The following is a 72,089-nucleotide window of genomic DNA, read 5'->3' as shown; positions in this document are numbered from 1 at the left end:
TATATTGTTGCTGCTATGTGCAGATGTCGAACAACACCATGAATAACCGTCACCCTTCTTTCTCTCCTTCTTCATCTCTCTCTCTCTTATTCCCTCTCCCTCTTCAAATCACGATCATGAATCCACCATTAAAACCACAAACACCGAACACCCTCACAACCATAAACCGTAACACCACCTGCAACACTCTTCCATATCAGCTGTACAAAAATTGATAACTACTGTTAATGTTTCCTGTTTGAAGCCACACAACCAATTCATTCACCATCGTAGAATCTGCAACATCTTATTGATTGGTTGCTGTATAGTCGACACCTCACCACACCCGTCACCAAAACCGCCTGCAATACCTTTGATCATAACAAGCTGCAGCTGCGTTTCTCTTTTCTTACTTTCTGTACCTTTATCAAACTCATTAAATTTATGATGTAATTCGATCCTCTCTTGCTACTGTATATAATTTGTTTCTGTTTCCGCCACGAACAACCGACAATCACAGCAACCATCAAATCACCACCATCATTAAAACCGTTACCTTCACCACAATCACAACTTAACTGATATCGAATTACATGTGAATTGAGTTATGATGTGAAGAAGATATAAGAAAGAGGATAAAGTTAACAGTGTATTTTATTTTTTATTTTTTTCTTTTTTTTTCTTTCTTCTGCATTTCGTTCATTTATCTATCCTTTTCTCACCGACAAAAAATTTCAGCAAATTAAATCAGATAAGAATCGGATTATTCGTGGACTCTTGATGCGTCCTGGGCCACGAATTAGTGGACTGCCTTGTTGGGCCAGATTCTTGCTTCATATCTTTTTTCTATTTGGGCCGAAGTTGGGCTTCATGATCTTGCAATTAATTTTCGATGGAGTATTTTGGTGGAAGGAAAGGAAAACTAAAAATACGTATTTATTATATATAAAATACGAATAGTAATAGAAAAACACAGGCAGATGGATGGTTAAGGGTGTAGTCTAGTTAGCGGGAGGTCGCGAGTTCGAGCTCTGTTGTGGACAATTCTTTTTAGAAAAACTTTCAAAAGGGTATACATTTTTATACTTTCATTTTAATTATTATTATTATTATTAGTATTATTATTATTATTATTATTATTATTATTATTATTATTATTATTATTTTTATTATTATTATTATCATTAATATTATTATTAACAGTAATATTATTATTATTATTATTATTATTATTATTATCATTATTAGAAAAATTAGTATATTTTTTACATTTTTATTAAAATTATCATTGCTATTAAAATTGACATTTTTATTAAAACTATCATTATTATAAAAAAATTTATTTTTATTATTATCTTTAATATGATGTCATATATTTTCACTATCATAAAATCTGTTAACATTATTAATATTACTATTATTATTATTATTATTATTATTATTATTATTATTATTATTATTATTATAAATATTATTACTATTATTTTCAACATTAATATTATCATTATCATTATTGATTATTACTAAAGTAACTAATAGTATTATTATTTTCATTACAATAAGTATTATTTATAATTATTACATATATCATAAAACTAATCAAATTTACTATTTTAACATAAAAATAACATATTTAGATATATATAACATTTGGAACTAACAACTACATTATAATAAATAATATATTATATATTATATAATTAATATATATAAAACGGTACGATTATTATTACATGTAACTATACGTGTTAATATATATACTTGATATAGGTTTGTGAATCCAAGGTCAACCCTACACTTGTTAAATGACGTCATATGTATTTTTAATACAAAATACAGTATGGTAAGTTTCATTTGCTCCCTTTTTAATTGCTTTTGCAATATATCTTTTTAGGCTGAGAATACATGCGCTGCTTTTATAAATATTTACGAAATAGACACAAGTACTTAAAAATATATTCTACGTTGAGTTGTACCACTGGCATACTTCCCTGTAGCTTGGTAACTACTATTTACATGGGTATTGTAAACGCGAATCCTGTTGATAGATCTATCGGGCCTGACAACCCCAACCGGACTGGACGACCAGTATTCTACGGTTGCACAGTACTTCGTTTCGTGACTACACTTGGTACGGTGTAGTGAGATTTCATAATAAAGGGAATATGCGACGTTGATTAAATGTTAAGTATGGTTACCAAGTGCTCAACCACTTAGAATATTTTTATTAAATCGTTTGTGTATATGAAATCTTGTGGTCTATTAAGGTATAGAAATGATTGTTATGATAAACCTATGAACTCACCAACCTTTTGGTTGACACTTTTAAGCATGTTTATTCTCAGGTATGAAAGAAAACTTCCGCTGTGCATTTGCTCATTTTTAAAGATATTACTTGGAGTCATTCATGGTATATTTAGGTCAGTACCTCGCAATGGGACCAGATGTTAATGACTGCGTTCAGGTGGATTAGGACAGGTCGTTTCAGTGGTGATGGGTTTGGTGAGGGTGGCGAATGATGGTTAGCCGTAGGCGTTAGGGTTTGGTGAAGTATAGACAGGAGGCAACAACATAAATTTTTAAGGGTTTGTGGTGGTTCTCAAAACAAATAAGAAAATAAGCGTGTAGCAGGAAAAATGAGTAACAAGTTAAAGTGGGTTTCGGTTTGGGTTGTAGAAGATGATGGAGACTTGAGGTGGTGGTTGGTGGTGATATGGTTCGATGAAATGTAACCAGAAAACATGAACAAGTTGATAATCGATGATGGGTTGTGGATGTTGGATAGTGGTTCTTGGGGTGATTTTTAATGGTCAAACAAAACAGTAGCAACTAGTACCAAAAGTGATTTGGTTTGTATGTTGATCGAACAAGTAGTAGGTTAGTTGATAATTGATGGTTGTTAACATGAGAAATTTAGTAACAGTTTGTTCATAATGGTGGTTCTCATAAAAGTGTTGAGAAATAAGGAAAAAAAAGAAAAGTATATGTTGGTGTTCGTTGTTAAGAAAACAGAAACAATATATAAAGCATGTAGTAAAGTTAATAATAATACTATAATATAATAATAATCATATTATTTAGAAGTTAATTAAAAAAACGTGTGGAGAAATAGGAATGCAGCCACCTTTTTTGGATACTTATGCCGACAGTTTATCCCGAATGATTATATGGTGTTCATTGCTGAACAGCTAACGTATAAAAGTATTCCTAAAAATCCCAAATTTTTAGATTAACTATATTTAATTATTTCACTCATTAGCTGTATGAAACCTGATCAAAAAGGTTCTATAATTATTTATTTTCTGTCCCAATTATTATGTACGGAGTACAAAAACTTAGCTTGAAAAGGTAAAAAAATATTTACCAAAATTATTATCTTTTTAATCAAATTATGTACCAATTTTTATTTTAAAACTTCATATATATATTAGACCTATTTTAAAAATAAATTAACGTCAACCGAAAGTTACAGACATATACAAGTTAAGTTCAAAATTAATTATATATAATATACACTATGTATATATATAAACAGTTTTAAATAACAAAATTTACTACGCAAATAAATATATATTAAATAATTAGATTAAATATAACAATATATATATACAAGTAATATACATATATTATATATAAAATAACAGTTTTTATTACAACATATTTTATTTTACATATTTATTTATAATAATAAATATATTTAATAGTTTATTAATGTTCATGTTATTATATATATATATACATATATTTATATATACACATATTTACATATATCCATATATTTACAAGCAATGGTTCGTGAATCATCGGGAACAGTCAAAAGGTAATTGATTATATAAACACAACATTACAGACTTTGCTTATCGTGTCGAAATCAATAAAGATTAAGTTTAAAATTTGGTCGGAAATTCCCGGGTCATCACAGTACCTACCCGTTAAAGAAATTTCGTCCCGAAATTTGAGTGAGGTGGTCATGGCTAACAATAAAAATGTTTTCATGACGAATATGAGTTGATAAATAGAGTTTTATCATCATTGAGTAATGTGGATAAAACAATTCGATTATTCGAAGAGTACGAGTGAAGCTATCACAAAACAGTGAAATGAAAGGATAAAGATTTGTCTTAGCTTTTGACAGAGTCGGGGTTGAATTTAGAAAATAAGGTGTGTCTTAACTTCTGACATTGTCTTGATTGAATTCCGGAATTCAAGGGATTTAAAAGAAAATCTTGAAAATCTATAAGATCTGATTCTTCGGCGAGTAAGGAAATTAAGATCTCTATAATTGAATGCGATGATCTGTATCGATTGCTTTGTCTGGTATCTTCACTATAAATGAACTTCTTCCGTTCCCTTATTTTCATCATTCTTATACTTTCATTCTTAATTCTTACTTTTAAAAGGTTGGGAAAATGCTTCATCCAGTTCTACTCCTTGATATTTTCTTAATTATCATTTCTATCATCCTTCTTTTTAATCTTCCACCAGAAGAATCTGGTTACTTCTACTATTACCTTGGGGTGATACTATTCTTAATTCTACCGTGTCTTTATATTGCTATTCGTATTAATATCCATGGTTTGTGACCTCCATGTTGTTATTGGGCTTTATATTTTCTCTTATATTTTGGAGCTTTGTCCCTTCGTTTCTTCTTCTTACGATTAAACACCGCTTGTAATGGTTCAGAATTCGCAGATATAAACTTCAGAATGAACATTGTTAATGTTCTAAGAAGGGAATCGTAATGGCACGATTTGATTTGTCAAATTACCAGAATCACTGAGAATAGAACTATCAAGAATATATTTTCTTGATATGTTCGGAGGTGAAGTAGAATGAACGAGTCGTGTAACATGGCACATGATAACGTTATGATCTGTGAATCATCACGTTCCATTAGAAACTCGTCATGACTTACTGTAATATAATCACGTTGATCAAGTGTTATTATATTATACTAACTCATGCATCAATTCCCAACACTACTTCAAAAACATTCATAATTTAAACTCGAAAGTTTACAGAATATAGAAACTAACAGTTTCTATATGATGTAACACTGATAGCACTAAGAGATAAATGATTTTAGATAAGATTAGTTATGAAAATATATTCAGAAATATCGAGGATATTAATAATGAAAGATACGATAATATCTTTGAATACCTAAGATCAGAGGATGATGGAGACTATTGTCCGCAAGGGTTTAGAGTAAGGGGCAAGACATTCGCTAAAGACTTCAGCAGGCATTGAATCATTCGGATTCTTTGAAGTCAAACTTAGTCTTTGTGATTTGTTCACAGTCTCCTTCATGGTTTGCTTAATTCGTTTTCCAGTTCTAATTTTTCTGAGCTTTTCCAACATACTATTCTTTATCATCAAACTTCCGATGATTTAAGGTCGTTGACGGCTATCTACGGTTTTTGCTGCTTCACTCAGCTTTTTCAACATTCAGAGTATTGATTTGTAGACTGAGTGCTTTTCAGAATGAAAGATCATAATTCTAGGAGATAAATGTTATACATATAACTGTTGATGTAGATATGCTGTGAGTTTTCAAAGTACTGATCGCTGATTCCTGGTAATTGGTATGACAGTTGTCGTTACTAGATGCGGATGAGTATATGATAGGGTTTCAATGAATAAATATAATGATTTATCAGAGAGATTTAAGCCAAGAAGCAACGAGGTTGCTGGTACGTCTGCTGGTAATATGGTGGAATATAAAAGGTTCCCCGGTAACAATAAAAGAGCACTCATATATATCAAGGTTATAATAAGGTTGTTTCTAACGAAAAGTCGAAGTTGACTTGCTGGAGCTGTGACAAAATTTGCTACTTGGAAAGGGATTAACAAGTTATTTTCGGTAATAACAACGCCAAAGGAGTTAGCACAGATAAGTGTTAGACGTTTACTCAGGTTCCGTGTGTTTTCAGGTGCATTACTATATGCATAAATCTTTTCTTCTGTAGATGAAGTGCGGTTGGTTCATCCTCTCGATTGAGGTGTTTTCAAGAATCATGAAAGGTTTGAACACATATTGTAATCGTCAAGATACAAATGAGGTTTAAGATGAAATCAAGTGGAAAACTTGAAGAATTGTTTAGTTTCATATGTTATAATCAATATTTTAATTCATTTTAATTGTCCAATGTTATCAGTCCACAGTCGATAGTCCACAGTTGACAGTCCAATAATTCATATATAATTTAATATATAATATTCGAATTAATTAAAACGTATCGTGACCCGTGTATATGTCTCAGACTCGATCACAACTCAAACTATATATATTATTGTAGAATCAACTTCAACCCTGTATAGCTAACTCCTACATTACTGCATATAGAGTGTCTATGGTTATTCCAAATAATATATATAGATGCGTCAATATGATATGTCAAAACCTTGTATACGTGTCCCGATATTTAAAGTGCATAATATAAATAACAGAAATTAAATGACGATAAATAAAGTGTGTAAAGTAAATAACAGAAATTAAATGACGATAAATAAAGTTGCGAGAATTAAAATTGCGATAATTAAATTGCGATAAATAAATTGCGATAAATAAAATGTAATACGGAATTAACAGTTAGCTAGGATTTCGTTAGCGTGGATTCTTAACAAAATTTCTCATAGTTAATTTGTTTGTTTCTAACAAATTTTATTTTGTCCAATGTTTTCTTCATTATGCCACTTGTTGGATTCTGATAAGTCAAAATCCAATATGAAATTGAGTGAAAATGGTTATTCTGCGGTGAACGGATACATGCATCGGTGGATGTAAATAGGATAGTAAATGACTGTTGAATCATATTCGAAGAATGTACAGTGTAACTTATTAATGTGAAATCTAATTATTCCTCGGGTATTACCTACCCGTTCAAATATTTTCACCATTAACAGTTTGTACGAAAGAATTTTTAATTACAATCTTTATGAAAATATACTTACATATATATTTTCTTCAGATGTAATCATAGATTTAATGAGTTAATATAATATTAATCTCATTTTCTTTACGATTAGAACTAGAGTACATAATCTCAAAAATATTAGAGGTTACATAACCATCATGTCGAACGAAAATAAATGATGTAGAACGATACGTAGAACGATACGTAGAACGATGATTATACTCGAGGTACATAATGAGATGTTTAGGCATGGATTGTTGATGGTACTGGTGCTGTTACTGATGGTACTGTTGATGCCGGTGATGTTGCTGAAGCTGGTAATTTTTGCACCATATTCTCCAAATTGATTACTCGAGCGCGAAGTTCGTTGACTTCTTCTATTACACCGGGGTGATTGTCGATCGGAACGAGTGGATGAATGAGGTTTAGAATTCTGAGATAGTATATGATCGTGACGAGATACTCTGGAAGTGAGAGAAAAAATGGTGTCTCGAACAGGTTCGCCGGTAAGCGCCTCAGGTTCATTGTCAAGAGGTGAATTCGGTTGGTGGAAAGGATCGCCTTCTTCGCAACTCCATTGGTTAAGTAGACTACAAACCCATCTGATGAATTGGGGATGGCTGATTGATTGAGTCATTCTGGTGACACCGCTTTCGGAGCTTAGGTGAATATCCATGTCGGAATAGCGGTCGGGATAACTATCGGAATAGCTATCGAAATCTGAGGGAATCGAACTGGTTGAGGGATTCATCCCGTACGATCAGATGAAGGATTTTCGATAAGAAATAGATTATAGGATATAGATTAGTACCCTGCAATACATAATTTACATATGCATATATAATACTCAAATCCCATAAATTACGGAGGAATCTACGGAAGCTGTCAGGCATCGGTAACAATAACAGGTACGCTAAGATATGAATTAGCAGATATGCTAAGATATAAATTTTGTCTATACACTAATCATGCAATTCATGCAATGAGATGTGTCTAGACTAAGGATGATAAGCAAGTGTTTCTCTAAAGATGATAAGCAGGTAATTTTCGACACGAAATGATAAGCAAAACTTTTGACATGCAGACACGGTCGAAGTCCAGACTCACTAATGCATCTAAACAACTATCAGTTAGACACACTAATGCAAGATCTGGTTCGCTAAGACCACCACTCTGATACCACCTGTAGTGACCCGTCCTAATCCATCCGGACGAAGTCCATATCGATTATAAACGATTCGCAACAGTTGATTACATCGTGAGGTACTTGACCTCTATATGATACATTTTATAAACATTGCATTCGTTTTCGAAAAGACAATCTTTTCATTACATCGAAGGTTGACAGCATGCATGCCATTTTATAATATATCCACTATAATTGACTTAATAATAATCTTGATGAACTCAATGACTCGAATGCAACGTCTTTTGAAAGATGCCATAAATGACTCCAAGTAATATTTCTAGAATGAGCAAATGCACAGCGGAAGACTTCTTTCATACCTGAGAATAAACATGCTTTAAAGTGTCAACCAAAAAGGTTGGTGAGTTCATTAGTTTATCATAAAGAATCATTTCATAATTTTAATAGACCACGAGATTTCATATTTCCAATTCTCATAAACATACGTCCCATGCAAAGAGACAAGAATCATTCGTATGGATTGAACACCTGGTAACCGACATTCACAATATGCATATAAGAATATCCCCATCATTCCGGGATCCTCCTTCGGACATGATATAAATTTCGAAGAACTAAAGCATCCGGTACTTTGGATGGGGCTTGTTGGGCCCGATAGATCTATCTTTAGGATTCGCGTCAATTAGGGTGTCTGTTCCCTAATTCTTAGATTACCAGACTAAAAGGGGCATATTCAGTTTCGATCATTCAACCATAGAACGTAATTTCGATTACTTATGTCTATTTCGTAAAACAGTTATAAAAGCTGCGCATGTATTCTCAGCCCAAAAATATAAAGGGTAAAAAGGCAAATGAAACTCACCATACAATATTTTGTAGTAAAAATATTCATACGACGATACTTAACAATGCAGGGTTGGCATCAGATTCACGAACCTATATGAGGTATATATATTAATTCATATAATTGTAATCGAACAAGTTACATATTAAGTTTAGTAACATATATCATTTCCATTGTTATATTTATGTATATGGATAATCTTATATAGATATTTTTATATATGTTTTATATAATTATTTATTTGATAAGATAATACGAATAATGAATAACGAGTTGTATTATTTTGTAAAAATCATATTTTTAATAATAATAAAAATAATGCTAATAATAATTATTATTTTTACTAATGAAAATAATAGTTTTGATAGTAATAAAAATAATAATTTTAATGTTAAAAATAATAATGATAATAATAATAATTATAATATTCATAAAAATGATAATAGTGATAATATAATAATAATAATAATCATAATAATAATAATAATAATAATAATGTTAATACTAATAATAATAATGATAATAATAATAGAAATATTAGAAAACTACCTTAATGTGATAAGTCTTAAAAAAAAAACGTCCACGCCCGGGCTCGAACCCGCGATCTTCCGCTCACACGCAAACACCCTTAACCATTGCGCTACCCATTCATTTATGATATTCTTCGTATTTTAATTATAATTAACCCAAATTGTCTGAATCCTTTTCTTCTTCTAATTAACTCTTCTTCTAATGAATTATCAATATCATTACGTCCTCATCATTAATTATCATCATCATTTTTTTTTAAACCGTAAAACACTGAATCATTTAATCTTGATAGTGCGTTAGAATCAAAGCCAAATCTCAATTGAAATGTAAAAGCTTTTGATCACATGGGCCACACAAAAAAGACATTATCTGCCACAATTGTTTGCTACATAATTCTTTAATACAAAATGTTTCACTTTTTTTTATATTTATGTACCATCTTTCAAAAAAAAATGGTGTCCATGCAAACACCACAATCGAGTTACATATCGTGCAGTTTGTGAGCGTGTAGTAGTAGCATTCAATCAATGTCGTGCAGGTTGCAAGCGTGTAATAGTAGCGAGAAACAGTAAAACAGTTGCAGGCTTGGAGCTTGATAAAAAAAAATTAACACAGCTAATGTGATGGTGGTCGTGGTGTTCGATGGGTTGAAGTGGGTGGGTGTCGATAGAACAATGGAGAGGGTGGTGATAGGGTTTATATTTAGACCGAACCAGGAGAGCGACAGTTAGCCACAAGTGATGGTGTTTTGATTGAATGGGTTTTACAAACAGAAAGGTAAAAGTGGTGGTTTGGTTTAAGGAAGTGGTAGTGAGGATGCCGGTGGGGATTGTTGACGTGTTGTTGATGGTGGCCGAAGGTGGTGATGGGTTTGGTGATGGTGGCGAATGATGGTTAGCCGTAGGCGTTAGGGTTTGGTGAAGTATAGACAGGAGGCAACAACATAAATTTTTAAGGGTTTGTAGTGGTTCTCAAAACAAATAAGAAAATAAGCGTGTAGTAGGAAAAACGAGTAACAAGTTAAAGTGGGTTTCGGTTTGGGTTGTAGAAGATGATGGAGACTTGAGGTGGTGGTTGGTGGTGATATGGTTCGATGAAATGTAACCAGAAAACATGAACAAGTTGATGATCGATGATGGGTTGTGGATGTTGGATAGTGGTTCTTGGGGTGATTTTTAATGGTCGAACAAAACAGTAGCAACTAGTACCAAAAGTGATTTGGTTTGTATGTTGATCGAACAAGTAGTAGGTTAGTTGATAATTGATGGTTGTTAACATGATAAATTTAGTAACAGTTTGTTCATAATGGTGGTTCTCATAAAAGTTTTGAGAAATAAGGAAAGAAAAGAAAAGTATATGTTGGTGTTCGTTGTTAAGAAAACAGAAACAATATATAAAGCATGTAGTAAAGTTAATAATAATACTATAATATAATAATAATCATATTATTTAGAAGTTAATTAAAAAAACGTGTGGAGAAATAGGAATGCAGCCACCTTTTTTGGATACTTATGCCGACAGTTTATCCCGAATGATTATATCGTGTTCATTGCTAAACAGCTAACGTATAAAAGTGTTCCTAAAAATTTCAAATTTTTAGATTAACTATATTTAATTATTTCACTCATTAGCTGTATGAAACCTGATCAAAAAAGTTCTATAATTATTTATTTTCTGTTCCAATTATTATGTACGGAGTACAAAAACTTAGCTTGAAAAGGTAAAAAAATATTTACCAAAATTATTATCTTTTTAATCAAATTATGTACCAATTTTTATTTTAATACTTCATATATGTATATTAGACCTATTTTAAAAATAAATTAACGTCAACCGAAAGTTACAGACATATACAATTTAAGTTCAAAATTAATTATATATAATATACACTATGTATATATATAAACAGTTTTAAATAACAAAATTTACTACGTAAATAAATATATATTAAATAATTAGATTAAATATAACAATATATATATATATATATATATATATACAAGTAATATACATATATTATATATAAAATAACAGTTTTTATTACAACATATTTTATTTTACATATTTATTTATAATAATAAATATATTTAATAGTTTATTAATGTTCATGTTATTATATATATATACATATATTTATATATACACATATTTACATATATCCATATATTTACAAGCAATGGTTCGTGAATCATCGGGAACAGTCAAAAGGTAATTGATTATATAAACACAACATTACAGACTTTGCTTATCGTGTCGAAATCAATAAAGATTAAGTTTAAAATTTGGTCGGAAATTCCTGGGTCATCACAGCCCGATCTCCATATAGACTTGCACCTTCAGAAATGCAAGAATTACAAGACCAGTTGCAAGAATTATCAGACCGTGGATTTATTCGTCCTAGTTTTTCACCTTGGGGTGCTCCTATTCTATTCGTCAAGAAGAAGGATGGATCTATGAGAATGTGCATAGATTACCGAGAATTAAATAAATTAACGATCAAGAATCGGTACCCATTACCGAGGATTGGTGATTTGTTTGATCAATTTCAAGGATTAAGTGTTTATTCTAAGATTGATCTACGCTCCGGATATCATCAGCTGAGAGTGAAGGAAGAAGATGTTCCTAAAACCGCGTTCAGAACCCGTTACGGTCACTATGAATTTTTAGTCATGCCTTTTCGATTGACTAATGCTCCAGTAGTATTCATGGATCTAATAAATCGCATCTGTAGACCGTATTTAGATAAATTTGTCATTATTTTTATCGATGACATATTGATTTACTCGAAGAACAAGGAAGAACATGAGCAACACTTAAGACTGGTACTAGAGATAATCAAGAAAGAAGAATTGTACGCAAAATTTTCGAAGTGTGATTTCTGGTTACAAGAAGTACAATTTTTGGGCCATGTTGTCAGTAAACATGGAATTAAAGTTGACCCTGCCAAGATCGAAGCCATTAGTAAATGGGAAACACCGAAGACTCCAACACAAATTCGCCAATTCTTAGGTCTTGCTGGTTACTACCGAAGATTCATTCAAGATTTTTCTAGAATCGCCAAACCCTTAACTGCATTGACTCAAAAGGGAAAGAAGTATGATTGGTCCACGGAACAGGAATCCTCATTCCAGTTATTAAAGAAGAAGTTAACGTCTGCACCCATTTTGTCATTACCGGAAGGAAATAATGATTTCGTGATCTATTGTGACACTTCGCGCCAAGGTTTAGGATGTGTATTAATGCAACACACAAAAGTTATCGCATATGCCTCACAACAACTAAAAATTCATGAAAAGAACTATACGACGCACGATTTGGAACTTGGAGCAGTAGTTTTTTGCACTCAAAATATGGAGACACTATCTATATGGCACCAAGTGTACAGTGTACACTGACCATAAGAGTCTTCAGCATATTTTTGATCAAAAGCAACTCAATATGAGGCAACGTCGCTGGGTAGAGTTGTTAAACGATTACGATTGTGAAATCCGTTACCACCCCGGAAAGGCTAATGTTGTAGCTGATGCCCTAAGTCGAAAAGAAAGAGTAAAACCTCTTAGGGTCCGAGCTTTGAATATTACAATTCGTACTGATCTCACAAAGCAAATTCAAGCAGCACAGTTAGAAGCTTTAAAAGAAGAAAACGAAAAAGGTGAAATGAGCAAAGGGTTAGAAAAACAACTTGAAGTAAAAGCCGATGGAACCCTGTATTTTGCTGGTAGGATATAGGTACCAAGACATGGTAACCTAAGGTAACTAGTACTAGATGAAGCACACAAAACAAGGTACTCAATTCACCCAGGAAATGGGAAAATGTACCACGATCTCAAGAAGTTCTATTGGTGGCCTAATATGAAGACAGAAATTGCTACTTATGTAAGCAATTGTTTGACGTGTGCAAAGGTTAAAGCTGAGCACCAAAATCCGTCAGGATTACTGCAACAACTAGAAATTCCGCAGTGGAAATGGGAAAGAATAACCATGGATTTCATTACGAAATTGCCAAGGACTGCAAGTAGTCATGATACTATTTGGGTGATAGTTGATCGTCTAACTAAATCAGCTCACTTCCTACCAATAAAGGAGACAGACAGTATGGAGAAATTAGCACGCCTATATTTGAAGGAAGTAGTTTCCAGGCATGGTGTACCCATCTCCATCATATCTAATCGCGACACCCGATTCACATCATGTTTTTGGCAATCATTACAAAAACCATTGGGAACTCGATTAGATATGAGCACCGCTTATCACCCACAGACAGATGGTCAAAGTGAAAGAACAATACAAACATTGGAAGACATGTTACGGGCATGCGTGATTGACTTTGGAACCAGTTGGGATCGACACTTACCGTTGGCAGAATTTACATACAATAACAGCTATCATACGAGCATCAACGCAACGCCATTTGAAGCACTTTACGGTAGAAAGTGCAGATCTCCTATATGTTGGAGTGAAGTAGGAGAAAGACAACTTACTGGACCAGAAATTATTCACGAAACCACTGAAAAGATCATTCAAATACAACAGCGATTGAAAACGGCCATGAGTCGCCAAAAGAGTTATGCTGATGTAAGAAGAAAACCACTAGAATTTCAAGTGGGCGACAAAGTCATGTTGAAAGTGTCACCCTGGAAAGGCGTTGTACGATTTGGTAAACGAGGAAAGCTAAGTCCTAGGTACGTAGGACCCTTTGAAATCACCGAAATAATTGGAGCAGTTGCTTATCGATTAAAGCTACCGCAAGAACTTAGTAGTGTTCACGACACATTTCACGTGTCAAATTTGAAGAAATGTTTAGCTGAAGAGGATGTCGTAATTCCTCTTGACGAAATACGAATTAATGATAAACTCCATTTTGTCGAAGAACCTGTTGAAATCATGGACCATGAGGTCAAACAATTAAAACAAAGCAAAATACCGATAGTTAGGGTTCGTTGGAATGCAAGACGAGGACCTGAGTTTACTTGGGAACGTGAAGATCAAATGAAGCAAAAGTATCTACATTTGTTCACTGATATCGCTCATGAAGTAGGTACTACTCAAAATTTCGGGACGAAATTTTCTTTAACGGGGAGGTACTGTGATGACCCGAAAATTTTTGACTTATTTAAACCAATTCTCTATACGATTTATTATTTTAACACGTTAAACAAAGTCTGTTAGATTGAGTCTCAAAATTTTAGAACTGTTTCATATATACAATTACCTTTGACTACCCTCGACGATTCATGAACAATTATATGTATGTATATATATATATACGTACAAGTAAAAACGACTTTCCTACAGTAAAACCCTATTTGCTACAGTAAAAATTACTTTGCTACAGTAAAACACTATTTGCTACAGTAAAGCACTATTTGCTACAGTAAAGCACTATTTGCTACAGTGAAACCGTATTTGCTACATTAAAACACTATTTGCTACAGTACGCGCTATTTGCTACATTAAAACACTATTTTCTACAGTAACACTATTTGCTACAGTAAACACTATTTGATGTCGGCGAACTAGCAAACAAAAACGAAAAAGGCGGTCATGCGATCGCATGGCAAAAACACTGAAAACTCATGCGATCGCATGAGCTACAGTAAATCGAAAAGTACTATAAAAGGTCAGTTTGTTCGACGATATATTCACATTTTATTTTTCATCTGTAATTTAAATTTAAATTTATAATTATAATTATAATTTTAATTTAAGTTTAATAATAATAAGGTATATTTGAGGGTGTTTTAATTCGGGTTTTAAACCGCTTTAAGCTAAGGAAATATTGGGTATTGTTCGGGGTATTGTTCTTGAATCCAAGGCCAACCATACAGTCGTCTACCATCATTACGTCTACGCAATTTGCCTACAATATTGAGTCTCAATATTGAACTGTGAGTTTATTGTCACCCTTTTTAAATACTTTAAATATTTTTGGGCTGAGAATACATGCAATTTATTTTAAACGTGATAAGACACAAGTACATACTAAATTCTACACTGAGTTAAACCGAAAATCCCTTAGCTTTGGTAACTAGTAGCTGCCAGTACATAAGATATGGACTGGTGGGCGCGAATAATTGTATATGGATCCATTGGGCTTGACATCCCCGTCTGAGCTAGAGCGCTAGCCTTTTAACGGACGTATGTTATTTGAGTTTAAGACACGTTGGTTTGCGTGTATTAAAACGAATGGGGTAATTATCACTATAGCGTTAAGTTTAGTTACTAGGGTGCTCTGTTACGTAGAATCTATTGATAAACTTTTGATGAAATCTTGTGGTCTATCTTTATATATGTTTATGACTCGAGCAAATAAACCTATAACTCACCAACATTCGTGTTGACTTTTTAGCATGTTTTATTCTCAGGTCCTTAGAATGCTTCCGCTGTGATGTGCTTGTTGCCTGCATGGAGTCTCTCATGCTTTGTACAAAGTTTATTGCATTCAAAATAAAACTGCGTTGTGTAATAAATAATTGGACTGTGATGTCAACCTGTAATTTAAAGACTTATGTATTTTGGGGTTTTGCTTATACCTAAGCACTCACCCACATGTTTATAACTTTCTATGTTTAGAAAGTCACTTATTTTAATGAATGCAATATTTTATCAAAACGTATCATATAGAGGTCAAAACCTCACTGTGGAATCAATGATTAACGTGCCGTGTCAATAGCGATTTTGACGGGTCGTTACACGGAAAAATACGATTTTAAATAACGAAAGGTATTATTTAAAAAAAAGACGGTGTTAAAATAAATTTAACGGAAAAACGCGGGATGTTACATTACCTACACCTTAAAAGAAATTTTGTCCCGAAATTTAGTTGGAAGTAGTAGTTGTTGTTTCTTCTTCGAAACCTCGTGTTGCATTGTAAATTCTATGAATAAGTGAAAGTACTTCCTTGGGCATTCCAACGAACCTTGACCGTCGGGATTTCACGTCGTTTTAAAGTTTGGTTTTCACGATTCACAATTTCAACTGGTTCTCCTAGGAAGTGAAGTTTGTCATCGATAGTAAGTTCATCAAAAGAAATAACAAGTTCTTTTTCGGTAAGATACTTCTTTAAGTTTGATACGTAGAATGTAGGATGAACGGAGACTCGAATGAGTTAGAAAATCTAAACGGCTAGTAACGGGTCCAAAATGCCCCAGGATTTTAAAAGGTTTTGTGTATCGCGGATTTAGCTTCCTACATTTCCCGAAACGGATTGCACCTTCCCAAGGTGCGACTTTTAAAGTTACGCGATTACCCACTTGGAATTCGAGAGGTTTACGTCTAACATTTGCATGGCTCTTTTGGCGACTACGGGTCGTCTTGGACCTCTCTTGGAATTGAACGATCTTAACGGTTATTTCATGAATGAGTACGGGTCCGATGATTTGCTTGTCGCCTACTTCGGCCCAACAATTTAAAAAAACGACAATTGTGGCCATATAAAGTTTCGACAAGGTGCGGCGTTAATACACTAATGAAAATTTTGTAGTAGGAGAATTTTGACTAAAGGCAAGTACTTTTCCTCAAGTAAATTTGAAGTCGATAACACGAACTTTTATTATGGTTTCCAAGGTTTGAATCGTATGTTTGTTTGGTCCTTCAGGATGTGGTTGATGTGTTGTACTCATGTTTAAACGTGGTCCCGAGGCTTTTTGTAAAGCACCCCGAAACTTAGAAGTGAACGAGGATCTCGATCCGTAACAAGGTACAGTTCTTTTAAGATACATTTGAACAAGCTTGTTAGGACCTGAAAAAGTTTATTGGAACAAGTTTCTGTTTCTCAAGAATGTTGCGCCGCGGAAGATTTATCGGTTTCCGAAAACGTTCATTAGGACTATTCTCCCTCGTAGTGAATACTAGTATAATGTGAAGAGTCTCTCTCTCCATTGAGAATTTAGATAAAAGATTTCCTTATACGGAAGTACGAGTTTAATTCGAGAGAAATTTCCGCCTCGATGTGAGCATAACAAGCATATCGTAGTTCGTCGATAAAACTGCGCGAAAACGAGTTAGTATACACGTGCAACATATGTTTGAATTTGAAAGAATTTGTCATTCATTTGGAAGCATAGATATGGTTCGACAATAATCAAAGATGTGTCCCTGGTATGGTTGTTATCAACATTCTCGGAGTTTTCGGATATTCAAACAAGAAAAATGAAGTCATGTACATGGCACATGGTGGTGATTAGGTTGATCGAGTCCAATCACTATCACGAGTCATTAGAACTTTGGTATGACTTACTATAATATAACCACGTTGATCGAGTATCGTTATATTATACTAACTCATACCTCCATTCCCACATCACCCCATAGATTCAAGTTTGTGTAATCGTGAAGATTTAAAATGAACAAAGTGTAACGACGTGTCTAACGTGACTCGTATTGAATAGAAAGAATTAGTGCAACTCTAAAGAAGCATTCCCCGAGGGAAGTGTATAAATGATTGTTCACGTCAAAGCTGTTCAAGTCAAATAATAATGTATTCTGGTACGAGAAGTGTAAAGAATCATGATAACGAATAGTACTTAACCGTAGTGATAAATAGTGATGACGATACTCACCTAGTGTAGTGATGGTAGTAACAAGAAGTGGTAGATAGTAAGAAACACAAGTGTGACACCAATAGCAAGTTGAGACGGTTGGCGAATAACAACGTGGGAGACAGAGTTCCCGAACCAGTATGACTAATGAAGTCGTCGTCATCCTTACGCGTATGAATCTTAAGTTTACGTGTGTTACCCGAAAGTGGTAGATTACAGATTCGTATGATGAAAACTTGGTACCATTAAGAAGTTGCCTAAGAATGATTCAAGTATAATGCACAAGTAGTCAGGTAAGTGCTATCTATAGCAAATGTATGTCAGATTGCAATGGCTAACTATCCGGTTGTAGTCTAGATTCACTAATGCGTCCTAACGACTCTGTCAGACACACTAATGCATATCCTAGTTCCCTACAACCAACGCTCTGATACCATCTGTAGCAACCCGACAAAATCGTCATTGACGGTGCCGCTACTTAGGTCCCGTTGTGTGGTCATAGTCTCGATATGAGACTCGTTTGACCAAAATTATGTCGCATTCATTTGAAAAGTACAAGACTTGTAAAGTTAGTTTACCAAATGGATCGACAACAAGTTTAAGTTTACAAAAGTTATAAAGTGTAAATGAAATAACTTGCGACATAATTAGTTTAAAATCACAGTTTGCTATAAATAGAGAAAGTATGTATGCTTAAAGTTTGAATCCAAAAGCGCTATCCCTAGCGTATGCATGTATGCTTGACTCCAAGCAAGTAATCAAAGTGTGCGGAAGCATGTATCAAGTAGCCAAGTATGAACCTGAGAAACATATAGAAAACTGTCAACAAAAAACGTTGTTGAAATCATAGATGTAGTAATTAATGTTATTTTTGAACCACAAGATTTAGTATTCCAGAAAATTGATCATCCAAATAGTTTGCATTCCAAAATAGGTTCGCGAGCACCCAATTATCAAGGCTTAACTTTCCAACCATAGAACCCCATCACAATAGTGTTAGAACATACACTGTTTTTCGAAAATATATTTCATTCGTAGACGATAGCGAACCGTCTGAATGAGGGTTTGTCAAACCCATAAGGATCCATACAACATAAGTTCTCGCTTACACCCGGCAAGTGTAACTAATGATAATCGAATTGAGGATTTTGTTCTAAACTCGTTGTGGAATGTTTGTTTCATCGAACTTGTGTTCAAAACATAAAATTAAGTAGTACAAGATGTAACAAAGTATATGTTTCTCAGCCCACGATTTAAAAGAATAAAAGTTGTTGAAAAGGTGGGACTATGATCTCACCTCGAGTGCACGAGTATAAAAGTACTTCACATAGTAAACGTATGCATGAAAGTTGCTTAGACTTGACCTAAACAAGTAAGTTGTATCAATTAACTTGTTACGACACTAGGTCGGGTGAAATGTGTTCAATTAGTCCTATGGCTCGTTACGACTCGAATAGTATAGCATGTGAATCACGTTGTCAAGTTTCATGCAAGAATCAAGTATAAAAGAAGATTAGAATGATTGCATAAACGTTTGGTTAAGTTTAACTAAAAGTCAAACTCGGTCAAGTCAAAGTCAACAAAAAAGTCAACACGTTCGGGTAGGGTCCCGAACTATTTTTCTGAGGTTATTATTCATATATAAGCATGTTAGAACAAGTTACATGTGAATCGGAGGTGCGTAGCATAGCAAACATTTTTTGAAATTTGACAAAGTAGGTTAGAAGCCAAACACGACAAATTCCGCGCCGAGGCCCCTGGTGTCGTGCCGCGCCAATAGGCGTGGCCTGGTGCCTGGTCTGTTTCAAAAGTTCAAGTCTCAACCAAACTTCAATTTAGCACAAATCACAAATCGTAAACACTTAGAAAATGTATCTTATATCGTTGGAAAGGTATTTTGACGAGGAACACAACTAACCACTTTTCATCAAGCAAAAACATCAATTGCAATAACCGAAATCTCGTCAAATGATCATTAAAGGTTTATTTTCAAAGTTTCAAGTTCACAAAATGCATTTTAAGATTCAAGAATCCAATTCACACATATGATATGCCGTTTTGAAGGTAATGAAACATACATTACAACTAAACACTTACTAATAACAATTCATGGCATTCAAAACATCGAAAGTTCATTTTAAGTCTACCAAACCCTAACCAAAATTCACAAAAATCAATAATCATGTGTTTGAAGTTTTCTTAATCAACCTACACATCAAAATGAAGCTAGTGATACTAGTAACACAATTAAAACATGAACTTTAACAATTTAACAACATTAACTTATCCAAAATCAAAGATTAAGCACACCCATTTTCAAGTTCATGCTAGTTACTCCAAAACAACAAATCGAGCAAACAAAATATATATTCATGTTATACTGTAACGACCCGTCAAAATCGCTATTGACGCGGCACGTTAATCATTGATTCCACAGTGAGGTTTTGACCTCTATATGATACGTTTTGATAAAATATTGCATTCATTAAAATAAGTGACTTTCTAAACATAGAAAGTTATAAACATGTGGGCGAGTGCTTAGGTATAAGCAAAACCCCGAAATACATAAGTCTTTAATTTACAGGTTGACATCACAGTCCAGTTATTTATTACACAACGCAGTTTTATTTTGAATGCAATAAACTTTGTACAAAGCATGAGAGACTCCATGCAGGCAACAAGCACATCACAGCGGAAGCATTCTAAGGACCTGAGAATAAAACATGCTAAAAAGTCAACACGAATGTTGGTGAGTTATAGGTTTAATTGCTCGAGTCATAAACATATATAACGATAGACCACAAGATTTCATCAAAAGTTTATCAATAGATTCTACGTAACAGAGCACCCTGGTAACTAAACTTAACGCTATAGTGATAATTACCCCATTCGTTTTAATACACGCAAACCAACGTGTCTTAAACTCAAATAACATACGTCCGTTAAAAGGCTAGCGCTCTAGCTCGGACGGGGATGTCAAGCCCTATGGATCCATATACAATTATTCGCGCCCACCAGTCCATATCCTATGTACTGGCAGCTACTAGTTACCAAAGCTAAGGGATTTTCGGTTTAACTCAGTGTAGAATTTTGTATGTACTTGTGTCTTATTGCGTTTAAAATAAATTGCATGTATTCTCAGCCCAAAAATATTTAAAGTATTTAAAAAGGGAGACTATAACTCACAGTTCAATATTGCGATTCAATATTGTAGGCAAATTGCGTAGACGTAATGATGGTAGACGACTGTATGGTTGGTCTTGGATTCAAGAACAATACCCCGAACAATACCCAATATTTCCTTATTTTAAAACGGTTTGAAACCCGAATTAAAAATACCCTCGAATATACTTTATTATTATTAAACTTAAAATTAAAATTATAATTATAAATATAAAATTTACGTACTTAAATTATTATGAAAATTCGTCGAGCAAAACTGACCTTTTATAGTACTTTTCGATTTACTGTAGCTCATGCGATCGCATGAGTTTTTAGTGTTTTTGCCATGCGATCGCATGGCCGCCTTTTCTGTTTGTTTGCTAGTTCGTCGACATCAAATAGTATTTTACTGTAGCAAATAGTGTTTTACTGTAGCAAATAGTGTTTACTGTAGCAAATAGTGTTACTGTAGCAAATAGTGTTTTACTGTAGCAAAATACGGTTTCACTGTAGCAAATAGTGTTTTACTGTAGCAAAGTCATTTTTACTGTAGCAATTAATTTTTACTGTAGGAAAGTCGTTTTTACTTGTACATCTTATAATATATATATATATATACATACATATATGTATATTTACATAATATTAAATCATAAAGAGAATTGGTTTAAATTAGTCGAAATTTTTCGGTTCATCACATATACTTGAGCCATAAACACTAACTAACACCATTTCAAGTATATGAAACGAATTTAGAGAAATCTAGTGTTTTAGAAATGTTATCCAAATGTGATGAAATTGGTACCAAAATTTAAAGGATGAAGAGAGGATCACGAATATGTAATTTATTTTGATGTTGGATTCCTTGAATTGAAATAGATGATGAATTAGTGGATTGGGTGTTTGAGTTCCAAAAATGAAAGTAGAGAGAAAAGAGAGAAAGAGATATGGGATTGAATGAGTGGTGGTAGTGGTGGGTTGACTAGTTGACCTAGTTAACTAGTTTGCCCACTTGATGCCAATAGTCCCTCGAGTTTAAAATCGGGTGCGGGAATTAACCAAACGAGTATTATAAAAATGCTCGAGTAAACTAGTGATGTTATGATTAAATAACAGGAATATTAAGAACGTTAATCAACGGAAAAATACGATTTTAAATAACGAAAGGTATTATTTAAAAAAAAATACGGTGTTAAAATAAATTTAACGGAAAAACGCGGGATGTTACAGAAACAACCACCATTAAACAAGGTAAAATATTAACCACCATCACTCTTTACTATCTGGCAATCCAAACCCATATACCTTGAGCTGTTTTGTAATTACTACAAGTGTATGATATGTGTTCTCGTTTCCTGTCATAAACGACCAAACACCATCTTGCTACTACAGCCTACTGCTATCCTGTTTTAATCGAACACCATTGTCATCTAAGTATTCATCACCACCATTCATTTACTATGCTACCTCCAAGAACAACCATCATCTCCACCTTCAAACTATTTTCTATTTCTATTTCTATTCGACGAATAAAGACACCAATTAATCACCTTCCAACACTTACTATTCGATCACGGTTACAACTGTTTCTATGACTTAACGAACTGAACCACAACTTACAGTCACTTCTGTCTTTCTGCTTGTTGTTTCTATATTAAACCGTCACCTTCATTGATACTGCTGCGGCACTAGTTCCTATTTTCTTCTTCGCTCGACCAACAACCCAACCACAATCATCATTGAACTCTACTACTATTGGTTCTTTGTCAAACACCACGCGAGCCATCGAGCAGGCTGCTGCTACGATATTATTGTAGCTGCTATCCGCTACTGATTGAACGGCCAGGAACCACCACCATCGTTTGTTTCTATTTATTTTCCCTAACCGTCACCTACTGCACTTACTTGTTTACTGCTGCGTTTAATCGTTTCTATTTATAAACGATAACAAAGATAAAATATGGACTGTTAAAGTTGATGACATGATGCGAAAATGATGATCAAATTTTATGTTTTTCCTATTCTCTATTTTAATACCCACTTGATCGATTAAGGGTGTCACTTTTTCCTGTTGTGGGCCGAAGATAGCACTTGTGGTTATAAAGATAGTAATATTATTAAGGTGTCGGTAATGTCTTGATTGGGATAATGGAAGATGACATGGAGATGATATTAGTGAAACTGCTAGTTTTTAATTACATGACTAAAGTTGATAGATGATTAAGTTAATGATGAAGATGTACGATGATACATGATGATGATATTATTATTATTATTACGGTTGCTGTATTTTTTTTCTCTCAATTATAAACCGAAATCCACCACACAAATCCTATTTTTTCTGCTTTGTTTCTATTCCCTCGCAATATAGAAACAAACCAAACATAGCCCTGTAAATCTAATTGGACTTATGAAAACTTGGGCTTATGAGATTATTATTGGGTCGAAAGGAAATTGGGCCAAATTATAAGAGGAAACGGGCTATATATCATTTAATTCGGGTTTACAACAGAAAAGCATGATAGTTCAGTGGTTTGGTGGTGTGTTTGTTAAGCGAGAGGTCACGTGTTCGAATCTGGGCAATGACACATTTTTTTTTATTTAACCATGGAAGCTACAACAAAATTTGAGGTAGTTTTATTATCATTATATTCATTATTATTATTATTATTATTATTATTATTATTATATTATTATTATTATTATTATTATTATTATTATTATTATTATTATTATTATTATTATTATTATTATTATAATTATTATTATCTAATATTGTTTATGATAAAGAATATAATTATATGAACATGAAGATGATTATAATTAGGTAAGTATGATTTAAGTATGTAAAATGGTTATAGTTTTAAAAATGGTAAGTATATTATTTTGAATGAAATTCTTAAGTATAAGATAGTATAAAGATTATAATTAAAAACTTAGCTACAATAATAATATGATATAAAAGATCATGATTTAAGTATAATATTATATATATATATATATATATATATATATATATATGTAAATTTGATATGAATGAATATTATTATCATTATTAAAACTATTATAATTAGTATTATTATCATTATTATTATTTTACCAAATAAAAAAATTAGTTATTATTATATTAAATAATATGTATCATATTTATTACATATATACATATCAATTACCAGTAAATTAGTTAATTAAAATAGTTTAATAAGTATTTGATATAGTAATACTAATAACTTACTTTTAAAAGTTAAAATAAATATTAATTAACAAGATAGAGAAATGAAAATATAAAGTATATTATTAATATTAATGTGTAAAATTGTTTGATTATTATTATACATTTTATATATATATATATATATATATATATATATATATATATATATATATATATATATATATATATATATATATATATATATATATATATATATATATATATATATATATATATATAATTGATGTAGGTTCGTGAATCCGAGGCCAACCCTGCATTGTTCAGTATCGTCATATGTATTTTTACTACAAAAGACAGTATTGTGAGTTTCATTTACCTTTTTACCCTTTATATTTTTGGGCTGAGAATACATGCACAATTTTTATAAATGTTTTACGAAATAGACACAAGTAATTGAAACTACATTATATGGGTGAATGATAGAAGCCGAACATGCCCTTTTTGCTTGGTAACCTAAGAATTAGTAAATCGATCTACTAATTGATGCGAATCCTAAAGATAGATCTATTGGGCCTAACGAACCCCATCCAAAGTACTGGATGCTTTAGTACTTCGATGTTGTTTTATCATGTCTGAAGGATTTCCCGGAATTATAGTGGATATTCTTATATGCATCTTGTTAATGTCGGTTACTAGGTGTTCACCATATGAATGATTTTTGTCTCTATGCATGGGACGTATATTTATGAGAACTGGAAATGAAATTCTTGTGGTCTATTAAAATGATGAAAATGAATGATTATGATAAACTAATGAACTCACCAACCTTTTGGTTGACACTTTAAAGCATGTTTATTCTCAGGTACGAAAGAAATCTTCCGCTGTGCATTTGCTCATCTTAGAAATATTACTTGGAGTCATTCATGACATATTTCAAAAGACGTTGCATTCGAGTCATTGAGTTCATCAAGAATATTATCAAGTCATTTATAGTTTAGATATATTATGAAATGGTATGCATGCCTGTCAACTTTCGATGAAATGAAAGTTTGTCTTTTAAAAACGAATGCAATGTTTGTAAAATGTTTCATATAGAGGTCAAGTACCTCGCGATGTAACCAAATGTAATGTATTCGTCCAGATGGATTAGGATGGGTCCTTTCACAAACCTCAACACCGGAACAAAATCAGAACAAAAACCAAAACACAAACACACTACTTTTATTCGCGGACTTTGGCCACATTTATCTAAATCTCATGACGAAAACAAACCAACTACAACTACAACTACTCTTGATGATCACCTAGGTCACAAAAAACAAAAAGACCCATTTAACCGTTCAGGCTCTACTTAAAAAATGAATAACAACAACATTTTGAAAGAGTATCATACCCCGGTTTACAGTAAAAGTGGGTCCATCAGATACAATGGAAGATCATCCATTTCATCTTCTACGTCATCATCTTCTGATGTTTATGAGTCAAACCATGTCATACTTCCTGGAAGACTATCAGTAGATGAAAATGTTCTTCGCAGAACATCCTATAATTCAGAAAGTAGTGATCTTGGTTCACCTTTTATGACTGGTATAAACTCATATATGCATGTTGCTATCAAGAAATTTATGTCTATGAAAAGGGAAAATTCGTCTTTAGATTGTGATTCGTCTCCGTCAAGATTTGGATCACCGTTGTTTTCAATTTTAAAGCCTCCTAGTGTTAAGAAGAATCTTTTGCATATTGGTTTGGATTTGATTAAGGGGAAAAAAGGAGGGTCGAAGTTGTGTTCTTTTAATTCAGATATGATTACAAATATGGAGAATGTTCATCAACTGAAATTGCTTCAGAATAGTTTGTTGAAGTGGAGGTATGCTAATGCTAGAGCACAAGTTTCTCATGACAACCTAGCTACTCAATGTGTGGTATGTGTTCTAGCATTTTTCATTTGACTATTTGTGTCAAAGTTAAAAAGTTTCAAATTTAATTTAGTAAGGTATTCTTACTTTATTCCACAGATATTTTCTAACGATAGCTCTTAAAACTTATTGTTGAGGAGCATTAATGTGTTGTACAAAGCTATTAACATTGACAATTATAGGGTGGTTATTAAAAAATACAAGTGTTTTTCACCTTAGTGATCGAATTATAAATAGAATATAATTGATAAAATTATTGAAAATAAAGTGAATACAAGATGCCTTATGTATTTAATACTTAAATAAATAGGAAAATAGATAACTACAAACTATAATTAATCTCTAACACTAATTCCAAAGATAATATAATTACTAGAATATTTTTTTTATGCCTTCTCCAAATCAAAGGAGCCTCTTCATCCACTGGCGGGTGGATCACCACTGTTTGTTTTTCACAAGTTGTCATTATTCTGTCAAAGATTGAGTCGTATTAGCATTTTGGGGGATTTTTATTGCTTGCTGCAAAATTACTTATGCGGACAAATCCTTACGATTTCAAACTCGCATTGTATTTTTCGCCGCCTTTAATTTCAAAGCCTCAATTTCTCTTCTTGTTAGTTATGCATGCCTTGAAAAACTTCATACTTCGGCGTATATGTCATTTGGTTATTACCTTCTAACTTCTTTTTCCACTATTAGTCGCTTTTTTTTATTTTGGAGTGATAGATATTTGTACTTCAATATTTGTCCCTGTTTTTCGTGTTACTCAACGCGCTTGACCTCCTGCTTATGTGCTTTCCGTGATTAACTTTTATGGTCGAGTTTATGATCTTTGCATCCGTTCATGAGCAATGGAGGAGCTTCTTAAATATCCCGCGATTGAAGTTATTTACTTCTTTTATATGAAATGGAACTATGACTTATATGTACTTGACTTTTGCTTGGCTTGCTCAGCTCTATTGCCTTTTAACATCGTTATGGAACAAACACAAAAGATTAGTCCATAGCGTAGATGAGTTACTTGTTTCACTTTTCTGAGCCGTATCACCAGTTGTTTCACTAGTCGCTTCGGCCATAATCGTAATGTTACAAGTGATACTTGAAAACATGATTTTGTTACTCATGCCATCTGTAATGACCCGGAATTTTTCTGACCAAATTATACTTATGAGATTAATATTTACATAAATTAAACCATACCAACATGATAAGCAATCCAAATTGTTGAGACTTGTGTTTTTGAAAAGAGTTTTACACAACGTTTGACCGTCCAATATGACCGATGATATCACGAACTATATAACATACGATAATTATACGTTTGTGTATATATATGTATTTATATATATTTAACATGATCTAAGGATGGTTTAACATCTCATTGTGTACTAATGACAATGAGTTATAAGTATATTTTGAAACTACTAACTTAAGTTTTCAAAACGATAACTATACGTAACATTCTTTGATATATATACTTATAATCTATAATGCTTATACATGTATCGTATATATAATGTATTTAATCACTTTTAAGGACTTAAATACATAAAACAATATAAGTATATTCACAAAAGATAGCTATATTTGAATTCTCGTTCCGTTTCCTCAAGATTTCTATACGTATATCTAGGCTATATGTACCCGTATCATACCCAGCTTCTATACATATTTACTATTGGTATATACACATCAAATCAACATCCTAATCAACATTATTACTGCCCTAGATATGAGGTAACTATAATTTGTCAAGTAGTATGAATTATTAGTAAGAAAACAAAATTAGGAATCCTTTTCTTTCTTTATAAACTAAAAACGTTTTTATAAATGAACACCATTTCTTCACTCCATTTTCTCATAACTACACCCTCATTTCTCTCTCAAAATACTCCTAACTTCATACTTGATCATCTCCAAACATTTTCCCCATCATTTAGCTTCAATTACAAGCCTTAAACACCATAAGAAAACTCTTTCAAGAACATATCAAAATAACCACCCATTTGAAGAAGTTTACTTCCAACCTTTTGATCTAACTCCACCACTCTTTGATTCCAAGATTATTTTTTATATTTTGCAGTAACTTTGTCCAAGTAACTTGAGGTAGTAACCTTGTTCATAATCTTATTCAATTCATATTCATATAGCTATCTTATTTTGTGGTATAAAATTTTAACAACAAGAACATAGTTTGAATGATTTCAAACTTGTTCGCAAACTAAATAGATCCTTCTAACTTGACTTTTAAAACACTTCAAGACCTATAATATATCATAATGATATGCTAACCTAACAAGATATAACTTGGTTTTACAAAGAACATCTTAAAAACTGAATCTACGTCGTCGGAGTGCAACCGGGGGCTGTTTTGGGTTGGATAATTAAAAACCATCTTGAACTTTGAATTGGAAGTCCATGTTCTGGAAAAATGATATTTCTTATGAATATGTTAACACATAAAAATTTCATGGTTTAACTCAAAGTGTAAGTATTTTTAGAAAAATGATCATTAAATGTTGTTTTTATGATGGAAAATGATCACTTTCATAAGTTTCACCAAAGATTGACCTATAACCTATGATTTCGAATACAAATTAAGGTATTTTCAGTTCATATTCTTAAAATTTGACTCGATCCAAGGAAGTGGCAAGTTGAACCAACAAAACGGAGTTTTAATGAAGAAACTACGACTAAAACAAGATTGGGTATCCGAAGCTAGTTTAGCTACGAAAATATTTGGAGAAAAAGTAAATTAATCATATCTTTTCTAATTAATATGATATTTTATATATAATTACTTATGATTTGATTTTATATATTTTAGGACTACCCGTAAACAACACGAGAAGATTAATCATAAGACCTCATGATTGTACGCAACACGTCATTTGACAACACGGTACTTTATGTACGCAACACGTCATTTGACAATATGGTACCATGGGTCGAGATTAATTCTGATCAATACGAATACGATGGGGTCTTTATTTATTTTAATTAAGCAACTAATTGTGGACCACTAACATCGGACTGCTAACTACGAACTAAGAAAATATTAAAAGTATATATATATGTAACGATTACTTAAAAAGAAAATATGTTGATATATTATATATATGGTTAGGTTTGTGATATCTATCGGAGACCAAGTCGAATTAAATACCTTCAAGGCAAAAGTGAGTTTCATTTGCTCCCTTTTTAATTGCTTTTGCAGTATATATTTTTGGGCTGAGAATACATGCGCTGCTTTTATAAATGTTTACAAAATAGACACAAGTACTTAAAAATATATTCTACGTTAAGTTGTACCACTGGCATATTTCCCTGTAGCTTGGTAACTACCATTTACATGGGTATTGTAAACGCGAATCCTGTTGATAGATCTATCGGGCCTGACAACCCCAACCGGACTGGACGACCAGTATTCAACGGTTGCACAGTACTTCGTTTTGGTGACTACACTTGGTACGGTGTAGTGAGATTTCATAATAAAGGGAATATGCGACGTTGATTAAATGTTAAGTATGGTTACCAAGTGCTCAACCACTTAGAATGCTTTACATACACTTGTGAGTGTATTATGTTTATGATTATGAAATCTTGTGGTCTATTAACATATTGAAATGATTGTTATGATAAACCTATGAACTCACCAACCTTTTGGTTGACACTTTAAAGCATGTTTATTCTCAGGTACGAATTAAGTCTTCCGCTGTGCATTTTCTCAATATAAGGACATTACTTGGAGCCGATCATCGCAATGGGACCAAATGTTGATGACTTCGTCCAGGTGGATTAGGACGGGTCCTTTCAGTTGGTATCAGAGCGGTGGTCATAGCGAACCAGGTCTTGCATTAGTGTGTCTAACTAGTAGTTGTTAGGATGCATTAATGAGTCTGGACTTCGATCGTGTCTACATGTCAAAAGTTTTGCTTATCATTTCTAGTCGGAAATCATCTGCTTATTATCCTTAGGAAATTACCTGCTTATCATTCATAAGTCTAGACACGTTTTACTGCATTTACTGCATTGATAGTGTATAGACGAATTCTTATCTTAGCATATCTGTTATTGCGAACTTTGACTGATATCTTTTCAAAGATTCTCCGTAATTTACGGGATTTCGGTATTATATATACATATGTAAATTATGTATTGAAGAGTACCAAATCTAACTCCTATAATCTATTCCATACCAAAAATTCATTTTTCCCATTATACAAGATGGATTCCGCATCTAGTTCGAATTCTTCAGATTCCGACAGTTATACCGATATGGATTTCCATTCGGGCTCCAAAAGCAGCGTCACCGGAATGGATCAACCAATTTCCCATCATCTATTCTGGATGAATTGGGGATGGGTTCGTAATATACTAAATCACTGGAGACAAGAAGAAGGTGATCCATTCCATCCACCAAATTGCCCTCTTGGCGATGAACCTGAAGCACTTACCGGCGAACCTATTCGAAACACCATTTTCTCTCTCATTTCTAGAGTATCTCGTTACGATTATATACTATCCCATATTACAAACTTGTTCATTCGCTCGCTCCAACCACCAATCATCCCGGTGTACTAGCAGAAGTTAACGAACTTCGCGCTCGCGTGACGGCTTTGGAGAACATGGTGCGAAGGTTGCAAACACCAGCAGCAGCACCAGCAGCATAATCAGCACCACCATCAATAACATCAACAATACCATCATCACCACTAACAAACAACATCCGCATCACACGTCTCGACATCATAATCTGTCCCACAAACATCAACATCATATGCACCATAGATACCAAGGAGTACCAACAATAATGAACGATGAAGCATTGATCCATAACTTCATTGATATTCTGCGAAGAATATGTGGTCTCAAAAAGTTTTAGAGATTTCTTATTCTAGCTCAAACCGAAAAGCAAATGAGATTAATATCATATTAACTCATTAAATTCATGATTTCATCTGAAGAAAATATATATGTATATATGTTTTCATAAAGATTGTAGTTAAAAGTTCTTTTGTACAAAATATTAATGGTGAAATTTTTTTTAACGGGTAGGTAATACCCGAGGAATAATTAGATTTCATCTTAATAAGTTACATTGTACATTCATCGAAGTTGATTCAATAGTCATTTACTATCCTACTTACAACCACCGATATACGTATCCGTTCACCGCAGAATAACCATTTTCATTCAATTTCATATTTGGATTTTGACTTCCCAGAATCCAACAAGTGGCATATGAAGAAAACATATGACAAAATAAAATCTGTTAGAAACAAACAAATTAACTATGAAAAATTTTGTAAAGAATCCACGCTAACTGTTCCAGCTAACTGTTCCCAGCTAACTGATTACATTTTATTTATCGCAGTTTATTTATCACAATTTAATTATCGCACTTTTATTTATCGTCATTTAATTTCTGTAATTATTTTACGCACTTTAAATATCGGGACACGTATACAATGTTTTGACATATCATATCGACGCATCTATATATATTATTTGGAATCACCATAGACACTCTATATGCAGTATTGATCGAGTTCTCTATACAGGGTTAAGGTTAATTCTACAATAATATATATAGTTTGAGTTGTGATCGAGTCTGAGAGGTATACGGGTCACGACACGTATTAATCAATTCGTATATTATATATTAAACTATATATGAATTATTGGACTGTTAATGTGGACTATCGACTGTGGACTAATGACATTGGACAATTAAAATGAATTAAAATATTGATTATAACATATGAAACTAAACATTTCTTTAAGATTGCCACTTGATTTCATCTTAAACCTCATTGTATCTCGATGATTACAATCAGCGTTCAAATCTATCATGATTCTTAAAAACACCTCAATCGAGAGGATAAACCAACCGCACTTCATCTACGGAAGAAAAGATTGATGCATATAGTTATGCACCTGAAAAACCCTCGGAAACTGAGTAAACGTTTGACACGTATCTGTTCTAGTTCCTTTGACATTGTTATTACCGAAAATCGTTTTGCAATCCCTTTCCAAAGTAGCTAATTTTGTCACAGCTCCAGTAAGTCAACTCCGACTTTTCATCCAAAACAACTTTATTATAACTGCGATATATATGCGTACTCTTTATTGTTACTGGGGAACCTTTTATATTCCACAATATTACCATCAGCGATTAATCATTCTAAAAACACAATTCTCCTGAAACTACCTCGGTTTGATAACCGATGACCCAGATCAGTTAACTTTGAAAATGCTGATGAAGCAGCATGTTGTAGATGATCTTAATGGCCAAAAGTTTGATGATAAAGAAAGGAGTGTTAGGAACGCTCGATAGAAAATTTAGTACCGAAAAGCGGGTTATGTGAAACTATGAAGAAAGCCGTGGACAAATCACAAAGAATAAGTTTGCCTTCAAAGAATCCAAATGATTCTGTGCCTACTGAAATCGTTAGCAAATAACTTATTTCTCATTCTAAACCTTCACAGACAAATCTTCTTCATCATCCATTGATATTAGAAATTCTAAGATATTCTCGTATGTTCTATTATAAATATCCTCCATATTTCTGGCGATATTTTCACAACTATTCTTATCTGAGATCATTTATCTCTCCGTAATATCTGCAACATAAAAGAAACTGTGTTAGTTTCTAAATTCTGAAATCTTCGAGTTTAAAATATGAATGTTTTGAAGTAGTGTTGGGAAGTGAAGCATGGATTAGTATAATATAATGACACTTGATCAACGTCATTATATTACAGTAAGTCATGATGAGTTTCTAATGAAGCATGATGATTCACAGTACCATCATCATGTGCCATTTACACGACTCTTACATTCTATCTAATCTCTAAACATATCAAGAGAATATTTTTCTGGATGACTCGGTCTTCTCCAGGGTATTCTGGTAATTTAACAAATCAAAATCGTTCTATTACCATTTTCTTCTTAGAGCATTAGCTATGTTCATTCTGAATTTCATATCTACGAATTCCGGACCATTACTCGCTTGACTCGAAGTCGGGAAGAGAAAACGAAAGCATGAAGCTCCAAAAAATAATGAAGAATATAAGCTTCGATAATAACCCCGAAATTACAAACTGTGTATATCAATACAGATAGCAATATAGAGACACGGGAGAATTAGAAACACTATAAACACAAGAGTATAGTAGAAGTAAGTAGATTCTTCTGGTGGTAGATGAAAAAGAAGAATGACTTATATAAAAGTTAGGAGTATATCAAGAATCAGGACTGGATGGAGCATATTGATGAATGCTTTAAAGTAAGAATCAAGGGAGAAAGAATAGAAGGTGTGAGTCGTGGAAAATAAGGAAACGAAGGGGTGAATTTATAGTGAAATATCCGACAGAGCAATCGAAACAGATTATTGCATATAATCAAAGAAGATCCTGATTTCCTTAATCACCAAAAAAACCAAATCTTATTACGTAAGATTCTCTTTAAATCCCTTAAATCCCGGAAATCAATCATAACTACGTCATCGGTTAAGACGAATATATTTTACTCATCTCACTCTTTTACGATAGTCTCATTTATATTCTTCGCATAATCGAATCGTTTTATCTACATTACTCAATGATGATAAAACTCCATTATCACCTTATATTTGTCATGAAAACTGTAGTGACCTGAACTTTTCCATGTTTATATATATTAATTGAGATTGATATTTACATGATTAAATGTTTCCAACATGTTAAGCAATCAAACTTGTTAAGACTTGATTAATTGAAATAGGTTTCATATAGACAATTGACCACCCAAGTTGACCGGTGATTCACGAACGTTAAAACTTGTAAAAACTATATGATGACATATATATGGTTATATATATAGTTAACATTATAGTATGATAATTAAACATATCATTAAGTATATTAACAATGAACTACATGTGTAAAAACAAGACTACTAACTTAATAATTTTGAAACGAGACATATATGTAACGATTATCGTTGTAACGACATTTAATGTATATATATCATATTAAGAGATATTCGTACATCATAATATCATGATAATATAATAATTTAAAATCTCTTTTGATATTATAAACATTGGGTTAACAACATTTAACAAGATCGTTAACCTAAAGGTTTCAAAACAACATTTACATGTAGCGACTAACGATGACTTAAAGACTCAGTTAAAATGTATATACATGTAGTGTTTTAATATGTATTTATACACTTTTGAAAGACTTCAATACACTTATCAAAATACTTCTACTTAACAAAAATGCTTACAATTACATCCTCGTTCAGTTTCATCAACAATTCTACTCGTATGCACCCGTATTCGTACTCGTACAATACACAGCTTTTAGATGTATGTACTATTGGTATATACACTCCAATGATCAGCTCTTAGCAGCCCATGTGAGTCACCTAACACATGTGGGAACCATCATTTGGCAACTAGCATGAAATATCTTATAAAATTACAAAAATATGAGTAATCATTCATGACTTATTTACATGAAAACAAAATTACATATCCTTTATATCTAATCCATACACCAACGACCAAAAACACCTACAAACACTTTCATTCTTCAATTTTCTTCATCTAATTGATCTCTCTCAAGTTCTATCTTCAAGTTCTAAGTGTTCTTCATAAATTCCAAAAGTTCTAGTTTCATAAAATCAAGAATACTTTCAAGTTTGCTAGCTCACTTCCAATCTTGTAAGGTGATCATCCAACCTCAAGAAATCTTTGTTTCTTACAGTAGGTTATCATTCTAATACAAGGTAATAATCATATTCAAACTTTGGTTCAATTTCTATAACTATAACAATGTTATTTCAAGTGATGATCTTACTTGAACTTGTTTTCGTGTCATGATTCTGCTTCAAGAACTTCGAGCCATCCAAGGATCCATTGAAGCTAGATCCATTTTTCTCTTTTCCAGTAGGTTTATCCAAGGAAATTAAGGTAGTAATGATGTTCATAACATCATTCGATTCATACATATAAAGCTATCTTATTCGAAGGTTTAAACTTGTAATCACTAGAACATAGTTTAGTTAATTCTAAACTTGTTCGCAAACAAAAGTTAATCCTTCTAACTTGACTTTTAAAATCAACTAAACACATGTTCTATATCTATATGATATGCTAACTTAATGATTTAAAACCTGGAAACACGAAAAACACCGTAAAACCGGATTTACGCCGTCGTAGTAACACCGCGGGCTGTTTTGGGTTAGTTAATTAAAAACTATGATAAACTTTGATTTAAAAGTTGTTATTCTGAGAAAATGATTTTTATTATGAACATGAAACTATATCCAAAAATTATGGTTAAACTCAAAGTGGAAGTATGTTTTCTAAAATGGTCATCTAGACGTCGTTCTTTCGACTGAAATGACTACCTTTACAAAAACGACTTGTAACTTATTTTTCCGACTATAAACCTATACTTTTTCTGTTTAGATTCATAAAATAGAGTTCAATATGAAACCATAGCAATTTGATTCACTCAAAACGGATTTAAAATGAAGAAGTTATAGGTAAAACAAGATTGGATAATTTTTCTCATTTTAGCTACGTGAAAATTGGTAACAAATCTATTCCAACCATAACTTAATCAACTTGTATTGTATATTATGTAATCTTGAGATACCATAGACACGTATACAACGTTTCGACCTATCATGTCGACACATCTATATATATTTCGGAACAACCATAGACACTCTATATGTGAATGTTGGAGTTAGCTATACAGGGTTGAGGTTGATTCCAAAATATATATAGTTTGAGTTGTGATCAATACTGAGATACGTATACACTGGGTCGTGGATTGATTCAAGATAATATTTATCGATTTATTTCTGTACATCTAACTGTGGACAACTAGTTGTAGGTTACTAACGAGGACAGCTGACTTAATAAACTTAAAACATCAAAATATATTAAAAGTGTTGTAAATATATTTTAAACATACTTTGATATATATGTATATATTGTTATAGGTTCGTGAATCAACCAGTGCCCAAGTCTTACTTCCCGACGAAGTAAAAATCCGTGAAGTGAGTTATAGTCCCACTTTTAAAATCTAATATTTTTGGGATGAGAATACATGCAGGTTTTATAAATGATTTACAAAATAGACACAAGTACGTGAAACTACATTCTATGGTTGAATTATCGAAATCGAATATGCCCCTTTTTATTAAGTCTGGTAATCTAAGAATTAGGGAACAGACACCCTAATTGACGCGAATCCTAAAGATAGATCTATTGGGCCTAACAAACCCCATCCAAAGTACCGGATGCTTTAGTACTTCGAAATTTATATCATATCCGAAGGGTGTCCCGGAATGATGGGGATATTCTTATATATGCATCTTGTTATTGTCGGTTACCAGGTGTTCACCATATGAATGATTTTTATCTCTATGTATGGGATGTGTATTGAAATATGAAATCTTGTGGTCTATTGTTACGATTTGATATATATAGGTTAAACCTATAACTCACCAACATTTTTGTTGACGTTTTAAGCATGTTTATTCTCAGGTGATTATTAAGAGCTTCCGTTGTCGCATACTTAAATAAGGACGAGATTTGGAGTCCATGCTTGTATGATATTGTGTAAAAACTGCATTCAAGAAACTTATTTTGTTGTAACATATTTGTATTGTAAACCATTATGTAATGGTCGTGTGTAAACAGGATATTTTAGATTATCATTATTTGATAATCTACGTAAAGCTTTTTAAACCTTTATTGATGAAATAAAGGTTATGGTTTGTTTTAAAATGAATGCAGTCTTTGAAAAACGTCTCATATAGAGGTCAAAACCTCGCAACGAAATCAATTAATATGGAACGTTTTTAATCAATAAGAACGGGACATTTCAGTTGGTATCCGAGCGTTGGTCTTAGAGAACCAGAAAATTTGCATTAGTGTGTCTTATCGAGTTTGTTAGGATGCATTAGTGAGTCTGGACTTCGACCGTGTTTTCTTTAAAAATGATTGCTTAACATTTTTGTTGGAAACTATATATTTTTAACATATGAATATTATGTGATATATTAATCTCTTAACGTGTTTGATATTATGTGATAGATGTCTACCTCTAGAACAAGTCCCAATGACTCACCTAATAATAATGAAGAGTCAAATGTAAATTGGAATGATTCGTGGACTGATTCACAAGTTCCCGAAGAGGAACCGGAAGAAGAGTCGGAACCGGAAGAAGAATCAGAACCGGAAGAAGAATCGGAACCGGAAGAAGAAATAGAACCGGTGGGGGAAATAATAAAACGGTTAAGTAAAAGAGAATCCTCAACCAACCGACCAAGGTTAATTATGGTCAATGGTGTTTCCACCAAGGAAACAAAATATTGGGAGGATTACCAATTCTCCGATGAATCGGATTCCGACAAGAATTCCGATGATGTTATAGAAATTACCCCAACTGAATTTAAAAAGGCAAAAGAAAATAATAAGGGAAAGGGCATAAAAATAGAGAAATCTAATTCCAACCCCGATGAACTTTATATGTATCGTCAACCCCCGAAGTCCTTAAGTTGTAACAATGACCCGGGAACCTCTAAACCACCAGGTTTTTCTAAACCAATGTGGACAACGACGGCTCGTATTAGGGGAACATCATATATCCCTAGAAACTTGGCAAAACGAACCAAAACCGAACAAGAAGAAACGAGCGAGTCGGAATAAGATAGTTATATTCGTGTGGTGTAATATATGTAATATAGTGTGCTTATGCTTTATGATATATGTAAAAATTGCTTGTATTAATAAGTATTTTTTTTATGAATCTAACTCTTGTCTATTTTACAGTATAAAAACACAAAATGAATAGACAACCCAATATTTTAAGAGACCTACCCGGAGACATGATTGATGAAATCTTGTCTAGAGTCGGTCAGAATTCCTCGGCACAACTATTTAAGGCGAGATCAGTTTGTAAGACATTCGAAGAACGTTCCAAGAATGCCTTGGTTTATAAAAGGCTTTCGTTCGGAAGATGGGGGATATCACATTGGGAAATCCATAAGTTACGATGTGTTTACTTTGACGCATATATTGCGGGGAACCCAAATGCTATTTTACGCAACGGGTTAAGAAATTATTTTGACTCAGTATATCATAATATAGGACTTCGTGATTTAGAAAAAGCGGCTAACATGCAACATAAAGAAGCATGTTATGCTTACGGGTTAGTAATGTTCGCTTCTCACCAAAGTGAGAACAAGAACATCGGGCTACAACTATTAAACAAAACGTTCCCACAAGTAACGGAGTCGGTAATTGGGATAAGAAATGAGGTTTTTAGGTTATTACGAGACTGTTGGTCATTACGTAACCCTCGTCCCTTTGACGACGTTACAACACGCTGTCTTATCAACAGCCATAACGGCTATGTTCCACAAGACCAAGGATGGGAAGTAGTCCTAGTAAAACCAGAATGCATGACTTGTTTCTGGACGTATGAATTACGTGTCTTTATTGCCTTTGCTGAACGACTTGTGTACTAGCTAGAATTATCTTCACAACTCTCTTGTATCAAAGTTATTGTGTGCTATATTTCATGCTTTATGTAAAATAAGCGGTATTGTAAGTTTGTAAAATATTGTATAAAAGTTTGAACGTGAAATATTATTACAATCAGTTTTTCATATAGAATTGTAGTAGTTGAATTGTATATTAGCTACTAAGTATGAACTTAACGGGTAGGTACTACCCGAATTTAAACTTATAAAATACTAATATGAAGAAAAAGCTTTTATAAATGAGTTCATATTATGCTACGAAATACTATTAACTACTCTTAATATTCTGTATGATTAACTTGTTCCATTTGACTATTTTGAAGGAAATGGCACCGACTACTCGACACACCGTGAATATGAATGAAGAGGAATTCCGTACTTTTCTAGCTTCAAACATAGCCGCGGTGCAGGCTGCGCTACATACCAACAATAACCTTGGATCTGGCAGTACAGGAAATCGTGTAGGATGCACCTACAAAGAATTCACTGCCTACAAACCTTTGGAATTTGATGGAACCGAAGGACCGATCGGATTGAAACGGTGGACCGAGAAGGTTGAATCGGTGTTTGCCATAAGTAAGTGTACTGAAGAGGACAAAGTGAAGTACGCTACGCATACCTTCATAGGTTCTGCGTTAACATGGTGGAATACCTATCTAGAGCAAGTGGGACAAGATGATGCGTACGCACTACCGTGGTCAGCATTCAAGCACTTGATGAACGAGAAGTACCGTCCCAGAACCGAGGTCAATAAGCTCAAGACAGAACTTAGAGGGTTACGAACCCAAGGATTTGATATTACCACGTACGAAAGACGATTCACAGAATTGTGCCTATTGTGTCCGGGAGCATTCGAAGATGAGGAAGAGAAGATCGACGCGTTTGTGAAAGGATTACCGAAAAGAATCCAAGAAGATATAAGTTCACACGAGCCCGCCTCCATACAACAGGCATGTAGAATGGCTCACAAACTAGTGAACCAGATTGAAGAAAGAATTAAAGAACAGACTGCTGAAGAGGCCAATGTGAAGCAAGTCAAAAGAAAGTGGGAGGAAAACGGTGATAAGAATCACCAATACAACAACAACAGCAATTACAACAATAATCGCAACAATTATCCCAACAATCGCAACATCAATCGCAACTACAGCAAACGGCCCAACAACAACAACAACAACAACAACAACAACAACAACAACAACAACAACAACAGCAACTACAACAATCATCCCAACAACAATAATAACCGCAACAACAACAACAATCAGAAGCAGCTATGCCAAAGGTGTGAAAAGTATCACTCGGGGTTCTGCACCAAATTTTGCAACAAGTGTAAAAGAAATGGTCATAGCGCGGTGAAGTGTGAGGTCTACGGACCAGGGGTTAATAGAACGAAAGGAACAAATGGTGTCGGAACGAGTAATGGCGGAGCAAGTAGTGGCGGAGCAAGTTATGCCAATGTAGTTTGTTATAAATGTGGAAAACCGGGCCACATTATTAGAAATTGCCCGAACCAGGAGAACACGAATGGACAAGGCCGCGGAAGAGTTTTCAATATTAATGCGGCAGAGGCACAGGAAGACCCGGAGCTTGTTACGGGTACGTTTCTTATTGACAATAAATCTGCTTACGTTTTATTTGATTCGGGTGCGGATAGAAGCTATATGAGTAGAGATTTTTGTGCTAAATTAAGTTGTCCATTGACGCCTTTGGATAGTAAATTTTTACTCGAATTAGCAAATGGTAAATTAATTTCAGCAGATAATATATGTCGGAATCGAGAAATTAAACTGGTTAGCGAAACATTTAAGATTGATTTGATACCAGTAGAGTTAGGGAGTTTTGATGTGATAATCGGTATGGACTGGTTGAAAGAAGTGAAAGAAGTGAAAGCAGAGATCGTTTGTTACAAAAATGCAATTCGCATTATACGAGAAAAAGGAAAACCCTTAATGGTGTACGGAGAAAAGGGCAACACGAAGCTACATCTTATTAGTAATTTAAAGGCACAAAAACTAATAAGAAAAGGTTGCTATGCTGTTCTAGCACACGTCGAGAAAGTACAAACTGAAGAAAAGAGCATCAATGATGTTCCCATTGCAAAAGAATTTCCCGATGTATTTCCGAAAGAATTACCGGGATTACCCCCACATCGATCCGTTGAATTTCAAATAGATCTTGTACCAGGAGCTGCACCAATAGCTCGTGCTCCTTACAGACTCGCACCCAGCGAGATGAAAGAACTGCAAAGCCAATTACAAGAACTTTTAGAGCGTGGTTTCATTCGACCAAGCACATCACCGTGGGGAGCTCCTGTTTTGTTTGTCAAGAAGAAAGATGGTACATTCAGGTTGTGTATTGACTACCGAGAGTTGAACAAACTTACCATCAAGAACCGCTACCCACTACCGAGAATCGACGACTTATTTGATCAACTACAAGGCTCGTCTGTTTATTCAAAGATTGACTTACGTTCCGGGTATCATCAAATGCGGGTGAAAGAAGATGATATTCCAAAGACTGCTTTCAGAACACGTTACGGTCATTACGAGTTTATGGTCATGCCGTTTGGTTTAACTAATGCACCAGCTGTGTTCATGGACCTTATGAACCGAGTGTGTGGACCATACCTTGACAAGTTTGTCATTGTTTTCATTGATGACATACTTATTTACTCAAAGAATGACCAAGAACACGGTGAACATTTGAGAAAGGTGTTAGAAGTGTTGAGGAAGGAAGAATTGTACGCTAAGTTTTCAAAGTGTGCATTTTGGTTGGAAGAAGTTCAATTCCTCGGTCACATAGTGAACAAAGAAGGTATTAAGGTGGATCCGGCAAAGATAGAAACTGTTGAAAAGTGGAAAACCCCAAAAACTCCGAAACACATACGCCAGTTTTTAGGACTAGCTGGTTACTACAGAAGGTTCATCCAAGACTTTTCCAGAATAGCAAAACCCTTGACTGCATTAACGCATAAAGGGAAGAAATTTGAATGGAATGATGAACAAGAGAAAGCGTTTCAGTTATTGAAGAAAAAGCTAACTACGTCACCTATATTGTCATTGCCTGAAGGGAATGATGATTTTGTGATTTATTGTGACGCATCAAAGCAAGGTCTCGGTTGTGTATTAATGCAACGAACGAAGGTGATTGCTTATGCGTCTAGACAATTGAAGATTCACGAACAAAATTATACGACGCATGATTTGGAATTAGGCGCGGTTGTTTTTGCATTAAAGACTTGGAGGCACTACTTATATGGGGTCAAAAGCATTATATATACCGACCACAAAAGTCTTCAACACATATTTAATCAGAAACAACTGAATATGAGGCAGCGTAGGTGGATTGAATTATTGAATGATTACGACTTTGAGATTCGTTACCACCCGTAGAAGGCAAATGTGGTAGCCGATGCCTTGAGCAGGAAGGACAGAGAACCCATTCGAGTAAAATCTATGAATATAATGATTCATAATAACCTTACTACTCAAATAAAGGAGGCGCAACAAGGAGTTTTAAAAGAGAGAAATTTAAAGGATGAAATACCCAAAGGATCGGAGAAGCATCTTAATATTCGGGAAGACGGAACCCGGTATAGGGCTGAAAGGATTTGGGTACCAAAATTTGGAGATATGAGAGAAATGGTACTTAGAGAAGCTCATAAAACCAGATACTCAATACATCCTGGAACGGGGAAGATGTACAAGGATCTCAAGAAACATTTTTGGTGGCCGGGTATGAAAGCCGATGTTGCTAAATACGTGGGAGAATGTTTGACGTGTTCTAAGGTCAAAGCTGAGCATCAGAAACCATCAGGTCTACTTCAACAACCTGAAATCCCGGAATGGAAATGGGAAAACATTACCATGGATTTCATCACTAAATTGCCAAGGACTGCAAGTGGTTTTGATACTATTTGGGTAATAGTTGATCGTCTCACCAAATCAGCACACTTCCTGCCAATAAGAGAAGATGACAAGATGGAGAAGTTAGCACGACTGTATTTGAAGGAAGTCGTCTCCAGACATGGAATACCAATCTCTATTATCTCTGATAGGGATGGCAGATATATTTCAAGATTCTGGCAGACATTACAGCAAGCATTAGGAACTCGTCTAGACATGAGTACTGCCTATCATCCACAAACTGATGGGCAGAGTGAAAGGACGATACAAATGCTTGAAGACATGCTACGAGCATGTGTTATTGATTTCGGAAATAGTTGGGATCGACATCTACCATTAGCAGAATTTTCCTACAACAACAGCTACCATTCAAGCATTGAGATGGCGCCATTTGAAGCACTTTATGGTAGAAAGTGCAGGTCTCCGATTTGTTGGAGTGAAGTGGGGGATAGACAGATTACGGGTCCGGAGATTATACAAGAAACTACCGATATGATCATCCAAATTCAACAACGGTTGAAAACCGCCCAAAGTCGACAAAAGAGCTACGCTGACATTAAAAGAAAAGATATAGAATTTGAAATTGGAGAGATGGTCATGCTTAAAGTTGCACCTTGGAAAGGCGTTGTACGATTTGGTAAACGAGGTAAATTAAATCCAAGGTATATTGAACCATTCAAGATTATTGATCGTGTCGGACCAGTAGCTTACCGACTTGAGTTACCTCAACAACTCGCGGCTGTACATAACACTTTCCACGTCTCAAATTTGAAGAAATGTTTTGCTAAAGAAGATCTCACTATTCCGTTAGATGAAATCCAAATCAACGAAAAACTCCAATTCATCGAAGAACCCGTCGAAATAATGGATCGTGAGGTTAAAAGACTTAAGCAAAACAAGATACCAATTGTTAAGGTTCGATGGAATGCTCGTAGAGGACCCGAGTTCACCTGGGAGAGTGAAGATCAGATGAAGAAGAAATACCCGCATCTATTTCCAGAAGATTCGTCAACACCTTCAACAGCTTAAAATTTCGGGACGAAATTTATTTAACGGGTAGGTACTGTAGTGACCCGAACTTTTCCATGTTTATATATATTAATTGAGATTGATATTTACATGATTAAATGTTTCCAACATGTTAAGCAATCAAACTTGTTAAGACTTGATTAATTGAAATAGGTTTCATATAGACAATTGACCACCTAAGTTGACCGGTGATTCACGAACGTTAAAACTTGTAAAAACTATATGATGACATATATATGGTTATATATATAGTTAAAATTATATTATGATAATTAAACATATCATTAAGTATATTAACAATGAACTACATATGTAAAAACAAGACTACTAACTTAATAATTTTGAAACGAGACATATATGTAACGATTATCGTTGTAACGACATTTAATGTATATATATCATATTAAGAGATATTCGTACATCATAATATCATGATAATATAATAATTTAAAATCTCTTTTGATATTATAAACATTGGGTTAACAACATTTAACAAGATCGTTAACCTAAAGGTTTCAAAACAACATTTACATGTAGCGACTAACGATGACTTAACGACTCAGTTAAAATGTATATACATGTAGTGTTTTAATATGTATTTATACACTTTTGAAAGACTTCAATACACTTATCAAAATACTTCTACTTAACAAAAATGCTTACAATTACATCCTCGTTCAGTTTCATCAACAATTCTACTCGTATGCACCCGTATTCGTACTCGTACAATACACAGCTTTTAGATGTATGTACTATTGGTATATACACTCCAATGATCAGCTCTTAGCAGCCCATGTGAGTCACCTAACACATGTGGGAACCATCATTTGGCAACTAGCATGAAATATCTCATAAAATTACAAAAATATGAGTAATCATTCATGACTTATTTACATGAAAACAAAATTACATATCCTTTATATCTAATCCATACACCAACGACCAAAAACACCTACAAACACTTTCATTCTTCAATTTTCTTCATCTAATTGATCTCTCTCAAGTTCTATCTTCAAGTTCTAAGTGTTCTTCATAAATTCCAAAAGTTCTAGTTTCATAAAATCAAGAATACTTTCAAGTTTGCTAGCTCACTTCCAATCTTGTAAGGTGATCATTCAACCTCAAGAAATCTTTGTTTCTTACAGTAGTTTATCATTCTAATACAAGGTAATAATCATATTCAAACTTTGGTTCAATTTCTATAACTATAACAATCTTATTTCAAGTGATGATCTTACTTGAACTTGTTTTCGTGTCATGATTCTGCTTCAAGAACTTCGAGCCATCCAAGGATCCATTGAAGCTAGATCCATTTTTCTCTTTTCCAGTAGGTTTATCCAAGGAAATTAAGGTAGTAATGATATTCATAACATCATTCGATTCATACATATAAAGCTATCTTATTCGAAGGTTTAAACTTGTAATCACTAGAACATAGTTTAGTTAATTCTAAACTTGTTCGCAAACAAAAGTTAATCCTTCTAACTTGACTTTTAAAATCAACTAAACACATGTTCTATATCTATATGATATGCTAACTTAATGATTTAAAACCTGGAAACACGAAAAACACCGTAAAACCGGATTTACGCCGTCGTAGTAACACCGCGGGCTGTTTTGGGTTAGTTAATTAAAAACTATGATAAACTTTGATTTAAAAGTTGTTATTCTTAGAAAATGATTTTTATTATGAACATGAAACTATATCCAAAAATTATGGTTAAACTCAAAGTGGAAGTATGTTTTCTAAAATGGTCATCTAGACGTCGTTCTTTCGACTGAAATGACTACCTTTACAAAAACGACTTGTAACTTATTTTTCCGACTATAAACCTATACTTTTTCTGTTTAGATTCATAACATAGAGTTCAATATGAAACCATAGCAATTTGATTCACTCAAAACTGATTTAAAATGAAGAAGTTATGGGTAAAACAAGATTGGATAATTTTTCTCATTTTAGCTACGTGAAAATTGGTAACAAATCTATTCCAACCATAACTTAATCAACTTGTATTGTATATTATGTAATCTTGAGATACCATAGACACGTATACAACGTTTCAACCTATCATGTCGACACATCTATATATATTTCGGAACAACCATAGACACTCTATATGTGAATGTTGGAGTTAGCTATACAGGGTTGAGGTTGATTCCAAAATATATATAGTTTGAGTTGTGATCAATACTGAGATACGTATACACTGGGTCGTGGATTGATTCAAGATAATATTTATCGATTTATTTCTGTACATCTAACTGTGGACAACTAGTTGTAGGTTACTAACGAGGACAGCTGACTTAATAAACTTAAAACATCAAAATATATTAAAAGTGTTGTAAATATATTTTAAACATACTTTGATATATATGTATATATTGTTATAGGTTCGTGAATCAACCAGTGCCCAAGTCTTACTTCTCGACGAAGTAAAAATCTGTGAAAGTGAGTTATAGTCCCACTTTTAAAATCTAATATTTTTGGGATGAGAATACATGCAGGTTTTATAAATGATTTACAAAATAGACACAAGTACGTGAAACTACATTCTATGGTTGAATTATCGAAATCGAATATGCCCCTTTTTATTAAGTCTGGTAATCTAAGAATTAGGGAACAGACACCCTAATTGACGCGAATCCTAAAGATAGATCTATTGGGCCTAACAAACCCCATCCAAAGTACCTGTGACGACCCGGAAATTTCCGACCAAATTTAAACTTAACCTTTATATGTTTCCGACACGATAAGCAGAATTTGTAATGTTGAATCTTAAAAAGTTTGGAACTACATTCATGTAATCAATTACCCTTTGACCGTGTTCGACGATTCACGAACAATTATGTGTATATAGATATGTATATATAATATATAATATTAACTGAAAACATTAACAAAGTATTAGATATATGATACTTTACATGAACATATTTGTTTCGATATATTTATCGACAGAATTAAGAGATAATATCAAATGATTGAATTATCAGATACATTATGATATGATTACGGGCCTATGTTATAAGGTCCACTGTGATTTAAGAAATCTATTCTTTTTGACAACTCATTACTTAACCAGTATGATAAAGATAACGATATTTATATTTTATTTTATTAAATATATATAACGATTTAAATTAATATTATATATTTTTATACGCGTATTCTTCGAATCTGATTCAGCAAATCATCCATTATACTCCCTACTTTCACAACAATATACATTCTTTTATAAAAATCAAAACAACCATACTCATTCAAAATCTAATTACATATTCTGATTTTGAAATCTCAGAATTCGATTCAAGATATAACTGAAATCGTCACTCTTAGATTCCCACATCTTTCAAAACTATACTTTGACTTCAAAACTGTCCTAGAACCTCATTTCTATTCATGGAACTCACAAAAATATTTGTATCATTCAAAATCTTAGAACATCATATGTATATTAACAATTACAATATGTGTTCAAACACTTCGAAATTCCTAAAGACATGCGAGATGATGATCCAACCACATATTACCCACTGTCATGCATCTGAAAAGCTCTCGAAACCAAAGTTATAGTTTAACACGTATCCATGTCAGATCCTTTGATATTTATTACCAAATATAATTTTTCAATCTCTTTCCAAAATAGACAGTTTTGTCACAGCTGCAGCAAATCACCTTCATTTGTTTATACGAATAAACCTTATTATAACAATTACCCCTTCATCATTGTTACCGGGGAACCTTTCATATCTCGCCACATTAGCAGTAAACTTATCAACAACTTCATTAACCTTCGACTTAAGCCTCTCCGAAAAGCCACTATACTTATTCATTAAAACCCCATCATGTACTCACCTACATCCTGTAACAATAATTGTCACACCAACTACTGGGAATTAGCAATCAGTATTTTGAATTTCGCGACAATTTTACGTCAAAAGTTATACATATAACGTCTATCTCCTAGACTTACATACTTCGAATGTGAATTTTCTGAAAAACATCCCAAACCATGAACTAGTTCTTCGAAATTGGAAAAATGCTGATGAAGCAGCAAAAACTGTAAACGACTTTAACAGTCAAAAGTTTGATGATAAAGAATAGTATGGTGGTAAAGCTGAGAAAAAGAGAAGGTTTGAAACTGGAAAACGGATTGAGCAGACCATGAAGGAGGCTGTGGACAAATCACAAAGACTAAACCTGCCTTCAAAGGATCCAAATGATTCAGTGTCTACTGAAATCGTTAGCAAACAACTTACTTCTTATTCTAAACCTTCACAGACAAATCTTCTTCATCATCCATATTATCGTATCTTTTATTATAATATCTTCGATATTCCTGAAGATATTTTCACAACTATTCTTATCTGAAATCTTTTATCTCTTCGCAATATCTGCGTTACAACATAAAAAGAAACTGTGTTAGTTTCTAAATTCTAAAAAAAAAAAAAATTGAATTTAAAATAGGAATGTTTTTAAAGTAGTATTGGGAACTGAAGCATGAGTTTTTATAATATAATGACACTTGATCAACATGATTATATTACAGTAAGTCATGCTGAGTTTCTAATGGAACGTGATGATTCACAGAACATACCGTCATCATGTACTGTTTACACGACTCTTACATTCTACCCAATTTCCAAACATATTAAGAACATATCATCTTGATAGCTCTATATTTTTGGATATTCTGGTCATTTTCCAAATTAAGATCGTGCCATTACGATTTTCTTCTTGGAACATTAACTATGTTCATCCAAAAATTCATATCTACGAATTCTGGACCATTATCCGCTTGACTTAAGGTCGGAAAGAGAAAACGAAAGCATGAAGCTCCGAAATATAATGGAGAATATAAAGCCCGATAACAACCCCGAAATTACAAACCGTGTATATCAATGCGTATAGCAATATAAAGACACGGGAGAATGAAAAACACAATAACCCCAAGGTAATGGTAGAAGAAAATAACTTTCTCCGGTGGTAGATGAAAAAGAAGAATGACATATATGAAAGTTAAGAGTATATCAAGAATTAATACTGGATGAAACATATTAACGAATGCTTTAAAGTATGAATTGGGGAGAAAGACTAGAAGGTGTGAGATGTGGAAATAAAGAAACGAAGGGGGTGGAATTATAGTAAAATATCAGACAGAGAAATCGAGACAGATTATCGCATTTAATCAAAGAAGATCCTAATTTCCTTAATCGCCGAAGAACCAAATCTTATTGCAAAGATTTTCTTTAAATCCCATGAATTCCGAAAATCAATCATAACTACGTCATCGGTTAAAACGAATATACGTTTACTCATTTCACTCTCTTGCGATAGCTTCACTTATACTCTTCGCGTAATTAAATTATTTTATCTATATTACTCAATGATGATAAAACTCTATTTATCAACTCATATTCATCATGAAAACATTTTTATAGTTAGCCATGACGACCTCGATCAAATTTCGGGACGAAATTTCTTTAACGGGTAGGTACTGTGACGACCCGGAAATTTCCGACCAAATTTAAACTTAACCTTTATATGTTTCCGACACGATAAGCAGAATTTGTAATGTTGAATCTTAAAAAGTTTGGAACTACATTCATGTAATCAATTACCCTTTGACCGTGTTCGACGATTCACGAACAATTATGTGTATATAGATATGTATATATAATATATAATATTAACTGAAAACATTAACAAAGTATTAGATATATGATACTTGACATGAACATATTTGTTTCGATATATTTATCAACAGAATTAAGAGATAATATCAAATGATTGAATTATCAGATACATTATGATATGATTACGGGCCTATGTTATAAGGTCCACTGTGATTTAAGAAATCTATTCTTTTTGACAACTCATTACTTAACCAGTATGATAAAGATAACGATATTTATATTTTATTTTATTAAATATATATAACGATTTAAATTAATATTATATATTTTTATACGCGTATTATACGTACATAGTTTTATACTTTTACTATACTTTAACTTTACATTTACTTTACTTTTACTTTACTTTAACTTTAATAATTCATACTTTAATAATTCACTTTAATAATTCATACTTTAATAATTCACTTTAATAATTCATACTTTAATAATTCACTTTGATAATTCATACTTTAATAATTCACTGTAATAATTCATACTTTAATAATTCACTTTAATAATTCATACTTTAATAATTCACTTTAATAATTCATACTTTAATAATTCACTTTAATAATTCAAAAATCTATTATAAATAGAATTCAATAGGTTTCATTATTTCATAGAAACTTGAAAATATATTTCTCTAAACTCTCTCAATCGAATTACATATATATATATATATTTACTTAGTACTATTTCAAGATATTATTAGTATACATAAAATACTACGACGGAGTTATATTCAGACGATTTCAAAATAAGTTTTCAAATGGGATATAGCTAAGGAAATTATGGGTTATAGCTATGAAGGTTATGGGTATTGATCGAGGGTATTGCTCGTGAGGTCAACCTAACGTTTATCATTTTTGTTGCGTCTACGTACTTTCCTGCAATATTGAATCACAATATTGATACGTGAGCATTCATATCTTATCTTTTATATATTAATAGTGTATCCCTAACTAGTGCTCGAGTATATATGATTATGCATGTTTGTATGCTTAGTTTCGTCGTTAAATAGTTTATGATAAATCACGAATTTGATACATATGCTACTGAGATAAGTTATATGATATGCATATCGTTGAAAAGCTGAAGAAAAAAATTAATAACTTTTCATTTAGAAATCGTGTGGTTTCGATGAACGGATTAAAAGATATGGTCAACTGAATTATCATTAATTTTAATATTATTATTAAAACGATTATTATAACTGTTATCAGTTGATGTTATTACTAAAATTATCTTTATTACTAAAAATTAATATTTTTATTGAAACTGTCATTTTATTATTTTTATCATTATTATTATTATCAATATTATTTTATCAAATAAATATGCGTACAAAGATATTTTTACCACACGTAATGTAATTACATTAATAATACATACCACTATATTTTTATGATATTAAGTGAATTTTATAAATTTTATTACTTGAGATATATAAAAGTATATTTTTATCATATATGAATTTTAATATAAATTTTTATTTATTAATAAATGACTTGTATTATTTAGTATAATAAGATCTGATAAATATATTTAAATATATAAAACTACTATATATAAGTTATATAATAAACATATCTAGATTTTGAAAGTCATTTTGGGTCAAGTTGACTTTTGTTGACTTTTGCATGTCGGTCTCGAGCATTAGGATTGTGATACACTACGACTTGACCTAAATTGTTAGACAGATATTGACCAACATATAAATATATATACTTAATATAGGTTCGTGAATCCGAGACAAACCCTGCACTTGTTTAGTGCCGTTATATACATAATTGCTACGAAATACAGTATTGTGAGTTTCATTTGCTCCCTTTTATATATATTTTTGGGACTGAGAATACTTGCGCTGTTTTTATAAATGTTTTACGAAATAGGCACAAGTACTAAAACTAATTCTACGTGGGTTTAAACCAGAAATATACCCTTAGCTTGGTAACATTAAACTACTTGTCTATGTACGGTAGGCGCGAATCCTAAAGATAGATCTATTGGGCCTGACAAACCCCATCCTGACTATGGGATGCTTTAGTACTTCGAGGTTATTTTAAACACACCTGATCTGGTGTACTTCAGAGGATAAAACATGAACGTTAAGGCTTGTTACCGGGTGCCTACAACTTATAGAATACTTTTATACACTTGCGAGTGTACGGATATTTATAGAAACTGAAATCTTGTGGTCTATTACTATTACGGAAATGATGGATTATGATAAACTAATGAACTCACCAACCTTTTGGTTGACACTTTAAAGCATGTTTATTCTCAGGTATTAAAGAAATCTTCCGCTGTGCATTAGCTCATTTTAAGGATATTACCTGGAGTCATTCATGACATACTTTGAAACACGTTGCATTCGAGTCGTTGAGTTCATCAAGATTAATATTAAGTCAATTATAGTTGGATGTAATATGAAATGGTATGCATGCTGCCAATTTTTGATGTAAAGAAAGTTTGTCTTTTAAAAACGAATGCAATGTTTGTAAAACGTATCATATAGAGGTCAAATACCTCGCGATGTAATCAACTATTGTGAATCGTTTATAATGTATATGAACGGGTCCTTTCAGTTGGTATCAGAGCGGTGGTCTTAGCGAACCAGGTCTTGCATTAGTGTGTCTAACTGATAGTTGTTAAGATGCATTAGTGAGTCTGGACTTCGACCGTATCTGCATGTCAAAATTTTTGCTTATCATTTTTAGTCGGAAATCATCTACTTACCATCCTTAGGAAATTGCGTGCTTATCATTCTTAAGTCTAGACGCGTTTTCCTACATTTATTGCATAACAGTATATAGACGAATTCTTATCTTAGCATATCTGTTACTGTGAACTTTGACTGACATCTTTCAAAGATTCCTCCGTAATTTATGGGATTTTGGTATTATATATACATATGTAAATTATGTATTGAAGAATACCAAATCTAAATTCTACAATCTATTTCATACCAAAAAAATTCTTTCCCTGATCATACAAGATGGATCCCTCAACCAGTTCGAGTTCCTCGGATTCCGACAGCTATGCCGATATGGATTTCCACATGAGCTCCGAAAGCAGCGTGACCGGAATGAATCAACCAATTAGCCATCATCTATTCTGGATGAATTGGGGATGGGTTCGTAATCTACTTAACCATTGGAGACAAGAAGAAGGCGATCCCTTTCATCCACCACATTGCCCTCTTGGCAATGAACCTGAAGCACTTACCGGCGAACATGTCCGAAACACCATTTTCTCTCTCATTTCCAGAGTATCTCGTCATGATTGTATACTACACCAAATTCTAGATCTTATTTATCCGCTCGTCCGAACCGACAATTACCCCGGTGTAATAGAAGAAGTCAACGAGCTTCGCGCTCGGGTAGTAGCTTTGGAGAATATGGTGCAAAGGTTACAAACACCAGCAGCAGCACCAACAGCATAACCAGTACCACCATCAACAACATCAACAGTACCATTACCACCACCAACAACAACCGCATCGCAAACCTCAACTTCACAATCTGTCCCACGAGCATTGACGTCATACGCCATGTTGATACCAAGGAATACCACAACGATGAAGTATTGATTCATAACTTCATTGGGGAAACATTCTACGGCGATTATGTAATTTCTAAAGTTTAGAAATTATCTATCCTCGCCTTAACCATAAATCAAATGAGTTTAATTTAATATTAACTCATTAAATCAATATTACATCTGAATAAATATACACATATATATTTCCATAAAGACTGTAATAAAATTCTTTTGTACAAAATATTAATTATGAATTTTTTTTTAACGGGTAGGTAATACCCGAGAGATATATAAATTCACAATTAATATGTTACATTCTTCGAATCTGATTCAGCAAATCATCCATTATACTCCCTACTTTCACAACAATATACATTCTTTTATAAAAATCAAAACAACCATACTCATTCAATCTAATTACATATTCTGATTTTGAAATCTCAGAATTCGATTCAAGATATAACTGAAATCGTCACTCTTAGATTCCTACATCTTTCAAAACTATACTTTGACTTCAAAACTGTCCTAGAACCTCATATCTATTCATGGAACTCACAAAAATATTTGTATCATTCAAAATCTTAGAACATCATATGTATATTAACAATTACAATATGTGTTCAAACACTTCGAAATTCCTAAAGACATGCGAGATGATGATCCAACCACATATTACCCACTGTCATGCATCTGAAAAGCTCTCGAAACCAAAGTTATAGTTTAACACGTATCCATGTCAGATCCTTTGATATTTATTACCAAATATAATTTTTCAATCTCTTTCCAAAATAGACAGTTTTGTCACAGCTGCAGCAAATCACCTTCATTTGTTTATACGAATAAACCTTATTATAACAATTACCCCTTCATCATTGTTACCGGGGAACCTTTCATATCTCGCCACATTAGCAGTAAACTTATCAACAACTTCATTAACCTTCGACTTAAGCCTCTCCGAAAAGCCACTATACTTATTCATTAAAACCCTATCATGTACTCACCTACATCCTGTAACAATAATTGTCACACCAACTAATGGGAATTAGCAATCAGTATTTTGAATTTCGCGACAATTTTACGTCAAAAGTTATACATATAACGTCTATCTCCTAGACTTACATACTTCGAATGTGAATTTTCTGAAAAACATCCCAAACCATGAACTAGTTCTTCGAAATTGGAAAAATGCTGATGAAGCAGCAAAAACTGTAAACGACTTTAACAGTCAAAAGTTTGATGATAAAGAATAGTATGGTGGTAAAGCTGAGAAAAAGATAAGGTTTGAAACTGGAAAACGGATTGAGCAGACCATGAAGGAGGCTGTGGACAAATCACAAAGACTAAACCTGCCTTCAAAGGATCCAAATGATTCAGTGTCTACTGAAATCGTTAGCAAACAACTTACTTCTTATTCTAAACCTTCACAGACAAATCTTCTTCATCATCCATATTATCGTATCTTTTATTATAATATCTTCGATATTCCTGAAGATATTTTCACAACTATTCTTATCTAAAATCTTTTATCTCTTCGCAATATCTGCGTTACAACATAAAAAGAAACTGTGTTAGTTTCTAAATTCTAAAAAAAAAAAAATTGAATTTAAAATAGGAATGTTTTTGAAGTAGTATTGGGAACTGAAGCATGAGTTTTTATAATATAATGACACTTGATCAACGTGATTATATTACAGTAAGTCATGCTGAGTTTCTAATGGAACGTGATGATTCACAGAACATACCGTCATCATGTACTGTTTACACGACTCTTACATTCTACCCAATTTCCAAACATATTAAGAACATATCATCTTGATAGCTCTATATTTTCGGATATTCTGGTAATTTTCCAAATCAAGATCGTACCATTACGATTTTCTTCTTGGAACATTAACTATGTTCATCCAAAAATTCATATCTACGAATTCTGGACCATTATCCGCTTGACTTAAGGTCGGAAAGAGAAAACGAAAGCATGAAGCTCCGAAATATAATGGAGAATATAAAGCCCGATAACAACCCCGAAATTACAAACCGTGTATATCAATGCGTATAGCAATATAAAGACACGAGAGAATGAAAAACACAATAACCCCAAGGTAATGGTAGAAGAAAATAACTTTCTCCGGTGGTAGATGAAAAAGAAGAATGACATATATGAAAGTTAAGAGTATATCAAGAATCAATACTGGATGAAGCATATTAACGAATGCTTTAAAGTATGAATTGGGGAGAAAGACTAGAAGGTGTGAGATGTGGAAATAAAGAAACGAAGGGGGTGGAATTATAGTAAAATATCAGACAGAGAAATCGAGACAGATTATCGCATTTAATCAAAGAAGATCCTGATTTCCTTAATCGCCGAAGAACCAAATCTTATTGCAAAGATTTTTTTTAAATCCCATGAATTCCGAAAATCAATCATAACTACGTCATCGGTTAAAACGAATATACGTTTACTCATTTCACTCTCTTGCGATAGCTTCACTTATACTCTTCGCGTAATCAAATTATTTTATCTATATTACTCAATGATGATAAAACTCTATTTATCAACTCATATTCATCATGAAAACATTTTTATAGTTAGCCATGACGACCTCGATCAAATTTCGGGACGAAATTTCTTTAACGGGTAGGTACTGTGACGACCCGAAAATTTCCGACCAAATTTAAACTTAACCTTTATATGTTTCCGACACGATAAGCAGAATTTGTAATGTTGAATCTTAAAAAGTTTGGAACTACATTCATGTAATCAATTACCCTTTGACCGTGTTCGACGATTCACGAACAATTATGTGTATATAGATATGTATATATAATATATAATATTAACTGAAAACATTAACAAAGTATTAGATATATGATACTTTACATGAACATATTTGTTTCGATATATTTATCAACAGAATTAAGAGATAATATCAAATGATTGAATTATCAGATACATTATGATATGATTACGGGCCTATGTTATAAGGTCCACTGTGATTTAAGAAATCTATTCTTTTTGACAACTCATTACTTAACCAGTATGATAAAGATAACGATATTTATATTTTATTTTATTAAATATATATAACGATTTAAATTAATATTATATATTTTTATACGCGTATTATACGTACATAGTTTTATACTTTTACTATACTTTAACTTTACATTTACTTTACTTTTACTTTACTTTAACTTTAATAATTCATACTTTAATAATTCACTTTAATAATTCATACTTTAATAATTCACTTTAATAATTCATACTTTAATAATTCACTTTGATAATTCATACTTTAATAATTCACTGTAATAATTCATACTTTAATAATTCACTTTAATAATTCATACTTTAATAATTCACTTTAATAATTCATACTTTAATAATTCACTTTAATAATTCAAAAATCTATTATAAATAGAATTCAATAGATTTCATTATTTCATAGAAACTTGAAAATATATTTCTCTAAACTCTCTCAATGGAATTACATATATATATATATATATATATATATATATATATATATATATATATATATATATATATATTTACTTAGTACTATTTCAAGATATTATTAGTATACATAAAATACTACGACGGAGTTATATTCAGACGATTTCAAAATAAGTTTTCAAATGGGATATAGCTAAGGAAATTATGGGTTATAGCTATGAAGGTTATGGGTATTGATCGAGGGTATTGCTCGTGAGGTCAACCTAACGTTTATCATTTTTATTGCGTCTACGTACTTTCCTGCAATATTGAATCACAATATTGATACGTGAGCATTCATATCTTATCTTTTATATATTAATAGTGTATCCCTGACTAGTGCTCGAGTATATATGATTATGCATGTTTGTATGCTTAGTTTCGTCGTTAAATAGTTTATGATAAATCACGAATTTGATACATATGCTACTGAGATAAGTTATATGATATGCATGTCGTTGAAAAGCTGAAGAAAAAAATTAATAACTTTTCATTTAGAAATCGTGTGGTTTCGATGAACGGATTAAAAGATATGGTCAACTGAATTATCATTAATTTTAATATTATTATTAAAACGATTATTATAACTGTTATCAGTTGATGTTATTACTAAAATTATCTTTATTACTAAAAATTAATATTTTTATTGAAACTGTCATTTTATTATTTTTATCATTATTATTATTATCAATATTATTTTATCAAATAAATATGCGTACAAAGATATTTTTACCACACGTAATGTAATTACATTAATAATACATACCACTATATTTTTATGATATTAAGTGAATTTTATAAATTTTATTACTTGAGATATATAAAAGTATATTTTTATCATATATGAATTTTAATATAAATTTTTATTTATTAATAAATGACTTGTATTATTTAGTATAATAAGATCTGATAAATATATTTAAATATATAAAACTACTATATATAAGTTATATAATAAACATATCTAGATTTTGAAAGTCATTTTGGGTCAAGTTGACTTTTGTTGACTTTTCAATGTCGGTCTCGAGCATTAGGATTGTGATACACTACGACTTGACCTAAATTCTTAGACAGATATTGACCAACATATAAATATATATACTTAATATAGGTTCGTGAATCCGAGACAAACCCTGCACTTGTTCAGTGCCGTCATATACATAATTGCTACGAAATACAGTATTGTGAGTTTCATTTGATCCCTTTTATATATATTTTTGGGACTGAGAATACATGCGCTGTTTTTATAAATGTTTTACGAAATAGGCACAAGTACTAAAACTAATTCTACGTGGGTTTAAACCAGAAATATACCCTTAGCTTGGTAACATTAAACTACTTGTCTATGTACGGTAGGCGCGAATTCTAAAGATAGATCTATTGGGCCTGACAAACCCCATCCTGACTATGGGATGCTTTAGTACTTCGAGGTTATTTTAAACACACCTGATCTGGTGTACTTCAGAGGGTAAAACATGAACGTTAAGGCTTGTTACCGGGTGCCTACAACTTATAGAATACTTTTATACACTTGCGAGTGTACGGATATTTATAGAAACTGAAATCTTGTGGTCTATTACTATTACGGAAATGATGGATTATGATAAACTAATGAACTCACCAACCTTTTGGTTGACACTTTAAAGCATGTTTATTCTCAGGTATTAAAGAAATCTTCCGCTGTGCATTAGCTCATTTTAAGGATATTACCTGGAGTCATTCATGACATACTTTGAAAGACGTTGCATTCGAGTCGTTGAGTTCATCAAGATTAATATTAAGTCAATTATAGTTGGATGTAATATGAAATGGTATGCATGCCGCCAATTTTTGATGTAAAGAAAGTTTGTCTTTTAAAAACGAATGCAATGTTTGTAAAACGTATCATATAGAGGTCAAATACCTCGCGATGTAATCAACTATTGTGAATCGTTTATAATGTATATGAACGGGTCCTTTCAGTACCGGATGCTTTAGTACTTCGAAATTTATATCATATCCGAAGGGTTTCCCGGAATGATGGGGATATTCTTATATATGCATCTTGTAATTGTCGGTTACCAGGTGTTCACCATATGAATGATTTTTATCTCTATGTATGGGATGTGTATTGAAATATGAAATCTTGTGGTCTATTGTTACGATTTGATATATATAGGTTAAACCTATAACTCACCAACATTTTTGTTGACGTTTTAAGCATGTTTATTCTCAGGTGATTATTAAGAGCTTCCGCTGTCGCATACTTAAATAAGGACGAGATTTGGAGTCCATGCTTGTATGATATTGTGTAAAAACTGCATTCAAGAAACTTATTTTGTTGTAACATATTTGTATTGTAAACCATTATGTAATGGTCGTGTGTAAACAGGATATTTTAGATTATCATTATTTGATAATCTACGTAAAACTTTTTAAACCTTTATTGATGAAATAAAGGTTATGGTTTGTTTTAAAATGAATGCAGTCTTTGAAAAACGTCTCATATAGAGGTCAAAACCTCACAACGAAATCAATTAATATGGAACGTTTTTAATCAATAAGAACGGGACATTTCAAAAACCTTCTTATTGTTATCCATAACAACCTCTATCAAATTTCGGGGACGAAATTTCTTTAACGGGTAGGTACTGTAATGACCCGGAATTTTTCTGACCAAATTATAATTATGAGATTAATATTTACATAAATTAAACCATACCAACATGATAAGCAATCCAAATTGTTGAGACTTGTGTTTTTGAAAAGAGTTTTACACAACGTTTGACCGTCCAATATGACCGATGATATCACGAACTATATAACATACGATAATTATACGTTTGTGTATATATATGTATTTATATATATTTAACATGATCTAAGGATGGTTTAACATCTCATTGTGTACTAATGACAATGAGTTATAAGTATATTTTGAAACTACTAACTTAAGTTTTCAAAACGATAACTATACGTAACATTCTTTGATATATATACTTATAATCTATAATGCTTATACATGTATCGTATATATAATGTATTTAATCACTTTTAAGGACTTAAATACATAAAACAATATAAGTATATTCATAAAAGATAGCTATATTTGAATTCTCGTTCCGTTTCCTCAAGATTTCTATACGTATATCTAGGCTATATGTACCCGTATCATACCCAGCTTCTATACATATTTACTATTAGTATATACACATCAAATCAACATCCTAATCAACATTATTACTGCCCTAGATATGAGGTAACTAGAATTTGTCAAGTAGTATGAATTATTAGTAAGAAAACAAAATTAGGAATCCTTTTCTTTCTTTATAAACTAAAAACGTTTTTATAAATGAACACCATTTCTTCACTCCATTTTCTCATAACTACACCCTCATTTCTCTCTCAAAATACTCCTAACTTCATACTTGATCATCTCCAAACATTTTCCCCATCATTTAGCTTCAATTACAAGCCTTAAACACCATAAGAAAACTCTTTCAAGAACATATCAAAATAACCACCCATTTGAAGAAGTTTACTTCCAACCTTTTGATCTAACTTCACCACTCTTTGATTCCAAGATTATTTTTTATATTTTGCAGTAACTTTGTCCAAGTAACTTGAGGTAGTAACCTTGTTCATAATCTTATTCAATTCATATTCATATAGCTATCTTATTTTGTGGTATAAAATTTTAACAACAGGAACATAGTTTGAATGATTTCAAACTTGTTCGCAAACTAAATAGATCCTTCTAACTTGACTTTTAAAACACTTCAAGACCTATAATATATCATAATGATATGCTAACCTAACAAGATATAACTTGGTTTTACAAAGAACATCTTAAAAACTGAATCTACGTCATCGGAGTGCAACCGGTGGCTGTTTTGGGTTGGATAATTAAAAACCATCTTGAACTTTGAATTGAAAGTCCATGTTCTGGAAAAATGATATTTCTTATGAATATGTTAACACATAAAAATTTCATGGTTTAACTCAAAGTGTAAGTATTTTTAGAAAAATGATCATTAAATGTTGTTTTTATAATGGAAAATGATCACTTTCATAAGTTTCACCAAAGTTTGACCTATAACCTATGATTTTGAATAAAAATTAAGGTATTTTCAATTCATATTCTTAAAATTTGACTCGATCCAAGGAAGTGGCAAGTTGAACCAACAAAAACGGAGTTTTAATGAAGAAACTACGACTAAAACAAGATTGGGTATCCGAAGCTAGTTTAGCTACGAAAATATTTGGAGAAAAAGTAAATTAATCATATCTTTTCTAATTAATATGATATTTTATATATAATTACTTATGATTTGATTTTATATATTTCAGGACTACCCGTAAACAATACGAGAAGATTAATCATAAGACCTCATGATTGTACGCAACACGTCATTTGACAACACGGTACTTTATGTACGCAACACGTCATTTGACAATATGGTACCATGGGTCGAGATTAATTCTGATCAATACGAATACGATGGGGTCTTTATTTATTTTATTTAAGCAACTAATTGTGGACCACTAACATCGGACTGCTAACTACGAACTAAGAAAATATTAAAACTATTAAAAGTATATATATATGTAACGATTACTTAAAAAGAAAATATGTTGATATATTATATATATGGTTAGGTTTGTGATATCTATCGGAGACCAAGTCGAATTAAATACCTTCAAGGCAAAAGTGAGTTTCATTTGCTCCCTTTTTAATTGCTTTTGCAGTATATATTTTTGGGCTGAGAATACATGCGCTGCTTTTATAAATGTTTACAAAATAGACACAAGTACTTAAAAATATATTCTACGTTAAGTTGTACCACTGGCATATTTCCCTGTAGCTTGGTAACTACTATTTACATGGGTATTGTAAACGCGAATCCTGTTGATAGATCTATCGGGCCTGACAACCCCAATCGGACTGGACGACCAGTATTCAACGGTTGCACAGTACTTCGTTTTGGTGACTACACTTGGTACGGTGTAGTGAGATTTCATAATAAAGGGAATATGCGACGTTGATTAAATGTTAAGTATGGTTACCAAGTGCTCAACCACTTAGAATGCTTTACATACACTTGCGAGTGTATTATGTTTATGATTATGAAATCTTGTGGTCTATTAACATATTGAAATGATTGTTATGATAAACCTATGAACTCACCAACCTTTTGGTTGACACTTTAAAGCATGTTTATTCTCAAGTACGAATTAAGTCTTCCGCTGTGCATTTGCTCAATATAAGGACATTACTTGGAGCCGATCATCGCAATGGGATCAAATGTTGATGACTTCGTCCAGGTGGATTAGGACGGGTCCTTTCACCATCGACATCGTAATGGCTTTGTTTGTTATAAATGCAGTATGATGTACTTCTTGTGTTATGGTAGTTTTATGTTGCATCTATTGTGTGAATTTGATCGCTTTTCTTTCACAAACAAAGGCAATCTAGTTTGCCAAAAAACAGCTTTCACAGTTTGAAATGTATACATCTTCGCAAAAACACCAACATAACAAGGGGTTTTTTGAACTTATATGAATCAGACTACAATCAATTAAAGGGGCAAGAACAATAACTACCTAATTTTTAATGTGCCTAACTTGTACTTTTTGAGTATTAAACATCCTAAGTGCCGCATTCAAAGTGAACCGATTCATTGGTCACGAACAAGAAACATTTCACGGCCACTAATTCTGCCAAAATAATATGGTAATCTAACAATGTTGGCGATTACAGAACCTATCATGCCAGTATCAGACTGCGATTGTGATTCTTTATTGTGATCTTCATCTTCATCTTCATATTCAACGGAATCAGTAAAATATTTACCGGCACTCATTTTGGGGATAACGGTTTTGGGGTTAACCGACGTCAGTTTTTTTTCTATTTGTATTTTGAAATTGAAAATTGAAATTGATGATGATCGTTAGTTTACTCTAGATTTGGGGGATTTTCCGGTGTAACGACCCAACCCGTTAAACGTCACAAAATATTTTTGTTTTTTTTTTAAAATTGGACAGGCAAAGCCTGTCAGGCTTAACCCGCGATGCGGTTCATCTGGCCGCGGCGCGGCTTATCAAGGTCAAAGATGGTTTGAACCACCTAAAACCCTCGACATCTAAAACCTCCTTTAACCCGCGGCTCACCTATGTTGCCGATTCTTACTTAAAATATTTTACACAAGGTCCGAATTTGATATTAAACAACAACCATTGATTCAAAGGGCCTTCCATCACCCAACTAATAGAGTTAACAAGTTTTAAGACCCCAATCCAAGTATTCGAACACCGAGCATCATTCGCTCATTTACAAATCAAAATATAAGTTTCGACCGACAAGTTTAAATGCCAAACAATAACCCGAGCATGGTGTTTGGGGTTAAACTACCCAATCTTAGCTCGAACTTCAAAAGCAAATCTTTAGCATAATCATGTAGGGAGATCGCTAGTCCAAACATATACCCTTGCCCTTGTCCACGTCGGAGCCTAAAAATGTAAACAACGAGAGGGTAAGCAAAACGCTTAGTGAGTGCAATAATTATACACATACATATATAATATACCTACTTGCAAACACTTACTCACATACCGCATACGTGCTAGCAATATAAAATTAGCATACTAACTCCAAGTATAAAGCTAATAACCTCCAGTACCGCAACTAGCATAAACAATAGCATATACGCCACACAATATAATATGCTACACTACAATACATACACAACATGGTGCTACCGGCTCTGTGGTTCACACCATACGCATTATCATGATGCTACCGGCTCCATGGTTCACATCGTAACTCAAGTCATACTCTCGTTGAGGCGATACCGGCTCCGTGGTTCACACCTCAACACTCGTGCTATAGCGCTACCGGCTCCGTGGTTCACACTACAACACCCGTACCTTAGTGCTACCGGCTCTGTGGTTCACACTACAATACACGTACCATGATGCCACCGGCTCCGTGGTTCACATCATAGCACACTCGCACATACTACGGCACTTCTGGCTCCGTGGATTATGACATAGCATACAAAATAATACATTATATACATACACATATAATTATTCCACTCACCTTAACGCCTTCGGTGAATGTTAAGCCAAGCTCGCAACCTTCAATGTAATGTACCTATTACATTATGTATATAATAATCACATAATCGAGTTGGTCAACCAACTCACTCACCATCCTAGTTCCATTTCGACCCATAGTGCAATTTCGACCAATACACACAATTTATCGCTTTAAAAACCTAGGATAGTCACTCTTGGGTCTTTATGACCCAATCTTACCCAAAAACCCCCAAATCACTAACAAATGGGTTTTATGTTCATCTTTGACCCAAACCCTAACCCTTAAACAAATCAAAGTGAAGAAAGTCAAGATTAGGACATACCACCACAATCAAAACGTAGCTAGAGACTAGATGAACAACTTTAAAACACGCGCTTTGACCCGAATCAAGCTTCTTCACCTTTGATTTAAGCTTTCTCACACTAAAAACCTTCTCTCTCTCTAGAATTGAAGTGGAAAGGAAGAGGTAGTTGATAATGGAGTAAATGATGATCTAGACCTGATCTTGGGGCTTTAAATTCGTCCCCCATGTGAAATTACCAAAAAGTCCCATTAAAATATTTCAAAAGAAGAAGGCTGGCCCATCAGACCCCAGCCGCGTAGCGGGCCTTTAGTCCGCGCCGCAGCCCAATGCTGAAAATGAGGGTCGCCAGTATACATATATATATATATATACACATTATATACAATTCAAACTTGGGTCTTACATCCGGAGTCTTGAATTTAGTATGAGTATTATTAATAAAATCATTTTTATGAAATTGCCTGTTAATGGTTTTTAACATTTGTTCAATTATAACCAAGATCGATAAAACTGGTAAAGTTAGTTGGTTTTGCTGAGGTTTTTAGGTTGCTCGATTTCTTTGTTTAGTTTGTAGTTGTGTTCTCGTTCTTTGATTGTAAGTAGTTAGATCTTCTTTGATCTAGTTTTTTGCCAAAAAAAAAAAAAAAAAAAAAAAAAAATTTGGTAAAAGAAAATATTTGCCCACTAAAATTTTTTTATGGTTTATGGTGTGTTTGGATGACACAAATATAGAGCATATAGTAGTTTAAAAAGGTACAGCTTATAGTTTTGAAGAGCTTATGATATTTAAGCTTTGTTTGGTACACCAAAAAAGTAGAGCTTATTGTAATTTCTATAGCTTATTTTTTAATCTCTTCTCACATAGTTTAAAAATGTAGAACTTAATTTTCAAGCTTCAGCTCCAACTTCCAGCTCCAGCTAATTCTACCAAACACCCCCTTAATGTTTAACCAATTTGTTTGGAAAGAAGAAAACAACAAACAATACACAAGATCCATCTGAATCACTGATTATTAACCAGAGACCGGTGATTATTTTGCTAAGAGATTTTGTCTTCAATAAAAAAATAATGATTTAGATCGTTATGAATATGATATCATATACAATTATGAATATAGTATATATAGAATAAAATGATGAATATATATATATATATATATATATATATATATATATATATATATATATATATATATATATATATATATATGGAATTATGAATATAATATATATGATACAATTTATTGATATAAAGTGAGTACAAGATGCATTATATATAGGTTAACATATATCCCATAACAAGTAACATGTTAATGTGGAATTAGTGTCTAGAATATTCTATAATAGTTAGGAGTATGAGTAGAAAATTCTTATTGAAATAGTATGACCATCGATTTATCTAGAGGTTGCAAAAACGATCCAGAAAAGTGATTGATTAATTTGTTATGTTTGACCATAGTAAAACATATTAGTAAATACAAAAAATTCATATTTTAGTAACTTGATATGCTTAAAAACAAGAATAAATGATAACAATAATACTTACTTTTTCATTGTAGCATGACCTGATTAATGCAAGTTTAAGTACGGCGAAATTGCGACAGTCAGTGGTGCAGAAAAAACTGCAGTTACAGAAGGAGAAACTAGAAATGAAGCTTAATTTGGTTTTGCATTCTCAAGTGAGAAACTAGAAATGAAGCTTAATTTGGTTTTGCATTCTCAAGTGAGTAAATCTCGTACAATACAACTCGATTGTTATTAGAGAAGATTGTAACTCGTGATAAATTGTTTGTGTAGATGAAAATATTAGAGGCATGGGGAGAAAATGAAAGTAGGCACAATGTGGATATTTCCATAATGAAATATTCTTTACATGCTGTTGTTTGTATGATACCCCTTATTGAAGGAGCTAAGGTGTGTTAACAAGTTTATTCAACTTTTGTTTGAAAATGTTATATTCATTCAAGAATCTTAATCCATAAATATAAATATATGTTCGTGATTAATGAGTTAATCGCTCTCCCAAAATCTTCATATAGGTGGATCTTGAATCAACAACGTCTCTTTTCAACACACATTACATTTGGCTGAAACAATCAAATCCATGTTATCCCCCTTTTCTCCAGTGGTAAGTTATTTTCTAGGTACAAAATGTACCCCTGCATACGAATGTAAATTATAAGCATTAAAAGTGTAACATTTTTATTTGCATAGACATTATGCATGATATCTTATGGTTTATTATTGTAAACAACTTGAAATAGGCTTGTGACATGCTTTCAGAGCTAGCGGATGTAGTAATAACTCAAGAAAAGTTGTTGCTAGAAGAATGTTTTGAGCATCTGAAAATAATATCAACAATTCAGGTAAGTTGTTATATGAACAATTTTGTGGTCACTTGAGGATTTAAAGTTATGTAGTTGGTCATATAAGGTACATTATATCGGTACCTTATGTTTTTATACTTATATCTTCCTTCTTTTTTGTGTGTCTAATGTGATTAAATAGATGCAAGAGAAAAGTCTAAGGTGCTGCATTATGACGTTGGATTCGGTGAAGGAGCAGAAGCAACAAGGGTAACACATCTCTTTATGTAAGCTCCATGAGCTGCACCTTATGAAATCGTATAGTAACCTAGCGATTTGAATATTAAGCGTTGATCAAATGGTTAATCGGTATATGAACATGAAATCTTGTACGAGTATTATTCAAGTGTAGACACATCTTAAACTTGTGTATATAATACACTGTCTTCAAATTTATCCCTGTATATTTGTTTCTCCTTTAAATAAGTTTGATGGTCAGTGAAATGAAATGCTATGAATCAAGCGAAACTTTCATCCATCGCTGATGAAAGATCTTTTGTTATATAGTATTTGTTTGTTTTTCCAAAGAAAAAAGAGAAAGAAAAAACGAACTCTGACATATAACATGACTAATTAAAATTTTCCAGATGTTATAGGATATCATAAGCATAAGTCTAAGAGATTTTCCCTGTTCGAATTAGCCGAAGAAAAAAAAAAAATTACTCATAATTTTATACACATTGATGCACAATTTGTTTTTTTTTTTATTTTTTTAAAAAGCAAAGAGCTATTTTTTTATTCATCAAGTGTTGGTGATACAGGAGATACGATCAAAGTCGCGTTGAGAAAATGAAATACATACGAATTGACATAAAATGAAAGTTTTCTTAAAACTTTAGAGGACTAAACTTCAGCCAGAATCTACGAATTCGAGTAGGAGTATTCTTCGAGTAATTGTGATCGGTAGTGTTTAGCCATGATCATCGTATACTCTTGGTTGGACGAACCACGTGTTCCAATCGAGATGCATATTTTCGACTGCGATGTTATTTAAAGAAAACTTTTTGCTTAAATTTCATTTAACGCCATTGGGACATTCCAATTCTTCTTCTCAAAAGCTTTTAGGTTTCAATTTCTCCATAACACATACCCGCTAACCTATTCTATTGCTTGCCATAGTTTGGAGACGTTGGTATTATTAACACTTTCGACAAAATCTTCATTATCATCTCAATCGAAATGATCCTTAGGATTAAAATCATGGGCTACTTCATGAACATAGATGTTTGCTTTTGGTTTGTCATGTAATTCTGTATTTAACACCTTATCAATAGATTTTGGCTCATGTGTTTCCATCAGAGCGTACAAAGACTCCGCATGTATTAAATCATACGACAATTTTGAGAAGTAAAGTGTAATCGCAAATTGAGCAGATAATCGATGAGATGTTCTCCAAACATCCATAATCATCCGGTATTCCTCTCATCTCAACTCATGTAACCTTTGAAAACTTTCCCTGTATATCTTCCAAAGGAATGATCTTCCTAAATTCCCTACCGTTACAAGATTGGATTGGTCCTCTACAGATATTTTATAAACTGCTACTGTTTGAACAGCTGACAATGACACCGTACTTTTCCCACATCGAGCATTTATCAATCAGAGAGTTACGACTTATAAGCCATTTCGCAAGTTTAGGTTTTGAAAACTCCACTTTATTAAGAATCAAAACTGTCCGGTTTAAGCCATCCCTAATATCATCATTCACTTGCAGCTGAATCGAAGCCCTGCTATTCTCTGTTCTGAAATTAAATGGCACCTCCCTTCTATTAGAGTGCTTGTAGTGAGTTGAATGTCGATTGTAATCATCACTCTTATAAGACGAACCCTTATCAAATTTATAAAATCTAATTCACACCTGATTACCCTGCAAAATCTTCCCATTTATGTTGTAGACCGCATCATTTTTCTTGCTCAGAGTTAGCAAATTTATACAAAGATTTAATAACGCTCACTCCTCCATGCAATTTTTTGTATCCACCCGAATTTCCTGAACACATTCCTAATCACCATAGGATTAGTCGTTCTAGCAAAGTTTCCAATGAAAACAGTGGACTCGATTTTCGCATGTCTTTTAGAATCATCCCGTTTTTTAGAATACACATCCTCGTGTTTTTTAGATTTACCATCGTCCTTACTCTTAGAGTTACTTACATCCTTACTCTTTGTGACTCGAGACGGGCTGTTTCTAACCACCACATCTGCATATGACTGAGAACGTGATTCTGAAAGGTTTGTGGGTGTTGGTAGTGAATTCGAAGGAAATTTAGTAATATTGGAAATGGAACGCAAGCGTTGTGACGGTTGGGTTGTGAGTTTGAAATTGGAAAAGGTGAAAACGGTATGCAGAGAGAAGTCATAATTGGAAGAGGTGTTTTAACATTAATTGTACGTTTCATTTAATTCATATATCTAAAACAAAAATATTTTAGTTATAATTGTAAATTTAAGAAATAATGGTCTCAAATTTAATTCTCCATTTTTATTTAACCGTTAAACATGTATGTTTGTCAAAGTTCACATTTGATTCAACCTTTCTTTTTGTTAACAATTCTTCCTTTTTATTCTTTTTCTCATTCTTCAATTGATTCAATCTTACCGTAAACGTAATATTATCATCATTAAGCTCTGACACATAAAAAAAGGTCATTGACCTGATGTTATGCGAGGTGTATATAAAATAGCTTATATTTTACTAGGAAATACTATTAAATACGATACAATTTTACACAAGATATTTATTTATTTATAGAATGGATATACTTAAACCTTGCTACAACACTTATAGGCAGTGTATCTAATCGTACAGTAGTGTAGTTTTTAGTAAGTCCGGTTCGTTCCACAGGAAAATCTTTAAACAAAACTCAACGCTATATTAGTTTACTTTTATAAAAATACAAATATATATATAAGTAATATTATTATTATAAAGGGGGGTTTTTACCGTTTAATGACCGGTTTGTCGATTTTAAGATTTTAGTCTCAGTTAAAACCTAATTGTAAAATATAAAATAAATACAAGACTTAAATTAAAGCGTAAAGTAAATAACGATAATGAAATTGCGAATAATAAAAGTGCGATAAAATAAACTTGCGATAATTAAAAAGTATGATAAATAAAAGTGCGATTAAATAAAATAACAATAAATAAAAGTGCGATAATTAGAAGTGCAATTAAATATAAAATAAATGAAATTAAATATGAAATAAAAGAATTATGCTTATTTAAACTTCCGTAATCATGATGTTTGACGTGTTGATTTTAGTTTTATGCCCATGGGTTAATTGTCCTTTGTCCTGGATTATTTAATATGTCCGTCTGGTTTTTTGTCCATAACAGTCCATCAGTCATAAATATAAAGTGCGAGTGTCCTCATCAAATTATTATTATACCCGAAGTTAAATATTCCAACTAATTGGGGATTCGAATTGTAACAAGGTTTTAATACTTTGTTTAATGAATACACCAGGTTATCGACTGCGTGTAAACCAAGGTTTTACTACTTTGTTAACAATTACACCAATTACCCTTGAATGTAATTTCACCCCTGTTTTAATTATTCTAGTGGCTATTAATCCATTCCCGTGTCCGGTTAAATGAACGATTATTCGTACATATAAATACCCCGCCCATCGTGTCCGATCAAGTGTATATGGTAATTTATAAGGACGCCCAATTGTAAATCTTTATATTAACATTAACAAACTTTCATTTAGTTAAACAAATATAAAGCCCATTAATAGCCCATAGTCTAATTTCCACAAGTGTCGTTCTTTTGTCCAAACCCCAATTATGGTACAAAGCTCAATTACCCAATTTTAGTAATTAGCCCAACATCATGATTACTTCGTTTTAAACAAGCATAATAATAACTTAGCTACGAGACATTAATGTAAAAAGGTTGAACATAACTTACAATGATTAAAAATAGCGTAGCGTTACACGGACAGAATTTCGACTTACACCCTTACAACATTCGCTAACATACCCTTATTATTAGGATTTAAAATTAAAATTAAAATTAAAATATAAATTATATATATATATATTACGTATATATTGAGAGAGAGATTGAAATAGAAATATGAAATTTGATCAGAATTCGGTTTCCTTTATAGCCAGAGTTGAAATTTGGGGCTCCGCGACTCGCGGCAAAAACCCCTTCAAACTCCGCGAGTCGCGGAGGATGTATTTACAGCTCACACCCTTGGAGTTTCTCTGCCGACGATTTTATATATATAAATATAATATATATATAATTAATATAATTAATTATATATTATATTATATTTATATACATAGTTAACTTGTAATTTTTAGTCCGTTGCGTCGAGCGTTAAGAGTTGACTCTAGTCCCGGTTCCGGATTTTCGAACGTCCTTGCGTACAATTTTATATTTTGTACTTTGCGTTTTGAATCTTGTACTCTTGTAATTTCGAGACGTTTCTTATCAATAATTGGAACCTCTTTGATTGTCTTTTGTACTTTTGAGCTTTTTGGTCGTTTGCGTCTTCAATTCGTCGAATCTGTCTTTTGTCTTCACCTTTTATTATTTAAACGAATATCACTTGTAAATAGAACAATTGCAACTAAAAGCTTGTCTTTCTTGAGGAATAATGCTATGAAATATATGTTCGTTTTTAGCATTATCAAATATTCCCACACTTGAGCGTTGCTTGTCCTCAAGCAATATTGTCTTGAAATACTAGAATCACTTCTTTATTCTTCACACTTTGTACATCAGTGATTTCTATACGGCGGTATAAACAATGGTAGTAACGATATGGTTTACAGTCCCACATGACTATAAAAATTTAGATCCATTAAGGAAATTGGATCTTTATGAAAACATTTGATCTTTTGAAAATTAAATCTAGTTTTTACCCTAGATAAGTTTTCCGGAATAACCCTTTACCGGTGTTTGCAAAATATTTTTGTGGGTTTGGTGGGTTTCAGATTTGAAAATTTTAGCTCAAAACTTGCGGTTTTGTGTCACCCACTTGCTAACCTTGTATTTGGAAAGCAACACGTCCAGTTTACTTGTCCCGTATATTACCTTTCGGTAAACTACCGTCCGGTTGAAAAGGAAAGCGTTGAACAAGCAACTGTTAAGGCAATGTCCCGTGACATGCTTTTGATTATGGTCTATAACGTGTCGGACGCAATTACTATCCTTGGTAGGAGCAATAGTAAAGCTCACCCTTATAATTTTTTCGGTCTGGCACAAGGTCATGTCTTTGACCACTATGCAACCACCGTTCTTACGGTTGACACCCGATTTAGTTCAGGTGACCTAATGAATTCCAGGTGAATTCCTAGGATTTTACGTTCAAAAGTAATGAACGCATTGAAAATAGGGTTTTCAGAAAACAAATCGGTTTGTAATTTTTGATCAAAATATTTTCTCGTTTAAGCTCGAGTTTAGATATCATCGAATTCCATGAGTTTGTAATTCTCAATCTTTAAGGTCAATCTCTGGGATTGAGTAATATCAGTCTTAAAAGCTGATTTTTAATCTTTAAGGAGATTATCCTTTCTGGGGATCTGATTCATTAGTCTTATCCAGCTAATTTGCATGGTGCCCCCCCATTGTACGAGATAAATCCTTCTCATGGTTAGAATAAATCTGACCACTTGGCAACCCTGTTTAATGCTGAGGTCCGTGGATTTCCTGCTGATTTTAGTGATGACTTTTCTAGATTTTTCGTCAACCTACAGCTGGTCTGAACGACAACTTCATGACCTAAATCAAGAAGCGCGTTTCTTTTTAGGAAGACTTTACTTCCTTTTAATGATGGAATTGATTCATCATGTAGATCCATCTCTTCTTTTCTTTCATCGGGTAAAACAGTTTAGTTTAGTCCAAAGCAAAAGTATTTTCAGTTATTTGTTACAGATATATGTGACATATG

The 72,089-nt window shown here is 32.8% G+C and overlaps 1 protein-coding gene across 1 annotated transcript; it reads left to right on the top strand.

Annotated features, from left to right (window-relative positions):
- Nucleotides 1-25,653: 25,653 nt before the first annotated feature.
- LOC139849484 (QWRF motif-containing protein 3-like) lies at nt 25,654-66,969 on the top strand. The gene is made up of 6 exons (XM_071839139.1): nt 25,654-26,217; nt 65,370-65,489; nt 65,608-65,724; nt 66,075-66,176; nt 66,319-66,386; nt 66,897-66,969. Exons 1-6 carry the CDS (start codon nt 25,654-25,656, stop codon nt 66,967-66,969), a joined length of 1,044 nt encoding a protein of 347 aa, XP_071695240.1.
- The last annotated feature ends 5,120 nt before the right edge of the window (nt 66,970-72,089 follow it).

Source organism: Rutidosis leptorrhynchoides, chromosome 5 (genome assembly GCF_046630445.1).
Source record: "Rutidosis leptorrhynchoides isolate AG116_Rl617_1_P2 chromosome 5, CSIRO_AGI_Rlap_v1, whole genome shotgun sequence".
Classification (NCBI taxonomy): domain Eukaryota; kingdom Viridiplantae; phylum Streptophyta; class Magnoliopsida; order Asterales; family Asteraceae; genus Rutidosis; species Rutidosis leptorrhynchoides.
Note: the sequence above shows the minus strand (reverse complement) of the source record. Positions and strands in the feature narration are given on the sequence as shown.

What these genes read in the sequence shown, in the direction of transcription:
- LOC139849484 (XM_071839139.1), top strand. Translation starts at nt 25,654, where the DNA reads ATGAATAACAACAACATTTTGAAAGAGTATCATACCCCGGTTTACAGT. An exon ending in ACCTAGCTACTCAATGTGTG is followed by an intron (nt 26,218 to 65,369) that starts GTATGTGTTCTA and finishes TTTTCATTGTAG; the next exon opens with CATGACCTGATTAATGCAAG. An exon ending in AAGGAGCAGAAGCAACAAGG is followed by an intron (nt 66,387 to 66,896) that starts GTAACACATCTC and finishes TTTTTTAAAAAG; the next exon opens with CAAAGAGCTATTTTTTTATT.